Here is a 72089-nt window from a genome sequence, read left to right as displayed (position 1 = left end):
GATCATATCCCTATTAAGTGTGATAATACTAGTACCATCAATTTAAGCAAAAATCCAATTCAACACTTACGAACAAAACATATTAAAATTCGACATCATTTTTTAAGAGATCATATTCAAAAAGGGGATATTGTACTTGAATTTGTAAACACCGACAAGCAATTGGCAGATATTTTCACAAAACCCCTAAACAAGGATCACTTCAATTTTATTCGTGGCGAGCTTGGAATGTCGATTTCTACTTAAAAAGTTTTGTTATGACTGTGAAACATGAATTTTTGTTAAAATGATATATGTGTATTGCTACATTGATATAGAAACATTTATATCAGTTGAATATTCTCAAGTTCTTCATACATTTATTCTCCTTAACAGTTTGCTATTCTTAACTGTGTAATTTTTTTTTGGGTTCTGCATCTTGAGGTAAAATTAAGTTTGCATGCATTGATTTTTTTTAAACCCTCATGGTATTTTTTTTTGGATTACCATTCCAGCAACACCAATGTCCCATTAAGTTTAATTTCTGCTGATATTTTTCTATTTTATTTTTTTTTTTATTTTGCTCTTAGGCTTAATTTCTTTTATTTTTATTTTTTTTTCATTATTATTTTTTGTTTGGACTTAATTTTCTTATTTTTTTTCTTCTTTTTAATTTCATTTTTCAGTACTTAAACATAAAAACAAAAACAAATCAAAATACAAATATTTACATAAAAAAAACACCATTCATTTTTTTACGGCCATACGCCGATCAAAATAAACATATTTACATAAAAAATTCATTTTTTTACGGTCATACACCGATCTTACTTACTCGCCTCTTTCACCGCTCTTTTCTTCTTTTTATCACCTTGGGCGACGCTTGACGTCCCTGCCCCCGTGCTTTCGCCGGGATCGAGCACTCCCCGTCGACTATCAAAAGCCAAGAATGACGATGCTCCAAATCGGGCCATGGGGGTGGTCTTCCGTTTAAGCTCTTTATTTTCGGCCTTCAATGCACCTATCTTTGCTCGCGCATCCTTGTACATGCGCTGGAGCAGAGACAGTTGGGCGTTGACCTGATGGAGCTCACTTGTCCTGTTCTGCAGTCAGTGAGCCAATTTTGTGACTGCAGTCACCGTCTCCATACAGGACGTCAGTGTGCAATGATTAGCTTTAATGTCTGATTGAGGTGCCATTATTTGCTCAATCGACATCATAGGAAGGTTGGGAAGAGTAGGAGCCGGGGCACTCGGCCCAACAGCGCTTACAAGATTATTCAGGTCCGGAAAGAGAGTAAGGGGACGGGACGAGGCCATGTAGTAGGAGAGAGAGATATAATCAAAAGGAGGGTCATTTTTAGCAGCCTTTCTACTCTGCTTAGTCTCTTTATTCTATCTCTCTAACGCAGAAGACGAAAGGGATGGAAGCGAATGAGGAAAAAGAAGGCAAACAAGAGGAGAAGACGACAAGAGGGAGAGAGAGCCGTGGCAACTGATTGACCCGTCTCGCTTTTGTCGGTCGGCTGACGCAAAAGCGAGGCCGCGTGTCCGACGCAATTTTCGATGGAAAAGAGAGACGCGGGCGAATCACATATATATATATATATATTTTGATTATCTATTTTTTTTGATGCCATTTATCACTATCATTTTCCTCGTCCTCCTCCTCCAGATTCTAACCCATGATTTCCTTTTGATAATGTCACAGGGGGAGAAATTATATGATGTTATGTATTATGGTATTATTTTGTTATTATAGTATTATTTGAAAACTAATTTGATGATTATGTATTTATAGTTTGATATCTTAGTCTCATATCATGTCTTTAATTAAAGCTTATTTATTACACATGTGCTAACCTATGTATTTAGAAATAAATTCAGTGAACATGACTTAAGGGAGAGCGGGAGCTTTTCTTATTCCCAAATCAAATCAAAACATCATTGTGTGCCATCATCAAAAAGGGGGAGACTGTTAGACTTATTTATTTTGATGATTTATTTAATTATGTTTTAATTTATTTGAAAAAGAAAAATAGAATCCAAAATTTATTTTGATGATTTATTTAATTATATTTTAATTTATTTGAAAAAAAAATAAAATCCAAAATTTATAGCGATCCCGGTTTCTAACCCAACCTTTATGGTGTCTCAGACTCGGGTCATGTGGTTTGATGTTGTTGTTTATGTCTTTTCCTCCTCTTACTCTTTGAATTTGAGTTTTGGTATGTTTTGGGCGTGTTTAGGACAGGTTGGTAGTGAGTGGGTGCAAGCGGTTGTTGCCTAGAATTTTGGTCTTCCGCTCGAGCGGTTCTTCTTGTGCTTGAGTGGGGTTTGCAGCAATCGCTCAGTATTTTGTGCGTCTGCAAAAACACTGCTAAAGTGTTTTTCACGCTCGAACGGCGTTTATTACGCTCGAGCGACTGTCTGAAGTCTGTAAAATACTAGACGTGTGTATTCTACGCTCGAGCGGGTCTATTTATGCTTGAGCAAGTAGTGTCTTGTTGTTGTGTCTTGGCGCTCGAGCGGTCTTTATTGCGCTCGAGTAGGCTTAATTTTTGTGTCTGACGCTCGAGCGTAAAACTCTCCGCTCGAGCGGACTGTACGTATATCAAATCGCGTAAGTGACATTTTAAATCACTTTTTCTGTCCTTTCTCTCTCTAAAACTTTCCAAAACCCTAAGTTGAGAGCTTCTCACTCTAAAATACCCTCTCTCTCTACATTTTGATCTAGATCTAGTGGTCTCTTCACCCTCCTTCCTTCATTAAAAAGTTGGAGCTTCACAAGATCTCCATTTTCAACCGAGTGGAAGTTGATTTCGGCGTCTTTGGAGTTCATCTCTTGCTTAGCTCATCTTTTCTTCTTGAGGTAGGGATATTCTACTCTCCTTTATGAGTTTTAACATAAGTATTGGTCATTTTGTATAAATAGTGGGATTTGGTGTTTTTGGGTGAAGTTAGGGTTTGAAATTGAAATTATAAAAGAGGAGTTTTCTATTTTTGGGGTTCCAAGTGTATGTGTGATCCCTAAAATGAGGTTATTGTGTATGATTGATGAAATTTGGCCTTGGGGGTAATATTTGAGAAAAAGAGGAAAAAATGCCCGAATTGGGATTTACTGAACCAATTGTATAAATGACGAAATTATTATGGAAATATGGAATTCAATTGAGAATCATGAAATTGGAGGAGATTGTGATGAAATGGTGTAGTTCGGTTGATATATCACTCACCTATGGAAAATGTAATAACTTATCTGTCTGATAGATTTATTTATCTCTCTAGATATAACTGTTTTGGGCTATCGATGGAGGATAGTCATGATTGTTGTAGAACTGCATAATGATTAGGTAAATTGAAACTAATCAATTGGGTTATGTCATTGAATATGACAGTTGAATTAACATATTGAATATGTGATATGAATGATCATTGTATATGATAACGTATTTATATACATTGCATATGTATCTTTGTTTGGGAGAAGAAAGGAGATGTACTCTATTGTATGGGAGGAGATAGGGGATAGACTCCATTGATAATTAAGTTGGCCGGAGTGACCAGGGTGAAAGTCCTGAAACCTTTTATACACCTGAATGATGTTGATGATTGAAGCGTTGATAATATGAGTTGTAGTCTCATTTTGAACTGTTGATGAATTGAAGTGTTGTCTATATGAGTTGTAGTCTCATTTCGAATTGTTAGTAATTGAAACGTTGATAATATGAGTTGTAGTCTCATTTGAAATTATTTGAGTAAATAATGACCCACGTTTATAAATTAACTTGGGTAAGTGAATAGAGATGAATTTGAAATGTGGATGTATTTGTTGGTAGTTTTGGTAAAGGATGTAAATTGGCTTATAAGTGTTAACCATTTATTGAATGCTAATTTTTTAGTTATATCTCATATCTAGTTTGACATATCTCTACTGGGCTTTGGCTTACCCTATTTGGGACACCATTTTCAGATACAGGTGACATGCCGCCTCCAAGATCATAGCTTGGGAGGTCTCGAGGCTAAAGTCTCTGTTTTGGTTGTTTTGTATATGTCATATGTTTTCATTTCAAAGCCAAGGGCTTAATTTGTAAAGGGCTTTTGACCTTCTTTTGTTATAATCAAGTGTTGACTTAAAAAGTTGTAAGCCTGTAGGGCATTTACTTTTGTTGTCAACATGTAATACTTTCGGTAACAAACACTCTGATGAATGAGCATATTGTATCCTCCTTTGTCTATGGATATTATGAATGATTGATTTACGTAATTATTTTGAGGGCGTTACAAAATTTATTTTGATGATTTATTTATTATGTTTTAATAGAATCCAAAATTTATTTTGATGATTTATTTAATTATGTTTTAATTTATTTGAAAGAGAAAAATAGAATCAAAATTTATTTTGTCCCATTATTTCTCACCTAAACCTTTATCCTAAATGTTGTTAAAATGTATTTAATATTTGATTAAATCAGGAGTTCAAACAACCCAAAACAGAGGTTCAAACAACCCAAAAACAGAGGTTCAAACATTCCAGCACAGCAGCAGTTCAAAAGGTTCAAGTGGAAGATATTCAAATTTGTAATGATGGAGTGGAAGATATTCAAATGCATACAACGGCTATGAAGCTAGAGCATAGTGGAAAATCTCAAGTGAAACTTGAGGAGTGGACATAGGCCGAGTTGAAGTCGAACCACTATAAATTTGTTTGCCTCTCTCTCCCTTATCTCTTTATTTCATTTAAATTACCATAGCTATATTTCACATTTTCACTATGCTAAAATCATTAACTGACATAGTTGTTAGAACACTTGTTTTAATTATTTTTATTTCATTAACGATATTTATCTATTGTGCTAGTCATAATTTTTATTAGGATATTATTATTTTTATTTGTAAAAACATAATTTACCCCGGCCCTCTCTGAGGTTGTCTTTTGGGTAACACAAACAAACTAAAAAAATTTCTAAACTCTTTCCCAAAAATTTCTTCAGAAAATTTATCGCCCAAAACCCAACCAAACAAGGTCATAAATTCTTCCTTACTTACCTATATTCCACTTACTCAACTTTGTTTTCTTATGTTTCAATACTGTTTTTCTTATAGACAAATGGCAAAAAAAATCCAAATAAATCCACTTATATCCCAATATAATGAAACATTATAAGAAAACATAAGCTCCGTTTAGGAAGTGGGTTGGCTTTTTGATTTTTTTGAATTTTTTGGCTATTTTAGCCTGAGGCTAAAAAGCTTGGTTTGGGAAGGACTTTTGGCTTTTTTGACTTTTTTGTGAAAAAAAGAATGTAATGATTATGGGTTGGATGTGATGTTTTGTCTTATTGGGCTAAAAAGCGTATTTTATTTTTTGTGGCTATTTTAGCCAAAAAAAGCTCTAAACCAACTTCCTAAACGGAGCTATAATGAATGAAAATAATTAATTAATTAGTTTCACTAACACAATAACTTATAAAAATATCTTAAATGATTATAAATATTGTCAAATAACTTAACATCTAAAATACAAACAGATCAATATTCTGAACAACCAAAAAAAACATACAAACAGATCGAGAACAACTTACAACTTACCAGCAAAAGCTTTTCAGATATACTGCTACTGTACTTTCGAGTTTTTTTTCCTCAATGAAATGATAATATAATTTCAACGAGTAGAGGATTTCTTACCTTCATTTTCTGAGGCCAACAATTCTGATGTGTTGGCAAAAATGCTTGTGTTGTCCAGTGGAATATTTTTTCATTTTCTTTTCACGTTACGGTGCCAGCCTCTTTCACCATAAGGAAATAATAGAGGGTATTGAAGAGGATCATAGCAGCCATGGTAATGCATAACGCGTTGGCTACAACTTGATTTTTTACGTACAAAAATGTCGTAAGTCTTATTGTTTGTGGACTCTTCTTCAACCCATATTGCTGCAACTTGTGAAGCTGACGGTGCATTTTAGGTTTTTTGATCTAGGCAAGGATCTGTTTGAATGGCAATATTGCATTCCTCGTCAATATCAACATCTTTTAAGCTGCACAAGAATTTTGCATAGGGATTTTCTAACAAAATGTGCATTATTGACTCGATGATATCTACACGAAATTGTGGTGCATTTTCCGAACGATGTTGCAATTCATGCTCAGTGTCATAGAAATAAAGTTGGAAGTATTTGCATCTTGTATCAAGTGGTTGCAAACTATTGATGTAGTGATATATTTGACCTTGAGCTCGAAAAGTATATATGCCATTTTTCCTTGTTGCAACCTTGCTATCAAGTTTGACATCCATAGATGTGAAGGCGAATAAGTTGTTGTATGTTCGAATATTTGCACGAAAATATTATCTATCCTCATCTTTGGATGTCATTAGGTGATATAAGGCCAATGGTGGTTGGTTGCAAGTAAGTTGTATTTGACCTTGCAAACAGCATAACCCTCTAGGCTCATATGGAAAAAGTGTTGCACCATAAAATCTACAAGAAGATGTTGGAGGAAGACAGGAAGCAAAAGTTGGAGGAAAAGGCATCCTATTTACACTTCTCTGTGTTCGTTCACAGCCAACCAACAATGATAATTGTTAGTATGTCAAGTCTTGATCAAAATGTTATAGAATACATTAGAGGTCAAGTTTTTTGTTGTGGGAACATACGCTGATGCTTTTTGGTACAAGTTATGGTTATCTTGCTATTAGATTTGTTCGCCTGATAGTTTAATGAATCTCTCGAATGGTCGGCATATGAAGGAAGCATTCGTAGAATTATGATAGTAAGTGGAATATGCAAGTAGGGTGTATTTTGACAAGTGGTAAATAGTGTTTATACATTGGTATGGAAAGATGAAGTTATAGAGTCATATGGATTGAGAAGTAATTTGATTCTGAAGAAGCTGCGATGCCACCAGTTGAGCAACTCTCATAGCAGAAATTTTCAGTTGGGGCCGCAACAGTTGAAGGCACATCTATATAACATTTGAATTAGATGTTATAGATGAGAAGAAAAATCATAGAGCAAAGCTACAAATATGTTTGGCTCTTCCTTGTGAAGGCTAGTCAGACAATAGGTTTGTAGGTTTGTAGGTTTGTTTATTCTATTGCATCTGATAAAACATTGTATACCTTTATCATTGCCAAACATTTTGTTGCATAATTGTTATTCTTTTCCTCGTTGACGATTTTCCCTTCGCTGTTGTAATAGTTGTTACTTGTGTTCACTTGTTAGTGTTGAACGGTATGCGCACTGACGTTGGTGATTGTGTTCACGTTTATGAGCTGGGAAATGTCAACTGGTTAATTGTGAACATATTAGTGAAGCAAAGTATGTCGATGTAGTTATTTAGCGTACCTTGTTGTTCTTCAAATAGGCTTTCTCGAGTTTTGACTAAATGATTATTTATATTGTTTGAGCTAAAGTCTCAAGTACACCTACATTTAATTATCAATTGTGTAGCATACATTTACAACAAATCAATAATGAATTTGTTAAGCTAGTAAACAATTAGAAGCTAAACCAAGAAATACAATTTCAATTGAAGAAATAAATGCATGTTTAACAAGAGCTAGCCAAAGGGTCATATGTTAATTCTACCATGTCAACTTATTGAATGTTTAACTTGTAATATAGGATCCATTCGTCTTCAATGTTTGGGGTGATATTAATTAATTTTTTTTTTCATTTTTTTCAAGTGCTTTATATTTTTATAGCTGTTTGAAGTTGAGAATATGATCTCCATTGTTGGAAGTGTGTTGCTTCAAAGTAGGGAAAAATCAATTGTCAATTTTGTATGTTGTTTAGTTCTTGAATAGAATGTTGCTAAACATCCTAATCGACAACATGATTTTCATCTCCTCTAGTGTAGAGCAAAATAGAAGAGCATATTTCACTTTCTCTAAGGCCACTTAGCATTATTTCTTCATTTCTTATTGGTGAAAAGATAGAATATCTATTAGATGTGGGGGTCGAGCTACAGTTTCAATATAAATATTTTTTTAAATTATGTTTGGTTTATGAATTTGAGAAGTGAAATGTAGTTATATTTTGTATCCAATTTGTTTATCTCTTCTTTTTCTCTTTGCCAATTTCTTCTCAAATTAATAAAAATATGAACATAGCTATGTGTCAAATCAGATGTAAATATATGTATGTGGGATATTGGGTAGTGGATGATTGGCATTTCTTTAGCTTGAATGTGTTCTAACATAAATCAATGAACCTAATTAGCATATCTTAATATACTCTGTATTCACATAAATTGAAGACAATGGATTCACCTTATTAGCCTAACCTGCAGTTTTACGATTTCAACAATTGTGTTTTGAATTTTAACTAATGTTCTCTCAATTTGTACATAAGGAACCTTTTTTTAGCCCCGAATTTTTAGATTTGGTTTAAGATTTGGGGAACCTTTCTTGACAACTGATTTGGTTTCAGATTTGGGGAATCTTCTTTCTTTTAATATCTTTGGCTCTAGAAATACTTTGAAGCTGCTTAAATAATAATGGTAAATTGAGTTATGTTTTTGTTTTTTTATATAGCTAAAAAACTTCAGGGGTGATGAGACGATGGGAGTCTTACAAAGTGAGACTGAATTTATAATTTCTTAAGGAATCCTAAATAATTTGAAGATCACTATGCATTTTAGGCCATTTATTGATTTAAATGGTTGTGCATGTAGTTATATTTTTGGCATTTTATGTCCCATTCAAAAATCAGAAACATAAAGAAGAAAAGAAAGCCATTAAAGACTGATGGATATTTAGGAAACAAAAGACTAAGGATAATGAGAGAAGCAAATTTCGTGACTGCAGAAGGCCGATTTTATTGAGCAAAAAACTGTCTATTTATACAGCATAATGAAAACTGAATTGTAGAAAAATCTGCTCTATGTTGAGCATAACAAATGCCTAAAAAATAGCATAAAGAAAAGGTCATAATCCTAACAAATATAACTAATTCGGCAATCCTAAAGAATAGCAACAAATAAAACTGATTCAGCTTCATGGGTCATGCCAGTCAACACTCTTCCTTGACTCTGAAGCGGCATACACCAAGCTTCTGCCTCAAGAATTCATATCTAATCTTTGGAAGTGCCTTTGTTAGGATGTCAGCACTTTGATTTTCTGTTTTGTAGTAGATCAACTGCACTTCTCCTTCCCTTTGTACCTCTCTTAGAAGATAAAACTTTATCTTGAAGTGTTTTGTTTTGCCATGGAACATTGGATTATTAGCAATTGAAATTGCAGCTTGGTTGTCCACAAATATTTGTGTGCCATCTTGTTGTTCCATATGCAAATCTGTCATGAGTTTCTTGTTCTAAGGAGATTGATTAACAGCAGCAGCAGCAGCTACATATTCTACTTCTGCTGTGGATTGAGCTATGATTGTTTGCTTCTTAAAACCCCATGAAAAAATTCCAGAACCAAAGCTAAAACAGTTACATGAGGTGCTTCTCATGTCATCAACACATCCAGCCCAATCACTATCAGAATAACCATGGAGACTGAAGTTTTTAACTTGACTAAACCTTATTCCATAATCAATTGTGCCCTTAAGATATCTAAGAATTGTTTTTCCTGCTTGAAAATGAATTTCACTAGCACAGTGCATATACCTTGATAGCAAACTCACTGCGTGTATGATATCTGACCTGGTTGCAGTTAAATACATTAGGCAGCCTATTAGGCTCCTGTACGGCCTTTCATCCACCTTTTCAGCTCCATCTTCTTTGCAAAACTTCTCCTTTTGATTCATTGGAGTTGCAGTTGGCTTGCACTCTTCCATGCTGAATTTCTTGAGGATTTCCTTTGCATATTTATGCAGACATAGAAAAATTTCATTTTTCTTTTGATGTACCTGCATGCCAAGGAAGAATGTCATCCTCCTAAGGTCTGTCATTTCAAAGACATCTTTCATTTCTTCTTTAAACTTGTCAATCAACTCCTTACTACTTCCTGTAACAAGTAGATCATTAACATACAGAGATACTACAAGTATTTCATCATCAGCCTTCTTGATATATAAAGTAGATTCACTCAGACTTTTTTCAAAGCCTAAGTTCACTAAGTGTGCATGAGTTCTGCTATACCAGGACCTTGGTGCCTGTTTTAAACCACACAGGGCTTTTTTCAGTCAACATACATTCTTCTCTTGTCCTTGAAAGGCAAACCCTTCAGGTTGATCCACAAAAATTTCTTCCTCCAAGTATCCATTCAAAAAAGCTGACTTGACATCTATCTGGTGTATAACCCAGCCTTTTTGTGCAGCAAGAGCCAACAACATCCTTATGGTATCCAACCTAGCAACTGGGGCAAAAGTTTCAGAAAAATCTACCCCAAACATCTGGGCATATCCCTTGATAACAAGTCCTGCCTTGTACTTATTTATAGAACCATCAGGATTGAGCTTGGTCCTGTAAACCCACTTGACTACTATAGCTTTCTTGTGTTTAGGTCTATCTACCAACTCTCATGTTTGATTCTTTTCAATCATCTTTAGCTCCTCCTTCATTGCAACTAGCCACTTCTGATCAGTTACAGCTTCTTTATATCCTGCAGGCCCCATTACAGCAACATTACACCTCTGATAAATATCAGAGAGTGATCTGGTTCCTCTAATAGGTTCATCATCCACATCATCATTCTCCTTCTGAATCTCAAGCTTCTTGTCATTCTCCCAACTTTGGTTATCTAACTCAAGAAATTGAACATCCCTGTTGATAATTACTTTGCTGTTTTGTGGTAAGTAGATCTTGTAGGCCTTTGAAATTGAGCTATAGCCTACAAAAATCCTAGATTCTGCTTTCTTGTCCAACTTGTCTCTCTTAACTTGAGGGATATAAGAGAAACATAGGCAACCAAATGTCTTCAAATTAAGCAACTTAGGTTTGTAGCCAGAACATGTTTCAAATGGAGTCTTTTTCTACAAAGCTTTTATTGGCAATCTGTTTAGCAGAAAAACTGCTATATTTACAGCCTCGGCCCAAAATTTCTTTGGAAGCAAGCACCTTGTCAGCTCCATAATTGTCTGGTTTTTTCTCTCCACAACACCATTCTGTTAAGGATTGTAAGGTGCTGTCAATTGATGTTCGATGCCTGCATCTTCACAAAACTTGTTAAATTTTTCAGAGGTATATTCAGTTCCATTATCAGACCTGATCACCGGCATTTTGCATCCGCTTTGAGTTTCAACCAAAGCTTTAAACTTCCCGAAGATGTCAGCAACCTCAGATTTAAGCTTCATAAAATAAATCCAGCACATTCTTGAATAATCATCAATGAAAGCAATATAATACTTACTGTCATTCAATGTTGGTGTTTTCATTGGTCCTTCCACAACTCTGTGTATTAATTGCAGCCTCTGTGTAGCCCTCCAAGCCTTGTTTTGTGGAAAAGGAAGCCTGGTTTGCTTCCCATACTGAAAGGCAACACATTTAGGAGGCTCCTCCTCCAATTCAGGCAAGCCTTTCACCAGATTGTTCTTCTTCATGAAAAGTAGAGTGGCATGATGAAAATGCCCCAATCTCTTGTACCAAAGCACGGTATTGCTATCTTCTTTATGTACAGCAGCCTACTCTTCTTTTATCAAATCCAAGGCAAAGCTGTTGCATTCCATTTGAACTTTGAACACCTCTATGACTTTTGAATCTTTAATCACACAATTTTTTTCTTCAAACAGCACCTTATAGCCTTTTTCCAACAACTGAGTAACACTCAAAAGGTTTTGTAGACGTCCCCCAAACGTCCCAGGAGGGAATCCCATTTCGTTCATTTGCGCTCACTATAGTTCAGGACTCAAATTGTCACGGTTCTAAATCTGAACCAAAGAGTCCAAATCCGGCAAATCGTTTTTGAAAATAGATTTTTTGTAAAGAAGTGCCAAACATGGACTGCTTTGCCAGATACAGAGTCGCCACCTAAATATTTTATTGGGAGAATTTAGGAAACCCTGACTCGTTTTCCTAAGGCCACGTGTCCATCATCACCAAAGTTGTCTCGGCTCGGGAACTTGGGTACGATTGGGGAAGGTCAGCTATGAGCACCCCCTCTCGCCCAATCAAAGATCGGTCTCTACTAACCATGATATTTAGTTTTGAAAACATTATGCGTTCTTATTCCGATTAATTAGCTAATCTTACTATGTGATGCGCACAACACAAAAGTATAGACTAGATCGCCTGATTTGGAACAAAGCATCGCATATCCGTTTGTTTGGAAATCGGTTTGAAATTTGCTTCTCGCAAGTAGGCTAAAACATGGATTTCGACGAGTTGTTCCAACTCAAAAAATCCAACCTTCACCCACAGGCATTCAGGCAGATATATCACATAAGCATATAGCCACATGGTAAGCATGTTGTCATGTTAACACTTACACTCATGCAAGGATGCTAAAACATAAATGCTTACCGAGTACTCCAAGCCAAAACAAAAACTAGTTAATAATCATATGCATGATCCTAGTTCATGTTAAGATGGCTAATGCAACACATGCAAGATGAAACTACAATAGGCTCGGCTATTCTAAGATAGCATATGATGATGCTAAAACTAACACGTATTCAACTTGGAATTGAAATATAATGCAGTTAGTATGATGCGCCGAGCCCGGTGCATGCAATACTGATGAATGAATACACGCATGCATAGCATAAGGTATGCTAAATTAAATATGTCCTAGTACTAACCATCAAAAACAGGTAAGTAAAAGGGAGAAAGAAATGGGGGTTGGAAGACATGCACACACACACCCACACTTATTACACATTTGCCGTCGCTCGGAGGGACCAAAAGAATAATACAAACCGAATAATGAACCAACTATCCCAGCTAATTAATTATTACAAAACTTCTAATTAATTAACAAATTAATTACAAAAATAGCCTAAATATGAAACTAAAGAGACCGCCGCAGCTTTGCCTTGGAATGCGTGGATGATGCATGCTCAATTTGCCTTGCCCGGAAACCCACTGCCATGCCATTGTTGCCTCTATTTGCACTGTCCTATATCTTTGAGGACTGTGAAAATCTTGGAGATGCCTCTGAATTGCTCCCTGAGCATTGTGAGAAGCCACCGACCAAGGCATAAGATCACCGGCCACTGATAAATGGTCATCGACCAATTGTTGAGCCATCGGCTAATTATTTTTGGTCGGTCAGTACTGTAGGTAGACGGTCGGCCTAATCTTCCTGCAGGAATCTGTTTTGACAGCAGCAGAGGACAGACAAGGCATGGCATGGAATTTTCAAGCAAATGTGCGCATGTCCACTCTCCCTATCATGTTATAGACTCAAGGGAGTGTGGCCCTTGGTCCTCGGGCCACCAATCACGCATTCGATGCATGATGGCCAAAGGCACCAAGTTTGCAAATCAATGTGAATGCATGCGACAAAACAAATGAACGCTTTACGCCCTATTATGTTGAGGTTAAGGGCATCGGCGACCGAGGGTTGAGATGTCTTTCATCACTTTGAGTACGAACACACCTCACCCCTCATACTTGCTTTGACACCCCAAACCAAGCAAAATGTAATGCATGTATGCAATGTGGCTCAAGTATGCAACATGGGTCAAATATGCAACATGAGGCTAAGTTAACAAAGCATGCCAAATGCAATGCAACCTAAGTATGCAAATGTACAATGTGCTAAGCATGCAAGATGCAATGCAATGCAACCTAACATGCAAGCTAAACTAATGTAACAAGAACATGCAAACACGGTATAATGCAAGCATGCAACTAGAGGCAACATGTCAAACATGCAACTATGTACAAGGATGGATTTAAACTGAAATGGGAGGCCTCAGCCATGCCCCAAAATAGTGGCCAAAACACCCAATTTAAGGGACCAAAAGGGGTGGTGGATACACACACAACATTGGCCCATAAGCTAGACCACTATGCACAGCATTCAAGCATGAGCAAGATGGAGTAAACATGAGGATGTTGCAATACAACAAGCTCTGAAATCATGTCAATAATGCTACCAAATCATGCACCTAAGGTGAATAAAGCATGCTAAAGGGCTTAAGGTCCAAAGCTAGTCAAGATGCTTGAACTAAGGCCATATCAACCAAGCCTCACAAGGCCAAGATGACTAAAAATAGACTTAGGGTAGACCAAAATAAGACTAGAACATGCATGGAACATGGTCAAAACATGCCAAGAAATGGGCCCAAAACAAAGGGTATTCAAAGCCACAAGGAGGGCACTCTACTACAACCACCTCAACCGCTCATGGCATGGACTAGACAACCAAAAACAATGTTTCAATACATCAAAATGCACCCCAAACCCACTGATATGGCAGCCCAATGCCACAAACACATAGGCATGCACCAAGGCCCTAACATGGAGCGTAAGATCACATCTCTTCAAGGCATTGAAAGGGTCGCAAATGCAAGCATGTAAGCACAAAACATGGACTGAAATGGCATAATAAGTGATTCCAAATCACTGAAATAGCCTAGGTAATGCAAGCTAATAACTCATGCACTCAAGGCTCACAAGCCAAAATGCAAAGAGGCTATACCAAACATGACAAACATGATCAAATTAGCACCCAACAGACCTTAAGCATGATGAAATATGACCAAAAGCCTCATGAAGTCAAGCTAGAACATGCAAGCATGGAGGTCTAAAGGCAAGATGCATTTCTAGGCAAAATAGAGGAATACAAGGCAAGTATATTATGCATGCAAGGGGTCAATAAACCAACATAGAACAGAGGTAAAACATGCTAAATAAACTCTAAATAACCTCTGAAACAAGACCAAACAAAACTAAGCATGCATACTACCCTTATGAGCCAAAAACATGAACAAATGAGACACAAAGGGAGAGGGGTGTCCCTCCCCTATAAAAGACTTCAAAACCTCTTCTTCACCACTGAAAATCCTCTGGATTTCAGTGGTGAGAAGGCCAATGCACAAAAGTATTCAAAGCTCAACCAAAGAAGGCACAAAAGGGGCCAAACAAGGCCTAAGAGGAGAAGGTCGACCCCAAACACAAAAGAGACTTTAATGAAACATCTTAAGCATGAAAAATCAGAGTTTTTATCAGTTATACACAAAGCTCAAAACCGCATGCAATGTAGGTTAAAAGCTAGTGCAAGATTGGGGAATACAAAGCAATAGTGTTTACCATTGAAGAACACTTCAAGAACAGCAAGTCCAGCCCCCTTTTTCTGATCAAAACCAACTCAAAACTCCAAGAACAAACTCTCAACACCTCCAAACTGAAGTATGGTGTAATACTAGGTGTGTTAGCGCAAAACTAAGAACAAAACACCCTTTTAGGCCCTCTAACACACACAAATGAAGAGAGAGAGGGAGATATAGAGAGAGAGTGGTGTATATATGCTGTATAACTCTGATTTGATGAACCTTTTCAAAGGAGAAGGAAGGCTTCTTTTTATAGAGGAAGACAAAGTTCTAAGCTTCTAAGGGAAGCTAATACAAAAGGGTCAAGGGAGTCAAGCTTCTTGAGAAAGCTAACTCAAAGGTCCAAGCTTCTTGAGGAAGCTAAGACAAAGGTCCAAGTTTCCTCAAGAAGCTTGAGCAAAGGGTGCAAGCTTCTCCAAGAAGCTTTGAACAAAAGGGTGCAAAAGGGGCAAATTCTTCATACACGTGTATGGAGGACAAGTCCGTGCACTCCAGCTGGCACGGCTGGCATGCACCATGCCTGAAAAAGGCGAAAAGGAGGTATCGACCAGAAAAGGAGTCAATCGACCAAATAAATGGTCGGCCGACCACACAAAGAGCTGATACGCCTAACATAAGTGCCGACTGACCAAATATTTGGTCGGTAGCAGAAAAAGTAAGGCCGATGGCTTCATGCCACGGCCAGTGGGTTTTAGGAGATGGCTAACAAGCCACTTCCTACCCTCAAGTGCAAAAACAAACAAGTTCTTGGTGCAAAACCAAGCACAGAATAGGCAAGCTAAGAGATCCCGAAGCAAGGCGCACGGCCGAGACCTCCGAGAACTCAAAACGAACACAAACATGGATGATCACCGAGCGTTCAAACGACGACGTCCAAGTCTTGAGGACGGTCAAAAATGGGGTGTCTACAGTTGCCCCTCTTTGACAGAACTCGAAAGTCATAACAATGACGGGAGTGAATGTCAAAGCCCAGAGACGACCCATTTTTGACAAGGCCGAAGACTTAGATAAAGCATACAAGGTACAGATAAAGATATGCGCCCGGAGGCAAGGGCAAAATACAAGACAATGCACAAAGCCGAGCATAACTTATGATCGTACAAAAAAAGCTGTAACGAAGCATATACATACAATAAATGCAACAGTTTAAGCAATCTGACATAAATCCAACTACATTATAATGCAGAAATGATGTAAGAGAATTATGTAACTCTCGCTACGTTTCACACGGAGAATACAATACCTGTGCGGTTCGTCTGGTCACTTCAGTTTCAAATGAACCGTACATACAATATCGTGCCTGTAAGAGAAAAAAAACTTAACAGGTACAATATTGTTAGCAGTATGCATGACAATGCAATCTAAAGCTGTGTGACAACGCAAGCCGAGTGGGAAGCATAACAATGCGACTTGGGGCAAGCATAACAATGCTATGAAGACACAAACACATGTAAGTAAAGAACACGTGACAATGTGCACAATGTGTGAAGATCTAGACACATGTAAGTAAAGCACACGCGACAACGCATACAATGTGTATAAAAGGAACTTGAACATATATAAGTAAAGCATAACGCGACAACGCATGCAATGTGTATAAAAAGGAACTTGAACACATATAAGTAAAGCATAACGCGACAACGCATGCAATGTGTATAAAAAGGAACTTGAACACATGCAAGTAAGGCAATCCGCGACAACGCATGCAATGTGTATAAAAGGAACTTGAACACATATAAGTAAAGCATAACGCGACAACGCATGCAATGTATATAAAAAGGAACTTGAACACATGTAAGTAAAGCAATATGCGACAACGCATGCAATGTGTATAAAAGGAACTTGAACACATATAAGTAAAGCATAATGCGACAACGCATGCAATGTGTATAAAAAGGAACTTGAACACATATAAGTAAAGCATAACGCGACAACACATGCAATGTGTATAAAAAGGAACTTGAACACATGTAAGTAAAGCATAACGCGACAACGCATGCAATGTGTATAGCTAGCAAGGTATGAACACATGTAAATAAAGTACACACGAAAACGTGTACAATGTGTAACCACCTGGGGGTATGCATAAACACATATAAGTAAAGCATGTAGTAACGAATACAATGTGTATAACAATACAAAAAAGGGGACATATTCAACTGAAACATGGTAAAGGCATGTTATTCATGATATTGAGATGCGACTTCAAAGTAAGACGAGGCATCGCTCGACGCAAGATGTGTAATGAACATAATTGAAGCGATTTGTGGAATTCGCAAGATATATAAAAGGATACGGGGAAGGATACTCTTTGGGCGCACCGAGCATCACACATAGAAGACATGGCTCGAGGTCAACACGAAGGCCAGTTAATGTTCGAAAGTGCACTTTCTTGCACTGTCTTGAGTAATGAAGGTGCCAAACCATATAATTGACCCGAACAAGGGTGCCGGATGTGCATCGTCTGCAAGGGGAGGTTACCGGTATCAATCCCGATACTCTGCTGCCCTGCTCTCCTTTCGCTTTACTTTCCCTTTTTTTTTTACTGTTAGTTTTAAGCACATTGCACTGCCTCAGGTAGGTTTTCAAAACTGTATATTTTTGCAAAAGACATGATGGAAATGAAACAGCTATTTCGTTCAAAAAGGTGTTACATTCGTACTTTCTACGCATCGCATCGCGTGGTATCACATAACAATGTGAATGAAATTGAACTTTGTTTGAAAATCAAGCGTTTGCCTCGTAATAATCAGGTAGTGAACCGACTAACAACTCGATAAGCAAAACAAAGAAACTCGATAAGCTAACCAAGCGCGAGTGCAACTCGATAAGCAAAACAAAAACTCGATAAGCTAACCAAGTGCGAGTACAACTCGATAAGCAAAGAAAAAACTTAAAGAAATGTGACATACAACTCAATAAGCAAATGGGCGCGACTCCGTAAAAATCAAACATCGGAGGGCATTGGAAGTGATGCCAGTCCCAAATTCCCAGCATGTTCAACACATAAATAGCTCAGGGAACAAGAAGAAGACCACCAGCCACCAGGGAAAGCCATCGGCCTCAAGAAATGGCCATCGGCCAACAGCTTTGACAAATCGACCAAAAATTATGGTCGGTCGGCACTACTTTTTGCCGGCCGGCCATGAATGGCAAGAACCATCAGAATGCTGACACTTGTCCTCCACTCACATCTTATCCCCTACAAAAAGCCTCAGCTTCGTAGTTTTTCTCAATCCAACACTGATTTGCTCCAAATGGAAGAGTTTCTTGCCCAGAATCTCACAGCTTGGATTGTCAACTTGGATGGCTCGGAAAAGTTGAATTTCCAGGGCTTCGATATAAACGCACTATTCACTCTGAGTCGTACTCCGCTGCACCGCGGCAAGGTTTTGGAATCCAGTAACACATGTCTTTAGCTTTGGCGGGCAAGAGGTGTGTCCTACCTTCGAAGATTTCCAAGCTTTGATGGAATCTGAGCGCAACGAAGAAGTCTTGCCTCAGCTTCGCTTTGGCCACGCCCAAGCCTTAGGGCGAATGTGTGGGCTCACAATGCACGATGCTCGCCCCTCGATTTGTGACGGAATGCTGGATGTTTCGAGTTTGATTTGCCGGTTTTCTGATGTCGGTGACCGCGGTGACCATCATTGGCAAGGCTTTCGGCGACATGCCCTTTGTTTGTGCATGCTATCTCATTTTTTGTTTGTCTCGGGCTCCGGAGGATCTAGTGTCTGGTTGATCGAGGTTGCCCAAGGTTTGAAGGAGGGCAAGAGCTGCATTGCCATGATATTGGCTAAAACATTGATGGGCTTGGACGTTTTCCATCACCGATAAACGACCAGATTTGCGGGGAGTCCACTACTGCTGCAGGTAATGTTTCCCACCCAATCTCACATATGTATTGCTCACATCACTCAGCCCTCAGGCTCGATTTTTCTCAGAAAACCCTTTTTTCACTTTTCTCTCATCGTACATCTCTCCATTCTTTATTCTCTCTTTTTTCATCTCTTCCCAGGTGGGGTTGATAGACAAGTTGTAGGTTGTGCACTCTTGCCCAGCATACTCAGCTCGCGGCTACTTCTTCTGACAACATCTAGTTGATGCCCTTGATGAGGGCTGGTGGTTCGACTGGATGTGCAGTTTGTCCGCAGACCGCATTGCTTGGTGGTGCCCTTGGCTCAACATACCGGCAATTAGTTACAACATGTCTCGGCAGACCGGGATTCAGTTGATTGGCTTGGCGCACTGCGTGTTCTACTTTCCTTTTCGGTTCCAGCGCCAGTTCGGCCATGATCAGATTTGCTCGCCAGAGGGAATAGAGTACCCAGCTGCATTTCCAGTCTGAGGTGCGCAGCTTGCTCGGTACGCCACATCGTGGAGGACTAGAGAACTCCTGGCCCCCGCTCCCACTTTCAGTTGCACTTTGTCTGATGAGTGCATAGATTGGCTCAATGAAGAGGCACAGATTGGGCCTAGCTTGGCATCAGAGACTTCGACCAGCTCTGGGAGGGGGCGCAGGAACACCTGACTTATCTATGCCCCGGATTTATTACTTTATTAGTACTTTCAAGTTTTCTTTATGAATGTAATAAAAAAACAACTTCAATTTGTATGCAAGAGCAGGAGAACTCTGTATTAAAATCAATGAAATTGAAGGTTGTGGGTACTGAAAATTTTCCGCTTTGGTCCAAAAATGGTCTAAGTTATAAAAATATTAATTTGAACATAGTCAACTTTTATTAAAACTTTTCAAAACCATTTTCGATATGGATCAGAACTGGACACGCCTGAGATCTGTCATTGAGATGCACAACCTCGGATCCCAGCAACTGGAAAGTTGCCCATAGTCTGAATAACACTATACCGGAGATCACTACCGAAGCTCTTGAATGCTGAATGGACAAAGATGACCGAGGTGATCAAATGGACAAAGTTGATCGGGGAAAAAGTTTATGGCTGAACTTCAGGATGAAGTTGCCTACGTATCCCAAAGATGGGAATCAAGCCTTACGTAGTTCAGGCTTGGGTTCACTCGAGTATTTTCACTCTCCTTTTGCGCTCTAACTTTTGCCAAGGCCGCCCTTTGCGGGTTTTCAACCTTGTGAGCTCAGTTTTTATAATTTCAAATTTTCTATGCTCTAACTTTTGCCTAGGTCGCCCTTTCGGGTTTTCGGCCTAGCGAGCCTCTCAGGGGTAATATTTCTTCAACTTGTCCATATTGATCGGCTGTGAAAACTCTAGGCCATCTAGGTCCATTAGAACCATAGCTCCACCTGACCATATAGATTTGATGATGTAGAGACCGGTCCAATTGGGTCTGAACTTGCCCCTTGGGTCGTGGATTGGAGCTTGGTTGTCCTTGAGCACCAAATCTCCTTCTTTCAAATTCTGGGACTTAACTTTCTTATTGAAAGCCCGGGCAATTCTGCGCTGATAACCTTGAACATGGTACAGTGCTTTCAGTCTACGCTCATCAAAGAGCATGAGTTCCTCAAATCTGCTCTGCTGCTAATCTGCTTCGGCTATCTGACACTCATCCAGTACTCGCAAAGACGGAACCTCAATTTCAATAGGTACAACGACCTCCATCCCATAAACCAATGAATATGGAGTCGCCCCAGTAGAAGTTCTGATTGAAGTCCGGTAACCCCACAGAGCGAATGGCAGCTTATCTGGCCAATCCCGATAGGTTTCCACCATCTTCTGCAGTATGTGTTTGATATTCTTGTTGGCAGCCTCAACTGCTCCATTGGTCTGCGGCCGATATGTGGATGACTTATGAAAGCCACATTGTATTTCTCCAACAAGTCAATCACTTCCTTCTTGAAGTGGAAACCATTATCTGAAATAATCTCGTTTGGGACCCCGTAGCAACAGATGATGTTGTTTCTGATAAACTTTGCAACGTGCGACGCCTTCAACACCGCAAAAGATTGGGCCTCAACCCACTTCGTGAAATAATCTATCGCGACTAGGATGAACTCATGCCTATTCAACCCCTTCGGAGTGACGGCCCCGATCACATCGATTCCCCAAACTGAAAATGGCCATGGCGAAGTCATATTGTACAGCTTCGACGGCGGAATGTTCATGCGGTTTGCATGGATCTGACACTTGTGGCATTGCCGAACAAAGCCGATACAATCCTCCTCCATGGTGGACCAATAATAACCTTGTCTGAGGATCTTCCGCGCTAGCATTACCCCGTTCATATGCGCACCGCATTCCCCTCCATGGATGGCCTCCATCGGGCGTTTCGATTCTTCAGCTTCAACGCATAGTTTATGCATTCCCAGATAACCTCTCTTATACAATTTACCTCCGCAGATGATGAACTGAACGGCCATTCTTCTAATTGCCCTTTTATCCTTGGATTTAACCCTGGTGGATATGCTTCCTTCTCCAAGAAATTTCAAATATCATAATACCAGGGGTTTTCATCTTGAACCTCATCTATAGCAGCAATCGACTCGTAAGCCGGCACAAACTTCTGGTCGATAATGACTGGACGCATCCGGACTCCAAACGGGATGTCTATCATGGAAGATAGAGTTGCTAGTAAATCTGCGAACCTATTGTTCTCTCTTAATAGCTGAGCAAAGTTTAACTTCTCAAACCGAGGAATTAGCAAGTCCAAGGTCTGGTGATACATAATCATCTTTTTTTCTTTGACTTTCTAATCTCCTTTCGCTTGAGATACAACAAGGTTCAAGTCCCCGATGACATCCAACCGTTTTGCCCCTAATTCCAGGGCTGCTTCTAGACCGGCAATGCATGCCTCATATTCTGCTTCGTTGTTCGAGACTTTCAACTGGAGTTTGAAGGCTAGGGGAATACGGGAATTGTCGGGTGCTATCAGCAACACTCCTATCCCATACCCGTATTGGTTTGACGCTCCGTCAAAGTACATCGTCCAAGTTTCATCGTCGATATGCAAAATGGCCTCATCTGGGAATAAGTACACAACTGCTTTACCCCCTTCCACTGGATGATCAGCTAAGAACTCTGCTACCGCTCTTCCCTTGACTGACTTGCGCGTCACACATTTCAGATCGATTTCGGAAAGCAACAGCAACCAACGAGCTAGCCTACCTGTAAGTGCTGGTTTCTCGAAAAGATATTTGATGGGATCTAGTCTTGAAACCAGCATTACAGAGTGAGCTAACAGGTAGTGCCGGAGCTTCCTAGTAACCCATACCAAGGCTAAGCAAGCCTTTTCCAACGGTGTGTAGCGGGTTTCATACTCCAACATCTTCTTGCTCAGATAATAGATAGCCCTCTCCACCTTGTCCTCAGACTCTTGCGCGAGCATGCAGCCCATTATGGATACAAAATCAATGGTTTCCCCGGTTCAGGTGGTGACAATACAGGTGGGTTCTGTAAGTATTCCTTGATTTGTTCAAAAACAGCTTGGCATCGGTCGTCCCATTGGAATTTCTTTCCTTTCTTTAGGAGGCCAAAAAGTGGTTCACAAGTTAAGGTTAATTTTGAGATAAACTGTCTCATGAATTGCACTTTACCCAGAAAGCCTCGCACCTCCCTTTTAGTCCTTGGTGGTGGCATTTCTAAGATGGCCTTGATTTTGGAAGGGTCGACTTCGATACCTCTCTGTGTAATCAGAAACCCCAGCATTTTCCCTGCTGTAACACCGAACGTACACTTCTGAGGATTTAGCTGCAACCAAAATTCTCTGATCCTTTGAAAGAACTTTTGCAAGGTGGTGTAGTGGCCCTCTCTTTCTTTGGACTTGACAATCATGTCATCCACATACACCTCTACCTCTTTGTGGATCATGTCGTGCAATATCGTGGTCGCGGCCCGTTGATATGTAGCTCCAGCGTTCTTTAACCCAAACGGCATCACCCTGTACTAGTAGGTCCCCCACGGGGTGGTGAAAGCAGTCTTCTCCCGGTCCTCGGGTGCCATTACAATCTGATTTTAGCCTGAGAAACCATCCATGAACGAAAGCAAAGCATGCCCCGCTGTGAAGTCCACTAACTCATCGATATACGGCAAGGGGAAGTCGTCCTTTGGACTAGCTCTATTCAAGTCCCTGAAATCCACGCACACCCAAATCCTGCCATCCTTCTTCGGCACTGGAACTATGTTGGCCAACCAAGTTGGGTATTCGGATACCAGCAGGAACCCTGCGTCAATTTGTTTGGTGACCTCTTCTTTAATCTTGAGGGCCCAGTCCGGGCAGATCCTTCTGAGTTTCTGTTTAACGGGTCAGGCTTCGGGGTCAAGAGGGATCCAGTGCTGTACAATCTCAGGATCAACTCCAGGCATGTCATCGTAGGACCACGCAAAAACATCTTTGAAATCTTTTAATAAAGCGACTAAGCGCTCGCGTTCCTCCGAAGACAATGTGGATCCGATCTGGACCAGCCGCGGTTCCTTCTTAGTACCAATATTCACAGTAGTGATTTCATCAACTAATGGTTTAACAAATCTTTCCTGCTCTTGATCAATTAATCGTTGCAAAACCGGAGGAATTTCTTTCTCGTCGTTTTCATCAAAATTTTGAAAGTCCTGATTTAAGCAATAAATCAAGGGCATAGAAAAGTACTCAGAAACCACATCCACATCATTCTCATTAAGCACATCCAAACCGTCTGATTCTTCTGTTACAACAGACTCAAAAGAGAAAGAAAAAGACGACCTGGACAGGACTGTGGCATCCGGGCCATCACCCCCAGGAATACCGGACTCAGACTCAATCGAGCTGGAACCTAATTCTGACTCACAAGACTCGGTGGAATTAGATTTCGGCTCACTACCTGACCTGGTGCTGCTTGACAAAAATCCCTCCTCGTACTGCCAAATGAGGGAGGGTGCGATGGGTGCATCCATAATAGTTGACGGTAGGCCCGCAGCCGTTTCATTCCCGATCATGGACACCGAGAAGTTATCCCCCAAGCACTTATGTTCGATCGGAGGATCTGAAAGTAGACAAGCCAACACTACCCCCATTTCAATTTCAGCATCCTCAGACTCCACTTTCTTGCTCTGCTCAACCTCAGCCAATGGGTCTGTCTACTCTTCGGCAACATCATCCTCGGATAATTGCAGGTCAAAGAAGATCTCAAAACCTGGCACGCGCTTCCTCTCCGCATTCAGCCATGGCTCTGGGAAGCCACAGAATGGAAAGTCCTCTCTTTCTCGGACGAAGCGTCCGTTTAGGGTACCCTAGATAGGCTGGTGCATTAACTCAAAAGGCTTCCCTGCCTACTTTGCTCTGGCTCTCCCAGCCATCTCCTTGCCTTTCCTTACCCAATCCTCTTTGGTGGGCAGATAACCCAAACCAAAGGTATGCGGGTTGTGTGGCACTTCGGTCAATGCTGCAACGCCTTTCCGGCCACTCTTCTCCAATCCCATCCCAGGGATGTGTTGGAGCTTGTTCATGAGGTATACTAATTGCGCACTGACATACACCCCCTCATTAACAGCCATGATGTTCTGCACAACCCGAGCCTCAACTAAGGTAAAACCCGACATGAACACATCCTCCATACCGTGCTCAATTTCTAAAATTGGCGTGGATACTTCTGGCAGTGGATGGATCGACACGTTTCCAAAGATAATGGCTACTCCCTTCCCGTGGGGGTATTTCACTACCTGACACAAGGTGGACGAACTTGCCTTTACCTGTGCAGCCACGGTCACCCCAAAAGTATATTGAAAGTTGGGCGAACCTCTAAGACGTGGAAGTCTATCTCATGCTGCCCCGGCCCAACCTTGGTCTGAATTTTTACCGTCCCCATTACTTCTCTGCTTGTGTTGTCATATGCCCGAATCACTTGGGCTGTCGGCACAAAGTCCGCGGTCTTTAAATCGATTGCATATGCAGTTCTTGCCGGGCACACATTGATGGCGGATCCTATGTCGACAAGCACCACAGGTATCCATTTGTTTCTACACTCCACAGAGACGTAGAGTGGCTTGTTATGGTTCGCACCCTCATGTGGCAGTTCTTTGTCGGAGAAAGTCAACATCGGGGTAGCTCCTCCCGAAAAAACTAAGCCCACCAGCTGTTCGGGAGTGGTGTCTATTGCGAGCTTGGCCTTGTCCATAGCCGATAAGATAGCCTGTCTATGAACACGTGAAGCCATAAACAATCCCCAGATGGAGATGTCTGCTTGAATCTTTTTCAGCTACTTCAGTATAGCCTCTTCTTCGAGTTGCTTGTCTTTCTGTTTCTCCGCCTCCTTGTCTTTCCCAAATGCCTCTGGCTGATCTAGGTGAGAAGGCTTAAAATACCGTCCACTCCTAGTCATATGATCAACTTCGCCGATATACCAGGTATCGTCTGGTTGATTGCTCCCCCAATCCTCATCTGTATGGGCAAGACATAAATCATCGTCCTCCCACCACATTCCGTCAGTAGCCAACAGACACCTGTCCGGCTTCGGTATGACTGTTCTCGTACTCACAGTACCTCTCGTCCACATGCTTGCAGCACTCCCTGTTCTCGTGTACACAGCACTTTCAATCCCCTCGTGGGCTTTAGCTTTCCTGATTCTTTCAGAATCCTCAAACCTTTCCTGTTCCAACTGCGTCAGTACAGCTGTCTGTTCAATAATGCCCAAATCCCGAGCGAAATTCTTAGCGCCAGCGCTCTCCGGTGATGTATTCTAATCTTTGACCCTTCCGGTCACAATTGATATTCTTGCCCCTGTCGGGCCTCGTTCCAACTGAGATTCTTCAACAACGTCTGGTAGGTCATCAATCCACCCGATAACCTCTGCTGACTCTTCAAAATCAGACCAGTTGACTGCCACGCCCTCTGGGTCTTGTTCATTGAAAAACTGGAGGTTGGCAAAGTCCCCCTCCACAGCCGTCAAGTCATCTATCCTCTGACCAAATCCGTCCCCCTGTATCACACAAAGCTCTACCTCTGCCGGCAATTCCACATTTGGCCCAACCTGGCCTACTGACAGAATATAGTCACTCGGACTGTATACCTCCTCAGCAAAACTCCCAAATTCCTCAGATTCTGACTCAATAATCCCATTCTCCACTGAAGTCTCCCCTGTTTTGTCTTCGACAGTCACCACCATTGGTTCGGGTTGGGTTTTGGAGATGTCCAACTTGCACAAGTCAGTGCAGTCAGGAAGGAGCACCTCCGGTTTGGGTAGATGAGAAGGAGTGATATAAATGCTGGGGTCGTATGACGTGACCCTGGTTTGGATAAAGTTGATTCTTTTGGGAGGTGGAGCTTGGTTGTGTGGTAGGAGAGGGTTGGTTGTGACGTTGGGCTTTTCTGGAGGCACAATCACCCCATTGTCAATGAGATCTTGAATCTCATGACGTAATTGGAAGCATTGGTCAGTGTCATGACCGTGCTGCAGGTGAAATGCGCAATATTTGGCTGGGTTGTGGGTAGGGGGAAGTTTTTCCGGTAATGGCCGCGGCTCTAGGGGCTTTAAGTGCCCTTTTCTGATTAAACCCACAAAGCTTTGGACAGGGGCATATATAGTGGGGCGAAGGTTCTTTGGTTTTTGGGTTGGTATTTGGTTATTTGTGTGTTACTTCCAGACGCACCAGAGAATGGCGTAGTTGCCATGGTTCTCGGAGAGGGGTTGGTGGTGACCATGCTCACTTCTGAGGCTCTTGTGGTTGCAGCACCACTCGGGCCTGCATTGGTGTTACGGTTGAAAGTTCTCCTGGGTTGCTCTCTATCATTGTCAATCAAGCCCTGCTTCAAGGCATCCTCAATCTGTACTCCCATCTCATGCAGATCTGAAAAGGTAGGGAAGGGGAGCACGATCATTTTCTGCATCATCTTAGGCTGGAGATTGCGCACAATCATCCGAATTTGATCTTTATCGGTGGGCCTTAGGGTCATCATGGAGGCCTTGGCCCTCCATCTGGTTATGAACTCAGAAAAGCTCTCCTTGGGCTCCTGCCTTGTCATCTCGAGATCACGGGTTGTAATCTCGATTTGCATGTTATATGAGTACTGTGCAATGAACGCCTCGGCCATCTCATCCCAGTTCTTCTTAACGTCATTTTCCAATTTTGTGTACCAGATGGCCGCCACACCCGACAGGGTCCGGCCAAACAGAGACAGCTTCTGTAATCTGGTGAGGCCCATTGGCTTTAAGATATCCGAAAATAATCGTAAATGCACCATGGGATCCCCAGATCCGTCGAAACGGTCAATGTGTGGCATCTTGAATCGGTTCGACAGCGTCACAACTGTGTCGGTATACCCATCTTCAATATCAGGGATGGTCTTGACTCCTTGAGATTTCTTGAAAAGCTTTTCAAGCTTGCTCAACTTCAACACGATAGGGTCCACCTCGCACTCAAAAGGTGAATCCGGCAAGTTGATTGGCATTTTAGATAACTGGGGTAGGATCTGGGGTAGGATCGGGAGCGGAGATGGCCCTGTAGGAATGTCTGTATCTTCCTGGACATTAGCCGTCTCTTCGAGCTTTGGGACCTTGGGTGGGGGAGGAGCTTGATGTGAGGTTGATGCTCCGGCTTGCTGCTGTAGCTGGGTGATTAGTTTTGCCTGCTGGGCCATGATCACGGCCTACCATTTGGCAAATTCCGTCTGGCGGGCAGCGTCTTGCTGCATGAGTTTCATACTTTCTTGGAGTTGACACATCATTGCTTCCATCCCTAACGTGTTCTGCCGATCCATTTGAACTACCAGTATATGTTCCCTTTCTATGGTGAAAATTGAGGCCTCGGCCTGACTGTCCACTGGTAGGGTTGACCACTGCTCTGGTAATCTCTGCTCGGATACACTGCGTCTTCTCGACCTTCGTCTGATAACCGGGGGTAGAGAATAAAACACTGGTTGTTTGTCGACCAGATCCTCAGATCGATTAAGTCGGCGACCTCTAGTCCAGAGTGCTGGGGGAATATCTGCTAGGTCGGAAGCAATCGTGCTAAACTACCTAGCAAAAAGATAATTAAAGCAATAATAAGGAAATAAACAACCAGACAAATGGACAACATAACAGCTTAAATAAACACAACACACAGTTGGGCATAACAACCTGCGATTGATAAGCTAATTACACTGTTCCTCAACATTGATCATTGTTCCCAATTTGCTGCCCCCAAAACTAAATCTGATACCCGCAGATAACTGATTCCCAAAGTACTAATGCCCCAAACTTGCAAACTGATACATGCATTCCTGTAGAGGCCAACTCTAAAGCACATAACAAACATGTGAGAGCCAAAACACCCCTATGTTGGGGTTGGGTTTTCCTGTCCTATTTTGTCAGGGGCTAGGTTTTCACTATGCACACAGCGGTTTCAAACAACGTAAAATCGGGTAAGCAACCTGTCCTAGATTGGAAAAGTCACTACGGATTGCGACATGCACTAGGTCGAATGGTCAAAAAGGGTGCCCCGGCAACAACCGGGGTTTGTGTTCCCATCGCGGCTGAGCCCGTAACCAATCAACCTTATGGCACGCAGCCTCAGCCTAACCGCTCAGGAATAGAAGATGGCAAACACGGTGTCCTAGGCGCAGCAATGCATATGCAATGCAAAGAAACACATAAGTGTAGTCAAAACAAGATATCACGAGTTCGAGTCAAGCTCTCTAAACTCCCCAGCAGAGTTGCTAGAAATTGTAGACGTCCCCCGAACGTCCCGGGAGGGAATCCCGTTTCGTTCATTTGGGCTCACTACAGTTCAGGACTCAAATTGTCACGGTTCTAAATCTGAACCAAAGAGTCCAAATCTGGAAAATCGTTTTTGAAAACAAATTTTTTGTAAAGAAGTGCCAAACATGGATTGCTTTGCCAGATACAGAGTCACCACCTAAATATTTTATTGGGAAAATTTAGGAAACCTTGACTCGTTTCTCTAAGGCCACGTGTCCATCATCACCAAAGTTGCCTCGGCTCGGGAACTTGGATACGATTGGGGAAGGTCAGCTATGAGCACCCCCTCTCGCCCGATCAAAGATCTACCTCTACTAACCATGATATCTAGTTTTGAAAATATTATGCGTTCTTATTCCGATTAATTAGCTAATCTTACTATGTGATGCGCACAACACAAAAGTATAGACTAGATCGCCTAATTTGGAACAAAGCATCACATATCCGTTTGTTTGGAAATCGGTTTGAAATTTGCTACTCGCAAGTAGGCTAAAACATGGATTTCGACGAGTTGTTCCAACTCAAACAATCCAACCTTCACCCACAGGCATTCAGGCAAATATATCACATAAGCATATAGACACATGGTAAGCATGCTGTCGTGTTAACACTTACACGCATGCAAGGATGCTAAAACATAAATGCTTACCGAGTACTCCAAGCCAACACAGAAACTAGTTAATAATCATATGCATGATCCTAGTTCATGTTAAGATGGCTAATGCAACACATGCAAGATACAACTACAATAGGCTCGGCTATTCTAAGATGGCATATGATGATGCTACAACTAACACGTATTCAACTTGGAATTGAAATACAATGTAGTTAGTATGATGCGCCAAGCCCGGTGCATGCAATACTGATGAATGAATGCACGCATGCATAGCATAAGGTATGCTAAATTAAATATGTCCTAGTACTAACCATCAAAAACAGGTAAGTAAAAGGGAGAAAGAAATGGGGGTTGGAAGACATGCACACACACACCCACACTTATTACACATTCGCCCTCGCTCAGAGGGACCAAAAGAATAATACAAACCGAATAATGAACCAACTATCCTAGCTAATTAATTATTTCAAAACTTTTAATTAATTAACAAATTAATTACAAAAACAGCCTAAATATGAAACTAAAGATACCGCCGCAGCTCTGCTTCGGAATGCGTGGATGATGCATGCTCGATTTGTCTTGCCCGGAAACCCGCTGCCATGCCATTGTTGCCTCTGTTTGCACTATCCTATATCTCTGAGGACTGTGAAAATCCTGAAGATGCCTCTGAATTGCTCCCTAAGCATGTGAGATGCCACCGACCAAGGCATAAGATCACCGGCCATTGATAAATAGTCATCGACCAATTGTTGAGCCATCGGCTAATTATTTTTGGTCGGTCGGTACTATAGGTAGCCGATCGGCCAAATCTTCCTGCAGAAACCTGTTTTGACAGCAGCAGAGGACAGACAAGGCATGGCATGGAACTTTCAAGCAAATGTGCGCATGTCCACTCTCCCTATCATGTTATAGACTCAAGGGAGTATGGCCCTTGGTCCTCAGGCCACCAATCACGCATTTCGATGCATGATGGCCAAAGGCACCAAGTTGCAAATCAATGTGAATGCATGCGACAAAACAAATGAATGCCTTACGCCCTATTATGCTGAGGTTAAGGGCATCGGCGACCAAGGGTTGAGACGTGTTTCGTCACTTTGAGTACGAACACACCTCACCCCTCATGCTTGGTTTGACACCCCAAACCAAGCAAAATGTAATGCATGTATGCAATGTGGCTCAAGTATGCAACATGGGTCAAATATGCAACATGAGGCTAAGTTAACAAAGCATGCCAAATGCAATGCAACCTATGCGTGCAAATGTATAATGTGCTAAGCATGCAAGATGCAATGCAATGCAACCTAACATGCAAGCTAAACTAATGTAACAAGAACATGCAAACACGGTATAATGCAAGCATGCAACTAGAGGCAACATGTCAAACATGCAACTATGTACAAGGATGGATTTAAACTGAAATGGGAGGCCTCAGCCATGCCCCAAAATAGTGGCCAAAACACCCAATTTAAGGGGCCAAAAGGGGAGGCAGATACACACACAACATTGGCCCATAAGCTAGACCACTATGCACAGCATTCAAGCATGAGCAAGATGGAGTAAACATGAGGATGTGGCAATACAACAAGCTCTGAAATCATGTCAATAATGCTACCAAATCATGCACCTAAGGTGAATAAAGCATGCTAAAGGGCTTAAGGTCCAAAGCTAGTCAAGATGCTTGAACTAAGGCCATATCAACCAAGCCCCACAAGGCCAAGATGACTAAAAATAGACTTAGGGCAGACCAAAATAAGACTAGAACATGCATGGAACATGGTCAAAACATGCCAAGAAATGGGCCCAAAACAAAGGGCATTCAAAGCCACAAGGAGGGCACTCTACTACAACCACCTCAACCGCTCATGGCATGGACTAGACAACCAAAAACAGAGTTTCAATACATCAAAATGCACCCCAAAATCCACTGATATGGCAGCCCAAAGCCACAAACACATAGGCATGCACCAAGGCCCTAACATGGAGCATAAGATCACATTTCTTCAAGGCACTGAAAGGGTAGCAAATGCAAGCATGTAAGCACAAAACATGGACTGAAACGGCATAATAAGTGATTCCAAATCACTGAAATAGCCTAGGTAATGCAAGCTAAGACAAAGGTCCAAGTTTCCTCAAGAAGCTTGAGCAAAGGGTGCAAGCTTCTCCAAGAAGCTTTGAACAAAAGGGTGCAAAAGGGGCAAATCCTCCTTACACGTGTATGGTGGACAAGTCCGTGCACTCCAGCTGGCACAGCTGGCATGCACCATGCCTGAAAAAGGCGAAAATGAGGTATCGACTAGAAAAGGAGTCAATCGGCCAAATAAATGGTCGGCTGACCACACAAAGAGCTGATACGCCTAACATAAGTGCCGACCGGCCAAATATTTGGTCGGTAGCAGAAAAAGCAAGGCCGGTGGCCTCATGCCACGGCCGATGGGTTTTAGGGGATGGTTAACAAGCCACTTCCTACCCTCAAGTGCAAAAACAAACAAGTTCTTGGTTCAAAACCAAGCACAGAATAGGCAAGTTAAGAGATCCCGAGGCAAGGCGCGCGGCCGAGACCTCCGAGAACTCAAAACGAACACGAACATGGATGATCACCGAGCGTTCAAACGATGACGTCCAAGTCTTGAGCACGGTCAAAAATGGGGTGTCTACAGGTTTTGATTAATTTCAGGAACATATAAAACATCATAAATTAATTTCAGACCTGTGTGGCCCTCAATTGCTACTGTTCCTTTGCCTTTTACTACAATGTGTGCTCCATTTCCAATTCTAACTTTAGAAATAGCAATCTCGTCAAGCTCTTTGAAGAGCTCTCGATCATAAGTCATGTGGTTTGTACAACCACTATCTATAAGCCAGCTTTCTGTGGAGCTGTTGGTGGCAAAGCATGATACCACAAATAACTGCTCCTCTTAAGGTTGATCCTCTGCAGCTTTGGCTTCTCCATGTTGCTATTGAGTCTTGCATATTCTTTCCATGTGCCCTAACTGACCACACTTGTGACGTCTTGCATCTGGCTTCCACCAACACTTATTCTGTGGATGATTGGTTTTTTTGAAGTAGGGACAAGGTGGAAAGACTTGAGTGCTTTGGCTATGTTTGTTGCTGCTTGCATAACCTCCGGGCTGCTTGTTTTTGTTCTACCTTTTTTTTGTTTTTGCCACCATTGTTGTTCTGTGATTTGGCTTGAAAAACACCCTCCACGGATCCTTCTTGCCTCATAATCCTTCTTTGTTCTTGTGCCTACAGTGCGTTCAACAATTCTGCCAAGGTAATGCTTGACATATCTTTTGAGTTTTCCAAAGATGAAATTGTAGCCTCAGACTTTTTAGGAATTGTGACTAGGATCTTTTGAACAATTCTAGAATTAGAAAAATCAGTACCAAGGAATCTTACCTTGTTGACAATGCCAAAAAGTCTTTTAGAATATTCCTTGATTGTTTCTGATTCTTTCATTTTTTGTATCTCAAATTCTCGAATCAAATTCAGCACTTGCATTCCTTTGATCCTTGCATTTCCTTCGTATTCTTGCTTCGAAAAATCCCAAATTTCCTTGGCTGTTTTTAGTGTCATTATTCTAGTAAAAATGGTGGATGAGACTACTGCAAACAAGGTTGCTCTTGCTTTTGATTTTCTTTGTTTCCTCTCCTTCCGATTTTTGATTTGTGCAAGAGTTGGATTGTTTGGCAGAGGTGGAACTTCGTATACTTGTTTAGCAGCTTCCCATAGATTATTAGCATCAAGATAGGCTTCCATTCTAATAGCCCACACCTGATAATTTGTTCCGTCAAACACTAGAGGTGCAATTGCAGTGAATGAATTTTCTGAATTCATTTTGAATAGGTTTTTGGAGTGATAGGTGACAAGTGTATAGAAATTGCGTTTGAGCTCTCTCACAGGTCCCTCAAGATTGACAGCTCTGATACCAATCTGATGGATATTTAGGAAACAAAAGACTAAGGATAATGAAAGAAGCTAATTTTGTGACTACAGAAGGCCGATTTTATTGAGCAACAAACTGTCTATTTATACAGCATAATGAAAACTGAATTGTAGAAAAATCTGCTCTATGTTGAGCATAACAAATGCCTAAAAAATAGCATGAAGAAAAGGTCATACTCCTAACAAATAAAACTAATTCAGCAATCCTAAAGAATAGTAACAAATAAAACTGATTCAGCTTTATGGGTCATGCCAGTCAACAAAGACAAAGAAGCTTTGCAGACCCATCCAATTTTCTAAGTTTAAAATCGAAATCCAAGCAATAGAAATGTATGATATATTACTTGAAAATATAAAACAAATAAATAAAGAAAATTGAAATCCAAAAAACACAAGTCATTGAAGCTTCCAAAACAAAAAACCAAAAACATATGAAGCTTCTAAAAGGAAATTTTCTTTCCTAGAGCACAAATAATGAAGCTAAGGAATCTGTTCAAGTATTTGGTAAGGAAATAATTCAACAGCAAACAATTCTCCTCTTGTGCTATAAGAATGTTGTTACTTCATCTACATACTTGAATAGATACCCACAATTTAAATTTCTCAAAAGTGCTCTCCCTCTCTTTCTCTCTCATACATACACATTCACATAAGCAGTTCTTGTTGTTTGTATATTATTTTTTGTTGTATCAAAACTGCAGATTGAAGATGAAACTTTAATTCTTATGGAAGTAAATCTTATTGCTAATCAAAATTAGTTTTTTGTTTCTTTGATGTCTTAGCTGTTCGAAAAATTAGATGATTCCTGCTTTGTGTGATTATAATTTACATCTAGTTCGCTCAATGTGAGTTTTGAGCCAACGTTATTTTGCCATATTCTATTATTGTCCAACTTATTGTCATCTAATATATAATTAGATGTATCTAATATATAAAATTTTACATCAGATTTCCAACCAATTTTTTCACCACTTAAATTTCATAAAATTATCAAAACATAAAGAGTTGGACACATCTTATAAATAACAGAGTTAATTATCTAAAAGTCATATTTACAAATATTGTAGTAGCTTAATTAGGTCCTATCAAAAAAATTTGAATCAATAAGTCTTATTTAGTAAAAATAAGAATATTATTTTTTTTTTCAACGTTTAAAACTAATAATATTATACAAAACAGAAACAACTACGTTAACCCAGTTCCAAATTCATTAAGAAAGAAAAATCATTAACAGAGTAGATGACCCACTTTAAACAAAAGAAAGAAAACTCGCAAAGTCAGCAATAAACACAAATTAAATAATAAAAGAAACAAGTACCACAAAAGTAATCTTGCCCTTGTCCAACTTATTGTCAACTAATATACAATTAGATATTTCTAATTATATCTTGATGAATTTGGATCTAAGTTGAACTACAGATGTACCCCAAGTGAATCTTTTATAAATTATTCTGGTTTATAGAAAGGAACCACTGTAAATATTTTATATATGATTCTTTTAAAGAAAAAACAATTTTTTCGCCGCGTAAATTTCATAAAATTATTAAAACATAAAGAGTTGGACATTTTCATGGATGACCAATTAGAAGCACCACACACATAAATAGAAAACAATAACCAAGAATTTATAGTAACCTTAGTTAAGTTCATAAAAAGATTGTAGAAAATACAGTAAAAGACACAAATATAATAAATTACCTAATTTGATAATCCTCAGAAGAATTCCCAAACCACTAAAAAAACATTACCTAATTTTACTCCAATCTGTATTTCCTTCAAAGCAATTGAATATTCTTCGGTTTTTCTAGAATTCCAACAGGTTAATTACATAGAAACTCTTTAATTATCACTAAATATCACTAAATAGAAAAGGTACAAATGTTTCCCTGAAAATGATACAATTTTATAGTCAATGAATCCAAATGTACCAGGTAAGTTCATTTTTGCAAGAAGACATGTTCTGTTTGGAGGGAAACAACATAGAAATAGGTTTGGAATTGAATTTGGAGTTTATTTACATGTCTATGTCTTTTGTTGATGGGAAGCTGGAACACTGTACACAAATTGTGTTTTTCCACTTCCCATTCAAGACAACCCAAAGAAAACAACCCAAATCCAAATCCAAAACATATAGATATAAAACTCCACAACAAAACAACTTTAGATGAAAATTCATTTCAGAATAATTCTCATTTGCCAAAGAATTATGATACATAGTTATTGGTTGGTCATATAAAATAGAGAGAGGGCAATCAATGGGGGAATCCAATTTGATTGCTCTATTTTTGGGTTGATTGCCCTCTTTATGATTCCAAACTTGTGCTCTTTGAATTGTCTTTTTGTGAATCATTCCAATTTAAATACTAGAAGGAAATTTTTTTTTTTTTTGTTTTAGTTGCTGAAAATGATACATATACACTTAACTCAATGTTTTAGAATATATGAATGGGTGATTACCAGGATAGATCAAATTAATCTTGTTGTTCGTGAATGATATACTAATATTATTGCTATCAAGAGGATCAAATTAATCTTCTAGATCAAATTAATATTGCTGTCAAGAGGATCTACTAATATTCTTGGTGGATTTAGTAATACTATCAAGCTAAATGAAGATCATTTTCTTAGATGAAAACCTAATTTACTTCCAGAAATTGCTTTTAGAATCAAAACAAATCTAATCCATTTACCCAAAGAAAACTTACACGCCATTGACAGGGCGGATATTTATTTTATGATCCTAAATTTGATTCTATAATTCATTCCACTATACCCATCCAGCAATTACACAGTTTTGGTTTTTTAATTGCATCTTCTACATCATTTGGGTTTTAACCAGCAAACCTAGATTTGCTACATTAGTTTAATATATTTTAGTATGTAATCCAAAGTAACACATTTATAGCTAAATCTTTTCCACATAAATAGTTCTACAAACTATGTTTGGTTTATCAATTTGAAAATTAAACTTTAGTTATATTTTGTGTCTAATACTTTTTGGATTTTCATTTTCTTTCTTTATTGGTTTTTTATTTCCAAGTAATCTATCATACGTTTCTCTTGCTTGGATTGGGATTTTCAACTTAGAAAATTGGATGGGGCTTATTTTTTATTCGAAAAATTCAGCAAGGTGAACTACTCAATTATTTAGACATATTAACAAACATATGGTGTGCATCTGTTGAACATGTGCGTAGGGGTGACAAATAGTGTGGTTCAATATTGTGCGACACACTTGTAAATAGTAGCCATCACATTACAGATGTACGAAATCACAGATGTACGTACTAGGATTTACAACTGCAGGACCAGAGCTTTGGATGCTCAATTTTCACAGTGTTATGGCAGGAAGAACACCGACAGTGATGGGAAAAAGAGGACAACAACAACTCCATAGACAAGCTATATATATATATCTTGTGAGAAACCCCATGTTCGAAGGGGTAAAACTTGTTTTCTTCTTCATTGTCGGTGTCGCTGAGCTCAATTCTATGCGAGTAAACCCAAATCTGCAACAAAATGTGGCTCAGAGAAGCTTTCGAAAATAGGCAAACCAAAGATCACTATTTTGGGGAATTTCTAGGAAGAATGGTATTGGAAATGAAGCAGCAGCAGAAAGGAAGTCGACATTTGTACAGATTGAATGATGAAATTTGTTTATTTGTGTGTGTGGCTAAGCTGAAGGTCATGTAGCCAGGCCAAATCTGTTTCGCAAACAAAGAAGCAATAGACTCACAACAGAGACAGAGGCACCAACGTGACACCATTTGTTACACCATGCTTACCTTCTTTTTATATATGTTATAGATTAAATATATTTATATAATATATATCATTTTGTTTTTTCAATATGATAAAATTAAAACACAAAATACCGTTTGGTAACACTTACGTTTTCAGCTTTCTGTTTATATTTACAAAAATTTAAAAAAACTCAAATAAAAACTTGTTTGGTAAAATTTTTGATTTATAAATCAGTGGTCTCAGTTTATAAATTGGGCCAAAAAATGAAAACACAAAAAATGTGTTTCCATTTTGAGTTTTCAGTTTTTTTTTTTTTTTTTATCACCCAACACTAGTCACCACCCGCCACCATTTTCCACCACCGTCTTCCGCCACCACCACCCACCACCCACCCCCCACCACCACCTACCATCACCACTCACCACTCACCTGCCACCACCAACCACCACCCACCAGCCACCCACCAGCTACCACCCACCTGTCACCCACTCGCCACCACCACCCACTTCTCGCCACCACCACCCATCCCTCGCCACCACCACCACCTACCACCACCACCCACCACCCACCACCCACCTGCCATCCACCCGCCACCACCCATCACCCGCCACTACCATCCACAGCCCGCTGCCACCACCCGCCACCTACTTGCCACCACCACTCACCAGCCACCTGCCACCACCAGCCACCCACCACCACCATCACCTACCACCCATCCGCTACCCACCACCCGCCACCTCCACCCACCACCCGCCACCTCCACCACCACCACCACCACCACCGCTCACTCACTACTACCCACTACCTACCACCGTCACCCACTATCACCACTCATCACCCACCCACCACCACCCGGCATCCGCCACCCATCTGCCACTACCACCCACCAACCGCCACCACCACCCACTCGCTACCACCCACCACCGTCACCCACCCACCCATCACCACTACCCACCACTACCACCCACCTAGCCCCACCACCCGCCATCCACCACCCACCTGCCACCACCACCCACCACCCGCCACCACCACCCACTCGCTACCACCTGCCACCGTCACCCACCCACCCACCATCACCACCCACCCGCCACCAGCTACCCACCACCCACTGTCACCACTTTCCACTACCGTCTTCCGCCGCCACTTGCCACCACTTGCCATTTCTTACTCTTTCTTATATTTTTATATTTTTAAATTTTTTTAGACATTTTGTCAATTACCAAACGCGTTTGTAGTTTATGTTTTTCTAAAAATAAACAAAAACCAGTTTATAAAATTTTTGTAAATATAAACTGAAAATATAAACATTACCAAACACACCACACTTACTATTCATTTTCATTAATTTCTTTTTCATCTAACATCTTTTGATTTTCATTAATTATAAATCACCATTTGATAATATATTATATTATTTGTCCTGTCCTTGATAAGATGCAAGATAAAGACAGAGAATGACAAACTTGTGCCTTGGCCATCTCAGTCTCAATTCAAATCAATTATCCATTCGTACTCTATATTCGGCCAAGGGGTGTAATTAAAAAAAAAAAAAGTTAAAAAAATATTAAAAAATTAAAAAATCAAAAAAATTAACATAAAGATTTAATTAGGACATATGATACGTTGTGCAATATAATATTTTCCTAGAATTTAACAAGTTCTTACAGAAGAAGCTGATGGAATTGCAGGAGAGGGTGAGAATAAAACAGTTGTGTTGTTGGAAATTAATTTGTGCCTGGTATATTGATTTACTTTATCTACCAAATTTCACATACACGTGTTTATATAATTCACAACCTTATGGCAGAAGTGTTGTTTACCAAACCAATAAACAAAAAATTAATTAATTAATTAAACAAAGTCAAAATCAATAACAAAAAGATCAAATTTTTATTAAATATTTGGGCATGCAAGATAAACAAGATTGATAATTCTTGACACCTTTTTATTCGTTAAAGCCTAATCACATCTGGGAAGAAAAAAAAAATATGCTTGGTTATTATTTTTTTAAAACACTTTTTAGAAAATTCTACTTTCTTATTTTTCGTACTTTTTTGTTTTTACTGAATTTTTTTAATATTTTGAGCAATTTTTTTAATTTTTAGACATACCTGACATAAATATACCTAAAAAGTAAAAAAAAAGATGAAAAAAACCTTTTAAAAATTCACTAAATACCAAAAATACAAAAAAAAAATACGAGAATTCAGTACATTTTTTATATTTTTATGCATTTATTAATTTTTAAAAATATTTTTTCACAAATTTTTTACTTTGTAGATACATCTAAGTAAGGTGCATCTAAAAAAGTAAAAAAAAAAATTTAAAATTTTAAGAATATTCACTAAAAACAAAAAAAAATACGAAATCTAAAAAGAAAAAATTAGTCTAAAGTCCCTCTCCCAATTTTAGTAATGGAAGAGATCCATAGTATTATTTTATGATGTCTAAGGTCCCTCAGCCTTACACCCATGTATTACAGAGAAATTTGGTATAAGCTTGAACCTTCACCTCCTTTATCATCATCTTTATCCCCACAATCTTTCCCACTCTCATTTGCACTTTCCAATGACCCATTCTGATCAAACTCCTCATTCTTATCATAACCATCCCTAATCAACTCACTTGAATCACCATCACCCAAACCCTTCTCATCATCTTGTCTCTCATGTTCACCGAAATCTTTCTCAACCTCAACAATCATAGTTTTGTTTGAAACTTCAACATCACAGACGTCGTCACCGTTCAAACCCTCACTAGAAACCCTAACCCCATTTTCATGATCTCGAACAGCAAACCCTAGTTCGGACGCAGAGAGAGCTGGTTTGGAAGAGAAATGAGCATCAATCTGAGCTACGGTTTTTGTTGTATCGATTTCCATATTTGGAAAACATTTTGTTTCCAATTCCTCCTCAATTTTCCTGAGATTTTCGGAGTTCATAACTGTAAACAAATACACAAAAAACATAGAGAGAAAAGTGAAAAATCAATCAGAGACTGTTGCTAGGCTTTTTAGCTATCTGCATTATAAAAAGAAGAAGAGATGCATACATCTAAATTTATACACAGTAGGTGATAGAATATATATATATATATATATATATAAAACAAACCCAATTTTCTCTGAAGTAGAGCACTAGAAACCAGAGAATTTCTCTGGACCAAACCAGAGAATTTCTCTGGACTAACCCAATTTTCTCTGCAGAGCACTAGTTCAACCTAGAGAATTTCTCTAGACCAACCCAATTTTCTCTAAAGCAGAGCAATAGTTCAACCTAGAGAAAATTTAGTCCAAATCACAGAATTTTTCTGGACCAACCCAAATTTCTCTGAAACAAAGCGCTAGTCTTTATTGTTGTCCAGAGAAATTTAGAGTTTTCTCTGTGATGTGTCCAGAGAAATTTGAAATTTCTCTGTGATTTGTCCAGAGAAATTCTCTGGATCAAATTTTCTCTAGATCAAATTTTCTCTGGATTAATGTTGAGAAACCTTAGACATCATAAAAATATTGAGTGTCCTTTAGGCTATAAAATATTAATACCAGGGACCTTAAAAAAAATTTCCCATCTAAAAAACTCAATTTTCAAAAAATTTAATTCAAAAAATTTAAACCAAATACACTGAGCTTTGACTTATATCACATATGATGTGCCCTTTCAATTGGAGAATGACACACCTAAAAACTAAATACTAACCATGGAAACTAATATAACCTGACCGAAAACTTAAAAAGCACTTATATTTGAATTTTAACAGTGCCAACAGATTACTCTGGTCTCTTTTTCTAGCTATAAAGTTTCACCAACTCCTCCGCTACCCCATCTATATCCTCCTCCCCTCCACCCCTTTGATGCTTAGGGTTTCACTCAACCCCCTTGCTTTGCTCCTCACCGCCTCCCCCCATCTTCAACCACCACTTTCTGAATCACCTCGGCTACATTTTTTCGATCAAGCACCCCGTTCTTGTCCCTCACGGCCTCCATGCCAACCCCTATCTCCTCCACCAACCTAGCATTTACAGGCTGATCAAGATGCATTGGTATGGCTATGATTGGACTTCCAAACTTCATTCCCTCCATCACTGAGCTCCATCCACAGTGACTCACAAAACCACCAATGCTTGGGTGCAGCAAAATCTTCACTTGAGGAGTCCAGCCTTCCACCACCATGCCTCTACCCTCTCAACGAACTCTCTAGGCATTGCCTTCTGAACACTTGTATTTACTCCCATTGGAAACCTCACAACCCATACAAAATCAACACCAGAAAGCTCCAACCCATAAGCTATCTCTTCAATCTTGTAAAAATAAATTGATGTATATTATTGATTGATTTGTGTATATTGTGTATATTACAAGGATTTATATAGGAGAGGATTTGGGAGTAGGTGAAGGTGGTAGTGGAGGTGGTAGGTGGAGTGGGTGGTAGTGGAGGTGGTAGGTAGAGTGGTAGTTTACATTTTACAATTTACATTTTACATTAACAGCCCCCCTCAAACTCAAGGAGGATAGGTACTAGCCAACTTGAGTTTGGAGAGAGTAACAAAATAGAAAAATAAACTGATAAATAAAATAAAACAGGATAGGAGACACGGTATTGTCGTGTCGGACCGTTGTAGCAGACACTGTGTGGTCGTGTCAGACCGATGTAGAAGACAGTTTATGGGGTCATGTCGGACCGGTGTAGAAGACAGTTTACGGGGTCATGTCGGACCGTTGTAGCAGCCAGTTTACGAGGTCATGTCGGACCGATGTAGCAGCTGACCGGAATCAATGTCGGGACAGTTTATGGGGTCATGTCGGACCGATGTAGAAACTTGTGGTGGTGCAACAAGGGGGCGACTTAGGGAGTGCGTCAGACCAATGTAGAAGACAGTTTACGGGGTCATGTCGGACCGTTGTAGAAGCTGTGGTGGTGCACCGAGGAGGCGACTTAGGGAGTGCGCCATGAGCGACTTATACATGATACTGTGTATAACCCCCCCTCAAACTCAAATAGGTGTGAAGATAGAAACCTATTTGAGGTTGAAACAAAGGGATTGATAAAGCTGACCGGTGTAGAAGACACTGGATGAGGGTGTATATAGGCTGCCCAAAAAAATATACATGGATATAGATATCAAGCCCTCAAAAGTCGTGCCCTCAAAAGGCGTGCCCACTTTATCAAAAGATGTGCCCGACAGAAATCATCGAGCGGCGAGCCATCAAAAGGCGCGCCAGACACGCGGCGATGCACGTGATCGACAGAGCGCGTGTCGGCCTCTTCGTCATGGTCTTTATAAACTGAAGCGGAGGCTGAGGCTGAGGCAGAAAACCTGCTAAAATCCTCTGGAAAACTCTTCGTTTGGCTGAGAGAGATAGTCTGTAACACTCTGTTGCGAGAGATATTCTGTAACACTCTGTTGCCCAGAAAATGGCTTCGTCGTCCCGTGGTCTGCTCACTCTCTTTCCCGACCTCAACGAGTCAACAAGAGAGATAACTGGTGCGGTGGCCAGTGAACCTCAACCAAACACCTCGGGTTTTGCTCCGTTGAACTTTCCGATGCGGTCTGTGGAGCTAAAAATGGCAGTGCAAACGGATATTGAGGCCAATCAGTATACTTTGAAGGCATGTGTGGAGTCCATGACGGCGGTCACAAACTTGTCGCACCGGCTGCAGAGTAGGACAAATGAGGTGCAGCAATTAAACGCCCAACTGGCTCTGCTCCAACGCATGTATAAGGATGCGCGAGCAGAGATAAGCGTGCTAAAGACGGAAAACAAGGAGCTGAAGCGGAAGGCCACCGTGATGTTCCGATTTGGAGGTCCGCCATATGCTGCAGTGGAGGAGCAGGGAGTAGTGATCGTGCCCAGTGGAGTGGGAAACATGGAGGCAACACCGTCAAGGGCCTCCCAGGACGGAGGCAAGAAGAAGAGACCGGCGGCAGAGTAGAGAAGAAAAATCCCACTGTGCCGATTTGTGTTTGGGTTTGTTTTTGTTGGTTGTTTTTGTTGTTTGTTTGTTTGTTTTTTTTTTTTTTTTTTTTTGGGGGGGGGGGTGTAAAATGGTGATCGGGGTGAGCCCCGACATGAATAAAATAAGTTGGTGTGCAGTTCGTCTTCTTCCTCTGTGTTAATTTTTTTTTTTTTTTTTTGTGTTGTTGCAAAGAAATAGCAATGAAAAAAAAATGAAAAATAAAGGGAAAGAGAAATAAAAAAAAAAAAAAGAAGTAGAAGATATGTGAAATCAAAACGAGAGAGTGAGGGAAAAAAGAGATGGGTTCACGTGGGTTCTTGGCCCACGGTGTTGTGAAAATCTGCAATGGTTTTTTTTTTTTTTTGTAATGAAAAAAAAATAAATAAATAAATAAAGAAAAGAAAAGAAAAGAAAGAAAGTGGAGTGCAAAAGGGGGACACGGCCAGTGGAAAATAGGAGGGTATTGATTAAAGGGACCAGTCGGTGGCTCACATGCCGTGTGTAATGTGTGGGTGTATTGAGTGGTGTCTGCCATGTGCATGCGTGTGATGAGTGTCTATGGAGATGTGCTGGGTGGGGGGAAAGGAAGTAAAAGAAAAAAAATAAAAATAAAAATAAAAATAAATAAATAAATAAAGAAATGGTGTGGGTGTGGCGTATTATAATATAGTAGAATGGTGGGAAACTCTGTCAGTAGGTGGAGGGTGGGATCGGAAAGAAGGTGAAGACCCCGAAGAGGGTGGAGGTCGGGAAGGAGACCAAGCTCCGTTGGGAGGTAGCCGACGACGTATGAGCGGGGTTCTACAGTCTTCGAGTGCCACGGATCGGAGCAATACCATGAACTGGTGGTGGTGGTGGTGACGGGGGCTGTGCAGGAGAGGACCACCGTGTCCGGAGGAGAGAAAAAAAAAAGAGAAAGATGGGGCACCCAAGAGAGAGAAATGGTTGCTTACTCACTCAATCTGTATTTTGGTTTTGGGAAGGGGTAATGGTGATGCTGTGTAGGGGGAAGCGAGGACAGTGGTGATGGCGGCTTAATTGGCTGCTGTGGGGATGGCTATGAGTTCTGAATAGGTGGTGAAAGGGGGAGGAGAGGAGTGGTTGAGAATGGTGCTGTTGAGGCAGGCGGCAGAGTCAGGCGGAGAGGAGTCGTTGAGTTTGGACCACGGTGACTCGAACCATCAGCGCGGAGTCGCTGCTGCCAATATCCACTTCCGTGAACAATAGTCCGTCGGTGGCTGGTGCAGGGAGAGAGAGATGTCAGCGGCGGAGATGAAGCTGCAGGTGGTGGTGGAGAAGTGGATGACGGCAGCGAGGTGGTGTTGGTCGAATCACGGCTGAAGGCAGTGGTCCTCAAGGGAGTGCAAAGCAAGATGGTACCTGGGTTGGTTGAGATCGAGTTGAGTCACTCTTCCAAGATTGCATGAAACTCCATACCATGTGTATGGACTCTTGTTGAACTTCCACCCTGACATGACTTGTTTCGGATCGTTCTCTATCGTCTTCTTGAACAGAATAAGAGCCTCAGTGTTGGTTTTGATGGATGAAAATCCGGCATGCAGAAATAGTTGGAAGATGAGAGGTCCAGCGGGCGGCCAAGGCGAAGCTGCCGCCCGCCGGTGAAGCGAAAATACTAGGTTCTTAACCTAGCTCTGATACCATGTAAAAATAAATTGATGTATATTATTGATTGATTTGTGTATATTGTGTATATTACAAGGATTTATATAGGAGAGGATTTGGGAGTAGGTGAAGGTGGTAGTGGAGGTGGTAGGTGGAGTGGGTGGTAGTGGAGGTGGTAGGTAGAGTGGTAGTTTACATTTTACAATTTACATTTTACATTAACAAATCTCATCCTCCGATAGAAAATACTCGGTGCCAAAACAAACAAACACTGTGGATCACCGCTCCTTCTTGTTCAGCCACCCACTAATCCCGCTCTCATCGTTGTCGTCGACACAGTCTTGGACAAGAGGGACAGGCACAATCTTCTTCCCAACCAAACCAGAGAGATAATCAATGTACTTTCCTTCAACTTCTTTAAAAGTTTTGATCAGAACAATCTCCGATGATCGATCAAGGCACTCGAAACAGCGAGTCTTGTCCTTGTCGAGGTTTTTCGAAGGATTTAGCAAATGGGATACTTCTACTTTGTCATAATCACGAAGATAAATCGATGGAAAAGGAAAAGTGATAAGTGGGACTTTATAGAGGTGGTGCATGAAGGCGGTTATGGTGGCGCTGCTAGTGATGAAGTCCACCGCCTGAATACCATACTCAGCGGTGACCACCGGAGCCCAAGCCTGAAGAAAATCATAGATGAGGAGGTCTGGTTTGTGGGTTTTGAGGAGGAGTGACAAGTTGGGTTCGGCGGAGTCGAAGGCCTTTTTGAGGGTGGGCATGAAGTGGGGAGGGAGGTCTTTGGTGGTGTCGTACGGCAGAGGGAGGTCAGGCAATGGTGGTACATGGAGTTCAATTAGTTGGATTGAGTTTGAGTACTTTTCAGAGAGTTTTCTTTTGATGGAAGTGAGGTTGACTGGGGTGGAACATAGGTAGATCTTGAAGTTTCTTGTTGAGAGCTTTTTGGCTAGCTCTAAGTAGGGTGAGATGTGGCCATGTGCTAGCCATGAGAACATAAAAATTGAGATGGTGCTTTGTTTTGCTTCCATGATCTCTCTCTCTCTCTCTCTCTCTCTCTCTCTCTCTCTCTCTCTCTCTCTCTCTCTCAGACAGAGGCTCTTACTGCAACTCCGTGCTGTGATATCCCTCATATATATAGAGAGGAATGATGCATAATAGATGATAAATTTATGTCACAGATATGAGATCTTCTATTCTCAAATCCTTTGATTTTCAAATCTTGTATTTTCTTATCTTTGAACACTCAAAACTATTCAATTATGTATGAAGATTTTCATATACTGAGATTCCCACATTATTTAAAAGTTGTAATTATTTTGGGACAAAAAGACATACTTTTTTTTGAAACTTTCTATGTTTAAGGAATAATAATCAAATAACTGTGGAAAAAAATCAACAAGATAATAAATGGTATTGGCTTAATTTGTGTAGCTTGATTTCCGTTTTGTCATTGATAGTCCCCTACAAGTTAGGAGAAAATCAACTCGAAGATTTTCTTGAGTTAAAAAGAAAAATGGAATGTTTGTATGCATATTTAACCTTTCTTCATCAATACACCATGCTTCTTATTTTTTCTTCCTAATGAAATTTTAAGCTCCAAAAATTCTCATAGGAATAACCGGGTCTCTATATTCTTTAATATTATTTTTGGATTGATTGTATAAACCGTAAACCCTAAAATAAAAGAAAAAACAGATTTTTCATATGATTTTTTACTATTAGACACAAATGTTTAGTGGAACCCATATTTTTGTGTATTAAATAAAAAAATTCATTTACATATATATATATATATATATATATATATATATCTGTACGGGAGAAAATTAAAAGAGCATGTACAAAATCATTAAGTTAAAAAAAATCATGGCAGCAATTATGAATTTTTTATGTTTGATGCAAACTTAATTTAATTTCCCCCCCTAAAGTTATGAAAAAAATAAAGGAACATGAATAAGCACAAAATTCCCAAAAATGAAAGAAATCATTTCTGCCAGTGTGAATCTTTAACAGGTTTCGAAGCTTAAAAATTTCCCAGAGTAATAATTGTAAACATAAATTTCAGAACATAAACCTTACACTTTGGATCGTTTACCATGTGTATTATCAAGAAATCAAGACAAAATGACATACCTAAATCCATTGATGAACGGTTAAACGGAAGCGAGATTATCAATGAACTCTTTGTTATTGATTATGTTATTGCCTTCTAATCCTTTCTCCTTTGTGCCTTATGTTTCTCCTTGAGAGGATTTAGAAAAAAATGACAGTGTTTTTATTTTTCACCTGGAAAGGAATAGGGACCATAACCTTTTAAAGGTTGTAATTGGTTTTCAAAACTGAAAGGTTGTGGAAGTTCAAAAGGAATGAAAACCAACTTTAACCATTATTGGTTTTAATTTCTATTTATTGGTTTTCAAAACTGACAGGTTGTGGAAGTTCAAAAGGAATGAAAACCAACTTTAACCAATATGTTTTAATTTCTATTTCTGCCCCTCATAGAAATAGAAATTATTCAACTAGTATCTACACATTAGGTCCATAACACATATACCCTTAAGCCTATTAACTAAATTGAATCACTTAAATTGTAGGCTTCTTATAAATGATAACACCACATTTAATTATGTGGTCCCATTGAGACATTATCTAATCGGATCTTCAAAGCTTAATATTGGAGTGGGATTATGTCACACGATATGTCAAAATTAATTAATTTATAATGAAGAATTGGCACAATTAATTAATTTTTAATTGTGAATTAGAGTGTGTTTGCAAATGGAGACAAAAGATCTCTGTCTATTATTGATAAGATTTGTCACGGTTGTCTTTCAGACTCCATATTTTTTTCATAAATAACAGCTTACATTCCCATCTTCTGATGCAATTATTAACGGTTAAAAAAAAGAGCAATTTTCCTTGAAATTTCTACTATGCCTTTTTAGTAAGATACCAATTATGGCTTGAAAATATATAGGTTTCGTTTGGAGCCACTTTTCAAAATCGTTCCTAAGTATAAAATTTATGTTGAAAAACTTTTTTACTTTTTATTTTTATGTTTAATAAAATCATCGAAAGACATTTCTTAAAAAGTCACGAGCTTTGGAAGTCTATTTCAAAAGTGCTACACAGAGTGGATTTTGAAATTCTATTCAAATCCACTTCCTACTAATTGAGCCAGGTCACTCAGGCCTCGTTAGAAAATATATTATTTTAATAATTTTTCAATTTTTTATGAAACGATATGTAAAAAAGTAAAAAGAGTATTGTGACAACTTATAGTGACTTTTGACTTTTTAACTAAAATGTATAGTTGACAAACGAGGCCTGAGAAAAACTTCAAAACTACTTTTTATTTTTAACTAGCTAAAATATTTAAAAAAGAAAAAGAAAAAAGTGCACTCTTTGTTTATCTAGCCATTTTTTTATTTTATATATTTTAGCATTACTCTTTATTTTACCAATTCATCCAAATAAATTATTTAAAGAATCTCTTAATATTAAAATCACTATTGTATTAACTAGTCTGTTAGAACAAATTAAATAAAATGAGATTAGTTATAACAATCAATCGCCTTCTTTTAAAAAATTTGTTAAAGATGCTTGTAATAGATTCCAATTAGTTTCCCATGGAATCCTCATTTGTTGTAACAAGGAAGGGCGCAATGTGCAGTGGGAATGTATTTGCTCGTAAAATGGAATGGGTTTTGAGGTTTGAAACTCTTACGTTGTGTTTGGTTGAAAAATTTGAAAAGGGAAAAAGAAAGAAAAAAAATGTATTAAACTAGGTAATATATATATATATATATATATTATTCACATTTTACTCTTTTTTTTCTTTCCTTTTTCAAATTCCTTTTTAAATTTTTCAATCAAACACATCGTTAAAGAGTGGACTGGAACAAGGCAACTATGCTCATACACGTTGGCCAATAAAAAAGAGCAAGGATCTTCTAGAGTTTTTTTTTCCTAAAGTTTCCTAGAGTGGTGCATTGTGTGGTTGAGATTTAATGACAAGTCACATCAATTTTTCAGCATTAAATCTCAACCACACAATACACCACTTTAGGAAATTTTAAGAAAAAAACACTCTAGAAAGGATCCTTGGTGAATAAAAAAAGGTTGATTCTTGGACTATGTCAAGAAGATTTCTAAGCTATAAGGGACTTGGGTCTGCCTTTGATTGGATATAAAATTGGTTGGATAATTGGCATCCTTTATACAAAAAAAAAAAAATAAGACTCAACAAATTTTGTGTTAAATTATAATTTAAAATTTATTTTTTATTTTATATAGCTGTCTCTCTAAATACACTATCCATTAGACTTCTATTACAAACCTCTATGCTAACTCTATTTTATTTAAAAAAAATCTTTTATCTATTCTTTCAATGAATAGTACTTCAAAAAAAAAAAAAAAAAAGTCAAAAGTGGAGCTAAATTTATCATATAAATGATAAATTATTAAATAAGCAAAGAACTACCTCAACAAATTTGTAAAGGTATCTACTGGAATAGTCCCGAAGTTTAGGCGCAAGATCAAAAACCCAATCCCCTATCTCCTCCTTTAGGCCCAAAAAAGGGGAAAAGCGCCCATAAAAAGTAAGTCAGAAGGGAATGACCATATTGATCAACCAACCACACTGTTGCATAGTTTCGTTTGAAAATAAGTTATTTTAATAATTTTAATTTTTTATAAAAAGATATGTAAAAGAATTTTAAAAAAATAATGTGACAACTTATAATGACTTTTTAACTTTTTTACTAAAACATATAATTGTCAAACGAGACCTTAATTATTAATCTATTTAAAAAATAATAAGACCCACGTTTATTACATGGGTAAATTTAACGTGGATGTTTTACAGGTTTTTAATGTTACTATATTATCGTCAATTGTTAAGAGAGTGAGATTCTTATTGTGGAAACAAAATTAAAAGTTAAATAAAAAAAAAAAAATTTTGTTGCTGCATTAAAGAAAAGAATCTTGGAACAATGCACTAAGAAAATACATTTTTTAGTTGAGAAAAATGATATACAAATAGAATTTAAGACTAGAATAATGTGATAATAATATTATTATAATTACGAACCATGATAAACATTTTAACTTACAAATGAGTATAGATATAAACATGACATATCATACTTAATGAAATTTTTATATACAAATTCTATTTATATAACATTATTTTTGTAAGAACAAATTCAAGGAGAGGAGTATTATAATGATTATTGACATTAATGGAATGAGCCACAGAATGTTTGAGGAAGAAACCATGTCTGAGATCTCTCTATTAATAGTGTGTTGAAATTGGACCATTGGTGGAGCTGGTATTAGTATTGCACCATTTGATCTCTTCGTCCTGCATTCATGCCAAGTCAAATTATTCCCTACTAGGAAGGAAAAAAAATTTAGAAAGTGCAATGGTTGATTATAGCTTTTGAAGTAGTAATTAACTCATAATAAATACTCATTTAGAATTTGAATTATGTGGATCAATAATAATGTTACGATGATAGTATTATGTATCAAATTGTATTTACTATTATATTGGTTTAACGGGACACCCCCACGGTCTTTCACCAATGTAGTAAAAACGCATCATATGGTAATGCATAAATGCGGTTATTATAATATTATTCGTGGATCAAATTGATTGTAGGGTGCCCCACCAAGTTTAAATTTATAAGATAGGTTCAAATTTCAAACATTTAAAAAAAAAAAAAAAACTGGAGATGTATATACCCGGAAGTGAGATTGGGGCAAAAGATAATGGCATAATTGGAAGCCTTGCAAGTGAAAGTGCTGGTACCATCATCAAATGCATAGTTATAAGCTCTCGGACAAGCAATCTTGAAAATGGTGGAATAAGAAGAGGGTCTACAAGTAGTTGGGTTAGCAAACTCCCCACTGCAGCAATATTGGTCTAGCCCAAATGCCTCACATGCACTCTTGCATCCAACCACTCCCACTCCACCATTGTCCCCATCGACCACCTGAAGCTCTTTTGGGCAACTTGCAAAGTTTTTATTTTCAACAGTACTACTTGAGCATCATCAATAAGACAACCATGCATCATAGTGACTACAAATGTAACCCTATATTGCATTGTAGTGTGTGTGTGATTTACAATTTATATTTTTTATTCTTCTCTATTTTTGTATCCCACTTATCCTAATTAAGTGTTTCACAATTTGTAATACATTTGAGGATGGTGGTTGGGTGGTTTGGAGGACAGGAGTTCGAAAGTCCATACATAGTTGTTGGACGCATAAGATTCATGCCCGTTAAGCCTGAGGCGTTGCTCCTTGCCACTATAATCTTGGTAGCAGAAATTATTCAATCTTCTCATAACACTACATAGTTGTGCCCAAACAATGTTTTGTGATTTTCCTCCCTCTGTGTGTGTGTGTGTGTGTGGTCATGCAAGGTTACACCCTTGCTATTGGACAGGCACACCGTCAACGTAGTGTTCCAAGGAGATTGAATAATTAATCTAACCATGGGACTGGGATCAACCTTTGACTTAGTCTCTATTTAGGGAGCACTTGCATATATCCCCAACAAATCCTATGTTTTCAAGCCCATCTAGGCCAATCTAACCATGGGATTGGGATCAGACATTGACTTGGCCTCTATTTGGGGAACACTTGCATATATCCCTAACAAATCCTATGTCTTCAGGCCCATCTAGGCCACTTTTATCCAACTTCCAGTATATAAGAGCTCCTATTGTCACGCCCAGGAAGAGCTTTCACGCTCTAATCACCAGATCCTACTTTTTTACGAAAAATAAAAAATAAAAAATCATATTAATTACCTGTGTTAAGGTCTGAAACACATTCGGTGGCATTGCATACTCCAAACACCCCTTGTGGGGCAGCAATGAGAGGAAGATTATAACCATTCCACAATGCTGACATCGTAGAAGTTTTTCTCATTGGCGCCAGTGCCCATTGTGATCTCAAAGAGAGACGCAGGTGGTGTGGCCCCAACGCCATCACACTCTAGCCTCCCACCGCAATCCCCTATTTGGCACGTACCCACCCCTTACTCATCAAATTTGCACCGTGTCCTCGCCCATATCCGACCTGGCCACCCTGGAAAAGCCGGAATTCTAACACTTTGGCCAGAGTCCAATTTGAACCCTGTTGTCGAAAGTTGCGGTGTCTTTGAACCGGCAAGTGTTCCAAGCCAGATTGTTTGTGGGCAATTGTTAGTGACAGTGAATGTGGACGCAAATGAGTTAGTTGGGAATGATTTGACAAGAAGAACATCAAGAACATCCATAGTAATGTTATAGTGAATATTTTGGGGTGGAGAGAAGAGGGTTATGGTTCCAAATTCCAATGCCCTATTCTTTTCCAGGAATGGGTTAGTTGCAGGGTTCTAAATAAATTGGGATTTTGAAATTGCAATATCAATTTTTATCAATATTTTGACCAATATTGATTGATATGAACTGATCGAATACTATTATTTAAAACCAAGGATGATAATCAGTTACAGGAAAGAGACACTGCTATATATTGTATTTACAGGTAAAATCTGCATAGGAAACAAAAAGGGTTAGAGTTGCTTTGTTAAATTGATCAGCCGCAAGATCTCCCTTTTGGGTTTAGTATTTCTTTTTGTTTTTGTTTGTCTTGGATGGCACTCACTGTGAAGCAATTCCTTTCTTTACCAATTGCTTGGGCCATCATGTTGATGAAAGGTACAACTTGAACACAAAACACAATGAAAGAGACTCGGAAGGTCCACACCAGCAAACCAATAAGATAGTTTGGATTCTTTGGAAGTCAATCATGTCTGTGTAATGTACAAGATATATGTTGGGTTTGGATGTTAAAAAAAAAAAATATATATATATATATATAGGCTAAATTTGTTACACAAATTCAAGATCCAAACACAAATTCATTAACAAAATCAAAATCTAAACACAACAGTAGGCTAAATTTGTTTAACAAATCCCTTCTCTTTTCTTTTCCACTCATAAATTCAAGTTCCAAACACATAAATTCATTCAGAGTATTTGAATAATCCACAAACAGTAGAGGAAAACTCTACTTTAGAAGTCCTCAAAGCAAGGCCTGTATTCCTTTCTTCAAAAAATGCAATTATATTAAATAACAAAATCAACCAAAATTCCAAAAGAGTCTAATTCTATTTCAGTGTGTGACAGATACAAGCTGGAAGATTGCCACTACTGTAGTTGAGAAATTGAGGCTAGCAAGTACCTAAATACAGTAGATTCATCAAGTTTGGAGCCTCTTTGTCATTCTGCTTGAAGATGCAAATCAGAATCTTTGTCCAATTACTCTGTCCAAAGCAGGAGCTCACAATGTGCAGGTCCTGTTTGGTTCACATATCGCAGCACAAGTTCACAATAATAAAACTCCAAACATGTCAAAACTCAATATCCTTCACATTTGAAGCCTCTGGGAACCCATTATACTCCAACTTCACCTTCAATATGGCACAAAATAGCCCTAAACTTTGCCCTCAAAGAGTCTTCAAAATAAGTACCGAGCGGTGGGCTCCTCCCACATCGGGTATTTCTTAACCATTTCATCCATCTGTTTGATGCTTTTCTGAACCCTCCACGAAAAACAAGTTGGGTTGATTTGGATTGTGAAGTTGCATGCATCAAATACAGCCTCTAGAAAGCCCTAGTTCCTGTTAAAATTTACCATCACCTACCACCAATTTACCATCACCTACCACCACCTACTCCTCACCTACTCCTCACCTACTACACTCACCCTCTCCTATATAATGAGCCACTCACCATTTGTAATGTACATAACAACATACAACAATCAATAATACAATTCTCTATTTCTCTTTATACATCAATTTTAACATGGTATCAGAGCTGGTTTAGAACCTAGTATTTTCGCTTCACCGGCGGGCGGCAACCTCACCTTGGCCGCCTGCCGGACCTCAACCTAATCCGCTAGAATTTTCTACACATACCGTGACATTTATTCAAGTCCACCACCACTGCCCCTCCTCTCACTGTTGTCCTCCCCTACACCACCGTCTCGGTCGTCTTCATCTACCACCCCTGTTGACCTTAACCCGTCGCTGCATTCCCTTCACTCTGATCACCGGCCGTCACACCGACCTCACCCATCGCCTTCACCGCCTTCCGCGCCCTTTAATCCCAATCCATGAGCCGCTACGACAGCCGCTCCGCCGACCCCGGCTCCTACCGCGACCGCCGAACTGATTCAGGGTTTGGTGGTGTTTCGAGTTACGGTGGAGCTCGTTCATCGTCGAGCAAGAAGGACTACGATGGTTCAGAGTCACCGCGCAAGTTGGATTTGGATGGGTTGACTCCGTTCGAGAAGAATTTCTACACAGAGTCGCCTGCTGTGGCAGCAATGTCGGAGAGTGAAGCTGAGGAGTATCGGCATCGAAGGGAAATCACCGTTGAAGGCCGGGATGTGCCCAAGCCTGTCAAGGCTTTCAGAGACGTTGGGTTTCCAGAATACATCATTCAAGAAATTGTAAAAGCTGGCTTTACTGAACCCACACCTATTCAAACTCAAGGATGGCCAATGGCTTTAAAGGGCCGTGATCTAGTTGGACTTGCTAACACAGGTTCAGGAAAGACACTTGCCTACCTATTGCCTGCAATTGTCCATGTCAATGCTCAGCTAATAGAGAGAATCTGGTTCCGTGAAGAGAGAGGCAGCCCATGTGAAGAGAGAGAAAGACCATTCATTAGGCAGGTCACTTTTCACAAATCCACCACTAGCACTCTTTCACACCATTAGCACACTTTTTCTTTTATTTATTTATTTTACTTTTTTATTCTCTTTATCTCATACCCTCCCGTCCATGTTCCCCACTCCCACTCTCTCTTTTTTTTTTTGTCAAAATCAGTCTTTTCCTTCCCATCAACTCTCTTTTTAAAATAAATGATTCATCCTCCACCCACCACACCACATTATCCTCATCATTCCCTCACTACTAATATATATATATATATATATTTTATTATAATATCTTACCCACGGCACAATGACGATTTAACCAAAAAAACATAAAACAAACAAACAAACAAAAAAAAAAAAAACAAAACAAAACACAAAAAAAAAAAAAAAAACCTAACTCGTTTTAATTTCACAAACTTATCCATCAAATCCGATCAAACTTTTACACGCAAGAAAACAAAAAAAAAAACAAAACAAAACAAAACAAAAACCACAAAAAAAAAAAAAAAAAAAAAACCACAAACAAACACCCAAAGATTTGTTTTCTGTTCTGCAGACGGCCACCCACCGACCTACTCTGCCGCCGGTCTTTTCTTCTTGCCTCCGTCCTGGGCGGCTCTTGCCGGTGTTGCCTCCGTATTTCCCACTCCACTGGGCATGATCACTACTCCCTGCTCCTCCACTGCAGAATATGGCGGACCTCCAAAACAGAACATCACGGTAGCCTTCCGCTTCAGCTCCTTGTTTTCTGTCTTTAGCACACTTATCTCTACTCGCGTATCCTTATACATGCGTTGGAGCAGAGCCAGCTGGGAGTTTAACTGTTGCACCTCATTTGTCCTGCTCTGCAGCCGGTGCCACAAGTTTGTGACCGCAGTCATGGTTTCCACACATGACTTCAGAGTATACTGATTGGCCTCAATATCAGTTTGCACCGCCATTTTTTGCTCCACCGACCGCATCGAAAAGTTCAACGGAGCAAAACCAGAGGTGTTTGGTTGAGGTTCACTGGCCACCGCACCAGTTATTTCTCTTGTGGACTCGTTCAGTTCTGGAAAGAGCGTGAGCAGCCCACGGGACGAGGAGGCCATGTTCTGAGTAGCTGGACGGGAAGAAGAGGCCATGTTGCTGAGTGTTTCAGAGACGGGTTGGTTACAGAGTATTACAGAGTTTCTCTCTCAGCAAAGGAAGAGTTTTTTTAGAAGATTTTCAGAAGTTTTTTGTCTGCCTCAGCCTCAGCATCACCTTGGTTAAATAGCCAAGGCAGACACGCGCATCATGAGCCGTTCGGCGCTCGACGACAACATGGGCGCGCCTTTTGATGGCACGTCTTTTGATGGCACGCCTTTTGAAAAATTGGGCGCACTTTTTGAGGGTGCGACTTTTTAAGGGGTCTAACAAGACTCTGTAAACTGTCCCGACATTGATTCCGGTTAGTTTCTACAAGGGTCCAACAAGACTCCGTAAACTGTCACAACAACTGTTACAACATTGTCTGCTACAACGGTCCGACATGACCCCATAAACTGTCTTCTACATCGGTCTGACACCGCCATCCAATGTCTTCACCAATGGTCTGACACGACCATACAGTGTCTCTTATCCTCTTTTATTTTTATGTATTTTCTTGTTTTGTTACTCTCTCCAAACTCAAGTTGGTTAGTTTCTATCCTCCTTGAGTTTGCGGGGGCTGTTAAAATTTACCATCACCTACCACCAATTTACCATCACCTACCACCACCTACTCCTCACCTACTCCTCACCTACTACACTCACCCTCTCCTATATAATGAGCCACTCACCATTTGTAATATACATAACAACATACAACAATCAATAATACAATTCTCTATTTCTCTTTATACATCAATTTTAACAGTTCCCTGCCTACTTCCAAGCCTTTCTTGAGACCCTCTTGGCATTCCTCATCTTTCCCAGATGATAAGCCATCATTTTAGCCCTCGCTATAGCCTTCGTTGTAGTAGGCAGCTTCTGACTTTAGTAGAGGGTCGAAGATGTATAAAGTAGAGCTGGAACTGGAATTGGATTGATGAGAATCCATGACATGAATTGGCTTGTGGATACACCAAGGACTAGTAACTGAGGAAGACAAAGATTTAGGAGGTCTGGCCTACACCGTGATGTGAATGGTTTCACAGCAACTGCATTTCCACATTTCATCAGTACCCTTCAGTGCGCCACTGTTCCCCATAGCAAGCAAAAAGCATAATTTCCGTCCCTGCACAAACAAACAAAAAAAATGACATTAGAAATGTGCCACTTTTAGTTTAATGAACTTTAAAAATAGAATGATTCAATCATGGAAGCAACAACTATTTTCAATTCTCCTAAATGGCACATGCTTCAACCCTGCAAAAACAGCATTAGCTTCAGGAAACCATAAATCAAAATCAGCATGGTAGAAATAGAAACAAACAAAAGAAAAAAATAAAACATAAAATAGAAAAGAAACTGGATCGTTCCTCTTCAACCTGAAACATAGTTGGAAAAGAAATCAATGAAAACTTACAATAAATTTTCTACCAGATACAAACCAAAATTGTGCTTCATTTGTACTGGAAAACCTGTACAGCATAAGCTAACCTTAAAAATTTCCCAATATCTGAGTAACAATGATCCTCTTGAAGACAAGGTTACAGAGATCACAGTAGACGGATAAACAAAGCAGGCCACTAAAAAACAAATTGCTTCAAGGGGTGAAAATGAGAAATTACAATTAAACAACAAAATATGCAACATATCACTAACGCATTGTGCAAAATACAACCACATTAGAAACAGGCTCATACAAAGGTGCCCACACAAAGAATTGAAAGTCATCAAATGGAGACATTGAGTCGGGTATTGCAAAAGAACTCTGTATTTGTCAGAGTTCAAGCTTCGGAGCAGTAAAAAAGTAGACCTCCAGCTTTATAGAGAACCCCGAAAAAAAAGTTAGAAGATATTAAGCATTGTTAAAGATCCTATAAATAGTCCAGCTCAAGTTTAGAAGATACAATCCATTAAACAAGTTCAGAATATAAGTTGGTCCTACAGACAGACAGACAGGACAGGGCACATCACGTCCTCCATTAATGTTGCCACTTCAAGTTCCATTATCCATTCTTGCCGCATGAAAAATAAAAGATCGAAAAAGGAAAATAGGAATAAGAAGATAGTTTATTAAAATTATTAAAGTCTAGCTTGTGTCCATGCCATCTCCAATTTGACTGCAGATTGGACTAACAGCAGAGAACGATCTCTCAAAAGGAGAGGGATGGAATTGTGCATCCCTTCTGCGCTTAAAAGCACAGCTATCAGAAGCGGAACTCTCATCATCAATCTTTCTCCGGACACCTCTCACTGCGTGTTGCTCAGCCAGTGTTAGAGGGAAAACCTGCCTGCTAATTCTGCAAAGGGAGCTATGGTTATCATAGAGAATTCTCTGGTTACAGTTTTTGTCACAAATAAGTGTGAGTCCTGTTAGTCTGCAGCGGAACATGTTTCCACATATATGTTCATTTTCACATTTCCAATCACACTTGTGGACAGGGTTTGGACCATCCTGGCCTAGAATACTTGACAAATAAATAACATTTGTAGGCACGGATACCATAGATTTGCCAAATACCTCCATCGCTTCCTTAGATCAGCAAACTTAAACAGATCTTTATAAGGATTCCACAATCCAAAAAGCCTTGCCCCAAAATGTTCTGCAGAACCCACCACAATACGAGAAAATGTAAGTTCAATGCAAAGGGACCTGTGGCTCCAAGGAAGATGATGACAATGACAATAGTTCCTAAAAAACTATTTAGTTTCGTTTGTCTGAAAACAATTTTCAAAAAATTCTATTTTCTTGTTTCCCGTATTTTTTTATTTTTACTATTTTTTTTTTAATATTTTAAGCAATTTTTAGACACACTTAACATAAATACACATAAAAAATATAATTTTTGTGAAAAAATCTTTTAAAAATTTAATAAATACCAAAAATACAACAAAAAAAAAACGAAAATTTAGTATATTTTTATGTATTTGTTAATTTTTTTAAAATATTTTTTCACAATTTTTTTACTTTTTATGCATCTAAGTAAAGTGCATCTAAAAAAGTTTAAAAAATACTTAAAATTTTAAAAATATTCACTAAAAAAAAAACACGAAAAACAAAAAACTCAATTTTCAAAAAACTTAATTCAGAAAACTCAAACCAAGCACACTGATTATTTTTTACTTAAACAATGTTGATAATTTTTTATGTGCATTCTAAAACAATAATACAGCTTCTTCACATACCTAAATGAGATTACATTATATTTGAAAGCTCCACGTGTAACATATGAGGCCCAATAAAGTACCATATCCTATGTTTCTCTCATCATGTCACAAAAGAAGGGAAAACCAGTAAATGACCAAGTGAGAAAAGGGGAGCTGAGATCAACCTAAATGAAAATCATGGCAAACGAAAGTATATGCAACTACTCCATTTGATGGGGCCAAAAAATGGGCAAAATCTTAATAGTCTCACAGTGGGATCAACATATTAGATCTGCGTAAATAATTTCAAAAATTGTTACCCATCTCTTAATGGTCTAATTCAACCCCCCCCCCCCCCCCCCCCCCCCCTCTCGCGAATTCATTAAAATATCCATAACTAAAAAGTAGCTAAATTTTGACACTATCAGAAATAGGCAAATCAATTTATATAGAGATTTGAGTATTATAATTCATGGTTTGATCTTACCTTATCACCTACTAAGGGAATCTTCTCAGCTTCCACAGCCTGAATTGCAGATTGCTGCTGCATGATATCATCATCCCTAAAATTTGCCCAATCTTCAACATCGGATCCTTGAATGGGTGTTATGGACGCCATATCTGCATTAGCTTGGGGCCCCTCTTGATTCTGAAATTTCAGAAGCATCAAATTCCCAGTCTTTTCTGTGACCACTGAGCCAGCCAGAAACAGCAGTGTTGCAAGTGGGTTGCAACAACCATTGTGTGTCCACCATCTTTATCCTTTGGTTCACATTAAACTTTATCCTAAACTCAAATAAGGCGGTTTAAAATTTCCCTAAACTCAAATATATATTCTTTTGTCTCAGATCTAGATATCTCTACTCAGCTTTTCCCCTAGCTAGAAAGCACGGATACGGATACAAGATACGGATACGATACGATACGATACGGATACGGCGATACAACAAAACCTAAAAAAGTAAGATACGGGTAAGGTTAGGATACATTTGCAAAAAATAAAAAATAAATAAATTATTAGCAGTGAGTTACACATAAGCTCAAAAATGTTGAGAAACCACAGTAACTTTATGATGCAAAATACTAATCTTTAAGAATTAGATATTAATTTAAAGCGATAGCTAGTTTAGTTTTTAAATTTTCAATAGATCTTGCAAATATTTCATTTCAATATCAAGTCGAATATGTTGATATTATAATATCAAAACAATCTACAACTTGACCCTATGCTTTTTCCTTTTGCACTAGTCAAAAATATTCTATGCAAATTTATTTACTTATTTATTTATTGATATATAATTTTACTATTGTTATATTATTTTATTAATCCTCACTTCTATGTAGTTATAGGGGAATTGCATGGTACAATGAAGATATGTCAATTTGATGCATTCTATTACTTTAGCTTATGATGTTATTTTTATAAAAAAAAATAAGCAAAGTATTGTAAAAATATTCTATTTATCCTCGCAATTATATTATATTATGATGTTATGTAAGAAATAATACAATTCTAATTTCATAAAAGGAGTAATATGTGACTTGGAGCATTTGATACTTCAAAATTAATAAAGAAGTATCCAATAATATATGACTTGGAGCATCCGATACTTCAAAACTAAGTATCCGATATTTCAAAATTAATGAAAAATTAATTAAGATGTATCTGATACTTTTAATAAGTATTTGATACGTATCCGTAAGTATCGGTATCCGATACAGATACGATACGGATACGTCTTCCTATTTGAAGTATCCGTGCTTCATAGTCCCCTAGCTACCATAGCGACAGAAGCTACTAAACTTCCAATAACAATTCCAGCAACATTGACCTTTAGGCCTAAGTATTATCTAATATCATGTGAGCTTGAAGAACATGCGGTCTTCGGGAGTTGATTCCAACAAAACCAAATAATCATAATGCATTGCTCAAGTCAATAATGCTACAATAAATAAAACAATGTATTTGGGTTTTCAATTGGTTCACCCACAACCTCCACCAGCAATCCATGTAACAAATATAACATATCCAGATTTTTAGTAGGCTCACCGTCATCTCCCTAACACCACTATGGTTTCGAATCTCGTCTTTTCCTACAAGTCATTTGTGCCTAATTAGTCGTGTGCATTAAGTTTTGTTGACATCCGATGCCATTTGACCTAAACTACAAACGGGATATTTACATAATTATTTATTATAAACATCATAAATCATTTCTTACAAGTACAAGCACCTAACGAAATTCTTTAAAAAATCTGAATAATGCAACCTCACAAAAGTCCTGAAGATAAATTTGCACCAAATTGAAAGCAATAGAAAGCAACAAAAATTGGTGCAATAAAATTCTAGAAATTGGTGCTGCTGTGGAACTACTATCAACATATATGGAAAAATTAATCAAATGTAATTGGAGGAACAAGTTTATATCAATTTTTTTTTTTTTTTGAAAATTTTGACGCCACAAATTAAAGAATTGGAAGTGAAGGAAGTCTCACCAAATAACATGCCAACCACCATCAATAATAGCTTGTGAAATCAAACCCATGAACCTACCCTACCTCCTTCATAGACTACATCAATGTTTCTAGTAGTGCCAGTCTGCCTGTTGATTGCTTCCAAAGATTTACTGTACAGAAACTTTTGATTGGTAGGAGGAAGAGATTTGGTGTAGGGAGGAGGAACATGATTAAAACTCACATCATAACCCACCTTTTATTTGTCTGGGAAATTGTGCAAAGTAGATCCATTAATCCAGTTCTCAATTATATTCTAGTGAGACCAGACAAACTTCACAAGAGGAAAAAAAATGTAGAAAACGCACTAAAGTAGCCAGTCTTACTAGCAAAACTACAAAAATGATTTATTTGTTGTTCTTATTCAATTGATCTTGGAAACCATGTGTTCAGTAACACCAAATTCTTCAGGTTAAAACTCAAAGTTTTTTCATTGAATTTAAAAAAACAAACTCCATTTTTATGACATAAGGAATCAAATAGAAATGGAAGGGGTCCTGGCCTTTGGCTCAGGTGGTAATGTGATGGTTGGGCTTGCACTAGATCTTAGGTCATTTACTGCCTAGCAAATAATAGAAAAATAAAGAAGCAACAGCTTACCAATAGCTCCATATATGTTTAACGTATGTGACATGTACACTGATGTAAAAACACTCAGCTAGCCCCACGAAAGGTCAGCAAACCAACCAAAAAAGAAACTTTGCATACTTTTTTTTTTTTTTTTTTTTTTCAGCTCAGCAAAAAAGTTGCATTTTGTTAGTAACTAATAAAGTATTACAAAGAAGAAGAGAGGGATACACCCTTCAAAAGAAATGCCACCAACTCACATCCAAACAAAGTAAAAGAGCCAACTGACAACTGGTAGAAAAAACACCCAACCGTCTCACATGAACACACAAAGAAGAAGCATTGCCCAAGCAAATGAAATCAAAAAATTAGCAAAGCCAAGCACATTGCTTAAGTTCAATAGCAAACAATATTTTTTAACATTTCAGTGACTGTGAAACATGAAACACACAAACCTAAAGCTCTAAAATTTTTATGTTCTCCTACACTTCTCTCAGCAAACAAATGGTGCATCACAAATAGAAAAACATTCTTGCAACAGAAATATTGAAACAAAATTTAGTCTATTAACATCGAAGTTGACAAAATTTACAATTTGAAGTTAAGATGCAATTAATTTGGGCTCTATTAACTAGAAATTTCTAACTAAAATAAGTCTAAAGCATAATATTCGATTTACTTTTCTTCCCATTTCCAGCATTTTCTAAGCAACCAGACACAGGCAAAATCAAAACATACGATCAGACCAACCTGGGGCATAAAACTCAAATTTTGCTCTAACTTGAGTAGATTTTCATTCTCAAGAAGAAAAACAAACATAAAGCATGAAACATAATTTCTTTTTTGGTATTTTCTCAACAACAGAATAGAGGGAAAAACTATGAATATCATCAAAAAATGCAAAATCAAACATATGATCAAACTAACCTGGGGCATAAAACTCAAATTTTGCTCTAACTTGAGCTGATTTTCATTCTTAAGAACTAAAACAAACATAAAGCATGAAACATAATTTCTTTTCCAGCATTTCTCAGCAAGAAAACAGAGGCAAAAACTATAAATATCATGAGAAAAATGTATAGCATAAAACTCTCATCTTAATTTTTATTCTAAAGGACTAAAAACAGAGCTAAAGAATAAAACTCAATTTCTTCAATTCTCTTTTCCAACAATTTCTAAGCTGATAAATAGAGGGAAAATGGATAAATATGATCAGACAAAACAAAAACACGCTGAATTTTCAGGCTTAGGAAGGAAAAAAAAAATCAGAATTAAAATTGAATTGCATTCACCAAATAATAGAAATCATCAAATTTGAATATTGCAAGGGTCATCTGTTGATCCAAACCCTAGGAGAAGATTCAAATCGCAAAATAAGAAAAAACGAAGGAAGATAGAAACAGAGAGAATAACTTTCAAGTGCACCTTGAATTCGATCGAAACCCTAGGTGCATATTTAAACCCGAAAACAAGAGTAAAGGATTATAAGAATAGTTTGTGATTGACTTACTCATCACTGAGTGATAATGGTGTTACAAAGCTTGATGAAATCGAATTCGACCGTGAACCTGTAACATAGTTTCCACGGTTCCCATCACTTACGCTCCGACGAAGTCTCCAAAAACTCCACCCACAGCTCCAATTTTCAGTTTCTCCTCCCCTCTCTCTCTCTCTCTCTCACTCGTTTAGGGAGAAGAAAGGAGAGCTACACCTGGATGTCGGAGGGAGATTGTGAGGGTCTGCAATACGCCGATGTTGTCACCGGTGGGAAGTCACCGCCGCTGCTAGAGAGAATCTGTGAAGGTTGGCGAAAGCGAAAGCGAGAGCGAGAGCGAGAGCGAGAGCGAGAGGAAAGAACAGCAGAGGAAATGAGGGTTACCTGGACACCGGAGATTTGTCCACGCCAGTGTTGTTGTTGCTGCTGCAAAAGAGAAAGAGAGTGAGGGTTGGGCACTAAGAGAGACAGATTGAAATTTTAGGGATGGACGCGCACGCGAGAGAGAGGGGGAGGGGCTGTACGTTCTGAGAGAGAGAGAGAGAGACAGTGAGAGAGTGGAGGATGTACGTTCTGAATGAGATGAGGTGTACTGATAAGGGATTAGAATTGATGGTATTTGAGTTTTCGGATTGTGAATTTTGAATTATTTAGTTTGATTAAATATGTATTTTGTGTTTATTTTTTTTATGAGGTTAGATATTTAAAAGTAATTTTTTTTAATGAATTTAACGTTTAGTTTGACGGACTGAATATGATAAATGATTAAAATATTATTTTATTATTTTTCAATAGTTTATTAAATAATAACAATATTAAACATATCTTTAATATTTTAATTATTTTTATCTAGATTAAATAAAATTTTATTTTATTTTTTATACAATTAAATAAATTTATTTTTAAAAAATTAAATAAATAAAATATCAATAAAAATATATGTTATTTTTTAATTAAAATTTTAAATAAATTTTTTTAAAAAAATAATAATAATTAAACAATGAAATTAAATAAAACATCTATTAAAATTTAAATAATGAAATTAAATAAAATATAAACAAAATTTTAAAATAAAACATCAACAAAATATCTATAAAAAATTATTTTAAAAAATTAAATAAATAAAACATCAATAAAAAGTTAAATAAAATTTTTTATTTTTAAATTGAAACATTTAAATTTTATTGAATTTTACTAAATATAATACATAATTAAATAGTAGAGGGTCAAAATGGTCATTTTACCACCTAATCCCAACAGTGGATTGTCCATCCAAAATTGTCCCACACCCCCCCTAGGACACAATAGTCCCCCATATGGGGGATAAGGAGTCCGGCCGGACTCCATGTCCGGTGGACTAAAAAAAAAAACAAACGGCGGATTGAATGCTCCCTTCGGATTACAATCTGCACAGTAAATAATCCCCCCTTATCCCACAATCAAACACACCCTTAAGGGATTGAGTTTTTGCGACGAATTGAATGATTATCGCAAATGAGAAAAAATACACAAAATTAAATGGTGTGTTTGGTTTGTGTTTGTAGAGTAGTTTTTGAGATAAAAAGTACGAAAATTTGTTTGGTTTGCTTTTTTTCAGAAATAGTTTTAGAAAATTGTTTTGGAAAGAGAGTTTTAAAAAAAGTGATTGATTTGATGTGTGAGAGAGAAAAAGTGATTTTGGAAAGTAGGTAACCAAAGAAAATTTTGAGATTTTTTTTTTTAAAAAATTTGTCTGGTTTGATTACTCTTGAAAATTTGTTTGTAGAGAATTTTTCTCAAAATTTTTTCTGAAAAACAAACCAAACAAGTTTTACAACAGACTAACAAAGACTGTTGCAAAAAAATAAAAAAACGCAAGATGAAAGGCTTTTTTATGACGGAGTACGATACCATCGCGTATAATATATATTTTTTGTGACGGTTTTGGGTTATCCGTCTCTAAAAATAAAACTTTGGCAACGGATTTTTTTACCGTCGCAAAAAATTCTATTTCTAAAGCCCTTTTCCTAGTAGTGCCTCTTATTGCATAATAGGCTGCGAATGGAGTTTGTAACAAGTTGTAAGCCAGCCCCAGTACAATACAAGCAAGCATGTACTTCATTACACAAGATCCAAACATGAAAGAGAGAGATGTATAAGATGATGCTAGGAACACAGAAAGTTCTAAATACAAAATATACAGATGTGAGATAAAAAAATATTTATATCTGTAATTTTTTATTTTTATCTGCAAAAGAAAAATTTATTGATGAAACCAGATGAGGTACAAATAAAGGGAAGCATCAATAAAACCAAAGAAACTTTGGAGTGAGAATACAGCAGGACTTAGTAGAGTATCCCAAATAATTTGGCACCCTCTAAAAGCCTAATTCTAGACATCCCAAAGCTAACATTGGGTGTTAAGTTGGTGAGGCACCACATGGTTTAGGGTTCAGGAAGAACATATAGAGCACTCAAAATAGGGGTTGAGAAAGATAACCTCTTCGTATCTGTAGTTGTGAACATGGAACATATGTGCTACATTTGTACAATCTGTACTTGGGACTCTCTTTATTCTTAGATTTTTCCGTAAAGTAATTGTATTATCCGTCATTCTACAATGCACACTCCTTTTAGAGTGTGCTATATGCAAGTTATGATATCACCTTTTCCATGGGATTATTAGTCCACTCACTCACTAGAATGTATTTCTAATCACATCAGACTCTTAATCCCATTGTCATTTTCCAAACAAACAATTTTTTTTTTTTTAAGATTCACGAGATTAGTAGTCAAAGATGAGTTATGAAAGGAAAACAAATATGGCCTAAAAGAAACTAATGATCAAAGCAGCAAAACAATTTTTATTTTATAATAAATTTAAAAAAAAAAACTCAAGTGCACAATAGAAGGGAGATTGGACTAATTATTCATGAACCCATTTATTTGACATTTGATTGTGTAAGTACATTCCAATGAGAAAAATAATATATTTACAAATTTTTTATATAGAATTCAAGATAAGAATAATGTGACAATTGTGATATCCCGGGTCATAGACTTGAATAGTGTTGTGTAGTAGGGTAGTGTGCTTTACTTTCGACGTTTGTTTATCGTATTGAGTCGTTGAGAATTATTTTTTACTCTTACTTAACCTCTTGTAACTTTTTCGGGTTAAAAAATTTTGACCTTTCATCATTGGAACTTGTTTTGGAATGCAAAATCAAACTCTGGGTTTCTAGCCAAAACCGCTCGTGTGGAATTAACAACCGCCAGAGCGGATCAACACATGGTTTTCTGAGTTTTCTGGGCAGAAAACTGCTGGAATGGATTTTGGGTCCCGCTCGAGCAGATTTTGATGGATTTTTCTAGGTTCCTCTCTGGAGCAAACTGCTCGTAGAGGCAAAAAAATCTGCTCGTGCAGATTAGCATTCCACTCATGCGGAATTCAAACCACTCGTGCGGATTTTGGCGTATTTGTCTCGAATTTCGTGCTATTTTTCTCAAAACTGATGCTAAAAACGTGATAGACACAAATTTTCATTTCTTTCTCTCTCTATATATATATACTCATATTTTCTCTCATTTCTCTCTACAAACACACCTAAATCCAAACTTCTCTCTAAGATTTAGCTCAAATCTTCAAGAGTTTGAGAGGACTTTTTACACCAAATCGAAGAGGGCGACGAGGGCTACGTTTATAACCGATTGGATTGAGTTTTCACCAACTTTGAGTTCTAAGGTTTTCTTCCTCTTTATCTCCCAAGCTTGAGGTAGAGACAATCTTTGAGTTATATATATATATATATATATGTTTTTGCAAGTTTATGCTTGTTCGGAGTATTTCTTCATGTTTGGATCATGATTTTGAGTTGTTGAACCCTAGATGATTGTATGAGTGAAGTTTCTCTAATTTTTCCAAAGCTTTTGAGAATATGAGCTATGTTCTAAGGTGTGGATGTTGTGTTGAAAAAATCTTTTAAAAAAATGGAACAAAAACCTTATTTTGGTGGAAACCCTATAATTGGGGGATTTTGAAAAAATTCTAAGATATTGTAAAATTCATACTTGATAAATTGTTATGTGAAGAAATGATGGAGAAATTGCTATGGTTGTATTAAATGAGGAATTTCATGGAGGAAATGAAAATTGTTGACTTTGAAGCTTATTGTTGATTTATCTTGGAAAACTACTGTTTAGAAAATGTGGTTTAACATGTGGAGAATACTTGTATGTTGATGTTGCTATATTATCTCTTGAAAATATATTATGACGTTATATCGATAAGAGATGTGAAAATTTGATCACAATGGTGGATTATGTGGTAGAATTGAAAATGGAACTTATAAGTGCATTCTCTCATTATTGCATTGCCACTCCATTTTTATCATTGTTGCGATTGATTTGAAATCTTGCATAGGAAAAGTATGGTTTTCAGAAAGGAAATTGTTTGTGAAACAAGATCATGTTGGATTTGTTTTGGGGTAAATACATTGGTAAGTCCGAATTGGGGGTGTAGTTGGTATTGATTAAGTTGGCTTGAGTGTCCATGGTGAAAGATCGAAAACACAAGCAGAGGAGGTGCCACGTGTCTTCCGGTTAGCAACCGGTACAGTGGGGATTGGTAGTGCTTGTTATGCCTACTTGCAGACCCTGACTTAGGGATTACCTGAGTCGTATTTACCACTCCTTTGAACTACATTGAACTTATTGAATTGTTAAATTCTCAAATTGCATTGTGCACAAAAGTTTCAAAAGATAGAGATATATGTTTTTGAACATGGCATGACATATGTATTTATCTTAGGAGATTGTATAAAATGTATATACTTTGTTAAGATTTTTCTACTAGGCTTTGTGCTCACCCTATGGGATTTTGTGTAGGAAAGGATGTGGTGATCCTACCGAGTTAAAGACGTGGAACATATTTTGAGAGCACAAGGCAATTTATTTTGTTGTAATTATTTGACAAGGCAAGGGCTTATTATGTATGGATTCGAAAACCATTTTTGCTTAACCGGGCTTAAGCCTTAGAAAATTGTAGCCCCTGAGGGCGTTAAATTGTACTTGATATATTGCACCGCATGCTATAGATTCATATTCTAGAAATGTTGAATGTATAACCGCATATGAAATATTTTTTTATAAATCTCTGGAGTTTAATGAATACACATGTTGCAGATTTGATGGCAATGTAATTGTTATGACTTTATTTCCACATACATTAGGCAATGAGAGTTATTGTTATGGAAACAAGATTATGTAATTGGAAGTTGATGAATCTATAATGCGTTAATTATTCGGGGCGTGACTACTTGGTATCAAAGTTACCGGATTTGAATACTTGGGGCTCGCAAGAAGTGGTCATTTTTCCACAATGGGTTCATTTCGCTTAGTAGATGCTCCATGTTTTAGGTGTTATGTGATAACATGTTTATATGACTAGATGGGTATAGGATTGAACTTTTGGGATGTTGTTTACACTTATTAAATTTCTTGTGGTCTTATTAGGAGGGCACTTGTCAATGCTCATTCTAATAAGAATTTTCGATATTTCGTGAGACAAATTTCATGGTAAAGGAGTAATCCGTATGTGTCTATGTGGCTAAGTGCTTATGTGGAGTGAAACTAAGTCTTTTTATGATATGGAAATGTATAGAATGGTTGTGATAGGACGTGTGAGATAAGTTGCAAGCACATATGAGTTGTGTGCTAAATTGTTTACTTTTATCCTTAATTAGGATGTGAGGAAGAGGTCATGAACGTGGTGCTAGAGGCGGGAGGCATGGTAGGCCTCGCTGAGGTGTGCATGAAGTGCCGGTCCATGAGGTTCCAATGCAAGAAGAAGGGTTCGGCCGAGCAAATGTAGCCGAGTAAGTGAGCCAAGCTAACGTGGCCGAGAAAATAGGGCAAGCGGGAGTCCCAGAACAAGTAGGTCAAGCCAAAATAGGTGCCTACCCCAAGAGATGGCGGGGGCTTTGAAGGAATTCATGAACATTTTGAGGGTAGAGAACCAAGCCTGAGAGAACGCCGTGGAGTCTAGGGCGAGCTTTCTTACTAAAGAGTTTTTGCGGGCCAAGCTGGATGAGTTTCATGGTGGCCCCAAGCCCAAGAAGGTGGATGAGTGGCTTGAGCAAATGGTGAAGACGTTTGAGATGCTTTACATTGATGATAGTGATTTAAGGGTGACTCAGCAAGGTACCACCTCAAAAGGGATGCGGGCTAATGGTAGAAGTACGCCAAAGGTAGAGTGGGGCTGACATGGGAAGCTTTCGTCGTTGCTTTTCAAGACAAGTACCTAACTCCCACTACTAGGGAGAAACTTAGGCAAGAATTTCAAAACCACAAGTAACTAAACCTATCTGTGGCCGAGTTTGAAGCGGCCTTCCCTAGTTTCTTCTAGTTTGCACCGGAGTTGGTGGAAAAGGAGGAGCGCAGTTGCATAGAGTTCGAGAAAAGGTTGAGAACGAAGATCTTGTTCAAGGTTGCCGGGAACATGATTCGGAACTATGACCGTCTTGTGAAGGTGGCGACACATGTAGAGATTACAATGCAGGCCAAGGAGGAGAGACTTCGAGGTTCAAAGTCTAGGGGCCAAGAGTCTTAAGGGGACTTCAGGCTAAGTAAGAAGCATAGGGCACTTCTTCATCCCAGCCTCAATCATAGCAGACTAGACCTACTTTTCCATTATTGAGCGTTGGCCCAGGGAGAAATGCTCAAGGTAGCTTTAATTGTTTCAAGTGTGGCCAACTGGGCCACAAGGCTAGTTCATATCCATAGAAGGGAGGAGGGCAGCTGATGTTACCACCACCACCACCTAGCTGATCTTAGAGTTAGTCCCAAAATAGGGGACAAGGGCCTACTTGCTTTCAGTGTAGTTAGTCGGGGAATTTGAAGAGAGCTTGCTTGCAGTTGGAAGGCGCATCAGGGACGAGGTAGACTCCGAGCCATCAACAGGTTTATTCAGTCCAGACCTCACGAGCTAATCAAGGAGCCGCCTCGGCTTAGTCAGTACAGTAGGCCTATGTTCTTAGAGATGAGCAGGTTGATTAGAGGCCATAGGGGCGCGTATACGCTGTTACAGCGCCAGAGCAGTTACCGGGATCCTCTGTTATGAGAGGTATTTTTGTTATGTTCAATTCATTGGCTAATGTGTTGATTGATATGGGTGCGTTGCATTCATTTATATCTTCTACTTTTGCTTCTACATTGGGGTAGAAGTGGCTCAGTTAACGTCTCTGCTCAAGGTAAAGTCACAAGTTGGATGTAAGGTTGACTTAGACCGGGGATGTCATGGTTGTGAAATAGAGGTTGTCAGGAACTGACTTCTTTTTGCATTTGTGTTGTTAGACATATCAGGTTTTGATGTCATTTTAGGCATGGACTGGTTGTCTTCGTATCGTACTGTTATTGACTGTTACCATTAGAGGGTTACGGTATGCATTTTAAATTGTGACTATTTTTATTTTCTGGGGGACCGAGCTGATAGAGTCTTATCACCAGTTTTTGACCCTCTTGGTAGGGGCGAACTTAGTTGTCTTCTTGTAACTCTCTTGGGTAATGAGAGTGACAGGGTCCGAGTTGAATTGCCGAGGATAGTTTGTGAATACTCAGATGCCTTTCTCGAGGATCTTACTAGTTTGCCACCCCACCTGGAGATCAAGTTCTCCATTGACTTAGTGCCTGGCACGACAATAATTTCCATGGTATCGTATAGACTTGCACCCGCAGAATCACATGAGTTAAAGATTTAACTCCAAGAACTTTTAGACAAGGGCTTCATTTGCCCTAATACATTACCTTGGGGAGTGTCGTTCTCTTTGCGAAGAAAAAAGTTGGGTCGTTGTAATTATATATTGATTATTGTAAATTGAATTGAGTTACTGTTAAGAACAAGTATCCTCTACCCAAAATAGATGACTTATTTGACCAACTTAGGATTTTTGAAGATAGACTTAAGATTAGGGTACCATCAGTTGAGAGTTCGAGAGGAGGATATCTAGAAAACGGCATTGCACACTCGTTATGGCCATTATGAATTCCTAGTAATGCCCTTCGGTTTAACCACTGCTCCTGCTTCCATAATGGACTTGATGAACCAAGTCTTCCGTGAATTCTTAAACCGATTCATGGTCGCCTTTGTGGACGATATCTTGATTTATTCAACCTCCGAGGAGGACATATAAGGAACACTTGCAGATAGTGCTTGACTGTGCACCAATTGTATGCTAAATTTGAGGAAAGCGAGTTTTGGTTGACTTAAGTAAATTTTTTGGGGCATGTTATGTCGAGAGACGGAGTAACTATAGATTTTTCTAAGATAGATGTCGTGCAAGATTGGGAACAACCCAAAAATATTTTTGAAATTCGAAGTTTCCTAGAGTTAGCTGGGTATTATCGTCGTTTTATAAGGGACTTCTCTAGACTAGCCGCACCATTGACCAGGTTAACAAGGAAGGGTGTCAAATTTGTATGGAACGAGACTTGTGAGAAGTCATTCCAAGAACTTAAAACTAGGTTGACCACCGCACCGATTTTGATAATTCCGAAAAGGGGCTTGGGTTATACCGTTTATTGTGATGTGTCCTAAAATGGACTTGGTTGTGTAATGATGCAAGAAGGGAATGTTATGACCTATGGCTCACAACAATTGAAAACTCATGAGAAGAATTACCCTACCCATGATTTAGAGTTAGTGATGGTAATTTTTACCTTGAAGATTTGAAGGCATTATTTGTATGGTGAAAATTTTGATGTTTTCTCTGATCATAAGAGTCTAAAATACTTGTTTTCCCCAAAAGATTTGAATTTACGTCAACGGAGATGGATGGAATTTATGGAGGATTATGACTTTGAGTTGTACTATTATCCGGGGAAG

The 72089-nt window shown here is 38.7% G+C and overlaps 1 protein-coding gene, 2 long non-coding RNA genes and 1 pseudogene across 7 annotated transcripts; all 4 read right to left on the bottom strand.

Moving 5' to 3' along the window:
• Positions 1-32632: 32632 nt before the first annotated feature.
• On the bottom strand, positions 32633-33223 carry LOC145802215 (uncharacterized). The gene has a single exon (XM_082894892.1). It carries the CDS (start codon positions 33221-33223, stop codon positions 32633-32635), a length of 591 nt encoding a protein of 196 aa, XP_082751018.1.
• A 7674-nt stretch (positions 33224-40897) lies between these two features.
• On the bottom strand, positions 40898-45727 carry LOC114305121 (beta-D-glucosyl crocetin beta-1,6-glucosyltransferase pseudogene; annotated as a pseudogene).
• Positions 45728-49737: 4010 nt separating this feature from the next.
• On the bottom strand, positions 49738-50689 carry LOC145801890 (uncharacterized). The gene is made up of 2 exons (XR_014343675.1): positions 50420-50689; positions 49738-50036 (listed from the first exon to the last, which is right to left on the bottom strand). It is a non-coding gene; the product is annotated as an uncharacterized LOC145801890 (long non-coding RNA).
• Positions 50690-56186: 5497 nt separating this feature from the next.
• Positions 56187-63804, bottom strand: LOC145801889 (uncharacterized). Of its 5 annotated transcripts, XR_014343673.1 has the most exons (5): positions 63617-63804; positions 63248-63518; positions 59144-59609; positions 58031-58112; positions 56187-56638 (listed from the first exon to the last, which is right to left on the bottom strand). It is a non-coding gene; the product is annotated as an uncharacterized LOC145801889 (long non-coding RNA). The 5 variants fall into 5 exon arrangements; XR_014343670.1 differs by lacking the exon at positions 58031-58112; XR_014343672.1 differs by lacking the exon at positions 56187-56638 and having other exon boundaries at positions 57405-58112.
• Positions 63805-72089: the final 8285 nt, after the last annotated feature.

This window comes from Camellia sinensis, chromosome 11 (genome assembly GCF_055761805.1).
Source record: "Camellia sinensis isolate YWXY chromosome 11, ASM5576180v1, whole genome shotgun sequence".
NCBI lineage: Eukaryota > Viridiplantae > Streptophyta > Magnoliopsida > Ericales > Theaceae > Camellia > Camellia sinensis.
The sequence above is the reverse complement of the archived record's forward strand: the minus strand, read 5'-3'. Positions and strand labels throughout refer to the sequence as shown.

What these genes read in the sequence shown, in the direction of transcription:
- LOC145802215 (XM_082894892.1), bottom strand. Translation starts at nt 33,223, where the DNA reads ATGAATTCAGAAAATTCATTCACTGCAATTGCACCTCTAGTGTTTGAC.